Here is a 68,048-nt window from a genome sequence, read left to right as displayed (position 1 = left end):
TGGCATACTGAACAGACAGCTAAATCTTTTATTTTCCTCCGAAAAATTATTGCAGCTTCTCTTTTCTTAGGGTTTCACACTACCACGTGCTGTCCTCCAGAAAACTGTTTGATGATTTTAATCTAACGTTTAAATGAAAATATGTATCATTGATCAACGTAAAAATTGTTTGATAACACGAGCAGTGGTTTCAAAGATTCAATTGAAGATTTTCGTGGATCTCTCTACTTCAACTTTAAACTAGTCTTTTCTTTTAACATTTATATCTTACATTTTATCGTTTTATTATTTTCATGTTATTGTTGTTATTTTGACCCCGGAATATATCTCTTTCTATTATAATCATTGAAACGCTTTAAATTTGAATTAATAACATTTGTGCCAAAAAAATGTATCACTGACCCACATAAAAATTGTTTTATCATTTTAGTCTACCATTAAATAAAATATATCACCCTTACAGGCTCCAGTTTAGATATTTGTGAGTTACTCGAACTGTAGATATTAAAAATACCATTTCACTGAAGTAATTTTGTAAATTGATACCATTATGAGTTAGTTCTGATAGTAAAGAAATTGTACCAGCAACTACTAACATTTGAGGATTATTTGGGCCGAATGTTTAGACACTTTTTTAGTTAAGAAAAAAATTTGTAAATTGATTAGATATTTTAAATTTTCATGTGTAGTTAGAGAGATCTTCACCTCCTCTCTCTCTCTCTCTCTCTCTCTCTCTCTCTCTCTCTCTCTCTCTCTCTCTCTCTCTCTCTCTCTTCTTCTCTCTCTCTCTTGTTTTCTTGGCAGTGCTACTTCAAAACAAAGAAATCTTTTTCAATACTTTCGTCATTTTTTTGCCATTTGAACTCAATTGGATTCCAATAAATGGACGCAAGCAAAAGGGGCTGCCTTTTAGAAAAAAACTATTTGATTTATCTATTACTAAACCTCTCTTTTTGCAACTATTAAACCTTTATATAACACTATTGTTGCTTCACCATTTGTTTCGAATGATTGTAGAAACACCACATTAAAAAATGTTTACTCAAATGTTCAAAAGAAAATGTTTACTCAGCCTGTATATTAAATCGAGTATTTGGAATAATTTTTGTTACAAAATCATGTTATTCAATAAAAATAATTTTTAAAATATGGGGTTATTGATTATAATATTTACTAGTTGTGCGGGTGATTATCTTATTTTTACACATATAATTATTTTATACATAATTAATTAAACTATTTATCTATTTAGTTGTTTAAGTATAACATTTTAAAATGCAACAATTTTATAGTTCACATGCAATAATTTAATATTTTTTTTCAGTGATAACATATTTTAATCATGTGATACAAAATTCTAAAGTGAAAAAATATTATTGGTTACGATATTCTTTTAGTGAAAGTATTATATAAATTAATAGCACAGTTTTAATTGAAAATTGTACATGAGTTTAGTTATAATTACAAAATTAATTAGATATTTTAAAAGTTTGTTTAGTTAAAATGACATATAAATCTAATTTTAAAGTAAACACAACATTAACTAATATATTTAAAAAAATTAGTGAAAAATTAAATATACATTTATTTTAAATAAAACAAAATTACTTAAATATTTAAATATTTATTTTTAAGGAAACATGGAATATGTATTTATATTGTAAATAAAAATATATGAAAAGATTTTATTCAGATATAATTTCAGAGTAAATATAGGAATATTTATTTGATTTGTTTATTTTAGAATAATTAAATCAATTTAAATATTTATATACATAAATTAATTGAAGCAACTTTCTAAGGGGTGATCCAAGTTAAAACAAAACCACACATGAAAAAAGTTATGACTTCTGTTTTAATATTACTATATACGATGATGTTTTATTAATATCCAAAACTACTGCATAAGTTATTTAAGATATTATTATTTTACTGTTTGCAAGGTATTTCAAAGGAATTTTCAAAAGTAACACTACACGATATGATATATAAATTTCAAGAAAAAATGCCGTATAAAGTGATATTTCTCTTTAACAGCAGCAGATTATTTAAAGCTACGCTAAAATCACCATAATTATCAAAACTCAACCTTATGTATTCAACTTTACCAAAACTCAATCATGTAAAATATTTGGTGTACACAATTCAACAACTGTATTCAATTTTTTTTTGTTAGTTTACAAAATATATTATATATATATATTATATTATATATATATATATATAAGAATTTCTGATGTCGGAATGCAAGAATTTTAAATCCTACGGTCTTACGTTCTCTCTCTCATTTCCTTAAAACAAAACTCATAATTTTCCTTATTTTTAATCATTTCCAAATTTACGCAGCCAATTTTGCACAATTGTTAAATTTTATTATTTTAGTTTTATAGTGCATCCAATTTTCTGATTCTCATCTTCATAATACGGAAAAGAATTTCTATCGGAATTTTTGATAGTTATCATTTTTATTGAATTTATATCTCGTTGCCTTCCATTTTAATTGCTATAATATTTATCTTTTAGTAGCAACAATATGTTAGTTATAATTAAGTTGGATACAATTTATCCAAATAAAATATTCATGTTACTTTTCTAGTAAATATTGATCCTTACAGTTAAGGTATATAATTATCAATATACTTTGTCAACAGATACACCAATTAGCTCAACTATAAAATATCCTATGAAAATCCACTAAAAATTTATCAACTGATAATTAGCTAAAAACAAGTTTAATAGAATATTATAATTATATTCTGTGATAAATAGCCCTACAGTAAAAAATCATTCTAAAGTTACTATTGTTAGTAATAATTTAAATGCTATTAAGTTTTATATATATTATAACTATATATAATATTAGTTTATTTCTTGATAGCTATCAACCAATTTATGTCTATCAAATAATTCTTGAATTTTCATCTAATTTTTATGAATGAAATATTTTAGAACAAACAAATAGACTCTTCTATATTTCATTATAAGGGTCATTTTAACTCTTTTTTTGTTACACAAAAATGTCGATTTTATAATCCAATGCAAATTATATTATTTCCAACTAATAATTAATTGCAAACTGTATTAATTTTATAAATAATTTATTTATCTCAAATACTATTGATCAAAGATGTGTAGATAAGTTTTTTTTAAATCTGTGTGAAAGTGTCAAAAGTGACACTTATATAAAAAACAATGAGTATATTTTAATGCTAAAAAGAAGAATTAAGACAAAAAAATTCTTCTTCGAAAGTGTAAACCTCCTCCAAATGGATGTTGTTCCTTCCTCTCTCTCTCTCTCTCTTTCTCTTCTCTCTCTCTCTTCTCTCTCTCCTCTCTCTCTCTCTCCTCTCTCTCTCTCTCTCTCTCTCTCTCTCCATTCTAATTCATAGCACATAGACTCATTTAAGCACATTGCATGTGTTGTCTTTCTCAACCATTAGTCCTTTACTTCAGTAAAAGGTACTCTCTTTCTCTCACTCTACACATTTAGGTTCAAACATAGATTCTCTTGAACAAAGACATGTTGTACTAATCACTATTATTGTTCTTTCTTTCATTTTCTTGATTTTGCAGGCTTAGGAAGAATTTTTTTTCTTTCCATAATTTTGATTGTCTTCGTCAGTGTAACAGTAATCTTTTCTTTGATTTTATTCTCTCATTATCGTCTCTTTTTCTGGAGTGTGAAGAAGGTTTTGGAACAAGTGTCCTTCTCAAAATTTGTTTTAGGGGTTTTTAATTTAATTTTGTTGCTTCAAAACCCCAAAAAGACATGAACAACAACAGGTCTTTCAGTACTACTACCACCATCAGTGAAGACTACATGTTATTCCCTTATAATGACCATTATTCTTCACAACCACTACTCCCTTTTAGCCCTTGTTCTTCCATTAACGACATCTTGATTCACTCCAACTCCAACCCCAACATATTAAGCCATCATCTTGACCATCGTTATCAATTCTTACAGGCACCTTCTTCTTTTTCTCAATTCGAATTCGTCCCGGATTTTGCCCTCCTCCCCTATCTCCACCAACAAAACAACGGCCATAATGATAACAAAACCACCAGTGACCATCATCATCCATCACTTCTTCCCTTGAACAACTCTATTGGAGAATCTCTCGCTGAGCCCTCGGAAACCATAACCACCCACATAGAAGATTCCCAGAGAAACTCAACTTTTCAAGACCCAAAAATGAATAAAGTAAAAAAACCAAGCAGAACGGACCGTCACAGCAAGATCAAAACGGCGAAAGGGACAAGAGATCGTAGGATGAGACTCTCACTTGATGTCGCCAAAGAGTTGTTCGGCTTGCAAGACATGCTGGGATTCGACAAAGCCAGCAAAACTGTGGAGTGGTTGCTCACACAAGCCAAACCGGAGATCATAAAGATTACGAGCAGCCTTTCTAACCAGTTTAAGCATGGCGGTGAGGAGTCTCAAACCCGTAAATATACATTGTTTTCTAGTTTTAAGTCTACTAAAGATGTTTCGACCTTTAGTGGTTTTTTTAATCTTCTTCATGCTTACTCTAAACTTGTAACTTTTGGTTTTAATCAAGGACCGGCGATAGGATCAATGCACACATCGTCTGATCTATGCAAAATTGGATCAATGTGGACAGTCGAGGATGGAGGCAGCAATACTAACTCGACCGGTACGTACGTTAAACGTTGCATACTGCTATACAATTATATAGTTTCAGTTTACTATAAAAACTAATTATAAAAAGAGAAATTACTATAGTTTTAAAATTATTAATTTTTATTGATCGGTTTTTACTAGAAACAAGAGAAAATAAGGTGGATGGGAGATTGATGAGAGGGAAGAGAAAGATGTTGCAGCCACGAACGCCCATTTTGAAGAAGTTGTCCAAGGACGCCAGAGAGAGAGCTAGAGAGAGAGCAAAAGATAGAACAAAGGAGAAGATGCTGAAGAGAATATCACAAGTAAATATTTTGGATGAAGAAGCTCATAATCATCATGATGAGATAGCAAAGGACAATAAAAGCCATGTGAATTGCAAGTCTTTTGAGGTGGCGCCCTGCGAAGAAGAGATCGAACAACTTCTTTGTAAGAACGATGATTTTGCAGTTTGCAATGAATTTGTGGCCAACAAATTTAGTTCATCATTTCCAATGCCTAATCACCATCGCAGCAAAGAGACAGCCAGCTCGCTAGATCAGGTACCTTATTCTATATCACATTTATTAATTCTAGGAGTTTATTTTGTTAATTACTAGTAAATTTAAGTTTTATTGGCTATCTCAAATCCTTAAGTACCAACACCAGTTAATTAGTGTTGTAATAGTGTAGGAGTTCGTTTTATGTTTTGTCAGTTTATTAATCATTACCATATTGTTTCACAATTACAGATTGAAAGGCGCCGTTTTTACGATTGACAGTATATTATTTGCCAAATTTCATCTGTTAGTTTGGTTACGTGCCTTGCAGCAGCAGCGTCAGTTTATGGATTTTCATCACTACTTGGAGAGACCAAGAGACCTCATGTACAACTACCATAATATGTGCTGATATCGATTAACCGTTAATTTTTAGAAAAATTATTTGTTGAGCGATACTGTGCCACATATTAAAGTGATGTAAAATAATCAAAGTCTTTTGTATAATATTGTATTTCTATAAACGCATTTTGTTAATATAATATATGCGTGTTGAGTTTGTCGACTGTCGGCTGCCTTCAGGATACAAACATTGATAAGATCACGAACAAAAATTGCGAAAAAATTGCAGAAATGGTAAGTTATTGTTCATATTTAATTCAACTTCACTTTCTACTGATTCTGTTTATGACTCCTGGACGTCAATTATAGTATAGTGGATTAAGCCTCAGTCATAAACTAAAGCCTTTCAAGATAACTAACTTAAATGGTGCCTAATCAAATGGCTTGTGATCATGTATAAGTGGGGTTATGTACACAAGTTAATATTCGTCTAAATATATTTTTCAGATAGGTTATATGTGAACACTTTTAATACGAGAAGACTATCATTTAAATACTGAACTTTCACAAATTCACCCAAAAAAGTACAGACTTTACAATGATCTAAATAAATCACAAACTTATATTGACTAAGCCATACTGGATACACTTTCGATCAACTAATTTTACCGTTAAATTTCTGTTTACTGATCATGGAGGTTTATATTGTACGTGTCGTTTTAAAATTATAATAAATTTATAAAAATTCTCAAATCGACTCTTAGAACCTTTATTCCCAATTCAGTCGACTCTTAGAACCCTTATAAAATTCTAAAAGTACCAAGTTGAGGAGTTTATAATTCTGTTCTATTTTTTAAAGCTATGCAGTATAAATTCCCGTTATCAATACACGGAGATTTATTTATTTAACGATAAAAATAGTTGACCAATGGTGTATCCAATATGGCGTGGTCAGTACAAATTTGTAATTTATTATCAGTGTAAAATCTGTATTTGTTTTGGCGAATTCGTGAAAGTTTATTACTTAAATAACTGTTTTCTCTTGACAAAAAAAAAACTGTTTTCTCCGTTTAATACACCTTAATTGTGATTTTAAATGAAGCGAAGCTATTTGCTTTGTCATTTCACCAATGCTATATAGTATATAATAAAACATCTGCTCTGATCAATCAAAATGTCTTCGGAGTAGTAATTCACTTCCTTTGTGATAAGCCGTATTGCTAGGAAAGTTGGTTTTACTCAATCCAGACAAAGGATATATTATGTCCCCAATAATTTCGTACTGGTCATATATATATTAAGAATTGAATTTAATATAGTACTTTCAGTGAGAACTTCAAATAAACTAAAACAACAAAAGTACGATTATGAACCTGATGTTCACACTGTTCTTTTATTAACGATAAATTATATATGTTGACACAATAAGAATAATATATATTATCATACGCTTGTTCCACTAATGTCTTCGTGTTCCATTTGTATGCTAAAAGTATATATATTGGTCACTCACCATTTTAATAGCCTCAGTAAGAAGTCGATCACTTTGATTTTAGCGCCACTTGCGAATGAACTGTTTATCTATTTGCTATCAAAACCTTGTGTGGTTGAGGTAGTTCTAGTCTTACCTACAAATGTTTTATTATATTCAATTAACGCAGATTCGAGCAGACCACACTCACCAAATGGTACGGTATACTTTTACAGACTACACTTGAAATACATATTAGTTTCATAGTTTGCTTTTCATATATATACATATTAGCCTGTGTTGTGTGTATGTTTTTTTTTAATCTAATTTGTCTTTTGTCTCCTCAGCAGAAAAACACACCCATACGAATACTAAAACGGAGAAAAAAAACTGATACAATATCTACTAGAATTCCAACTACAGCCACAAAAAAAATTCGTCATTTATCAGAAATAAAATATATACTGAAATACATGCAAGCCCTGCTTACTGAGATAATGACTGTTAATTTCTATATATCAGATGCTGGAAACACAATACATAGGAGACCTCTATGGTCATGAACAAAAAACTGAATAAATTTCGTATAAAATCAATGATTAAACTAGATATCATAATTTCTTTGATAGCTTTGTAAAATGTTATGATATACGACATGTTTGCAATGACTATGACTCATAATTGCAGCAAACACACATGAAAAGTGCATTTCGATGCCAAACATAAAAGACAATATGGGAGAGTAGATTTTGTGTGTTTTGTTTGGAATGTAAAGTTCAATTTAATTGCATTTTGCTCCTGGATAACTAGAAAATGGAGGAAGAGACTACAATAAGAAGGGATTAGAAGACCCTGACAGTTTGTGAGACATAGTCAGTGTATATATATGTCTTATGTGTTTGTCTGGTAAAAATAAATTAATTAAGAGTCAAATAAGCAAATGACAATTACAAAAAATCAATATTTGATTAATCCGTTTTTACCTTTCATTTTTATGGAAATCTTTAAATGTAATATTGATATGCTTATTCTACTTCTATATGAATGTCTTTTTTTTTTGAACGATCTATATGAATGTCTAAACCGTAAATACTAAGTACTAATTATATCCCCATAAAAATTTTACTTAATAAAAACACATGTCACGTAATAGTCAAACAAAAGGTAGTTTTGTTCAAACTCATCCAGAAAAACTATCAGAGATCGAATCATATTTTCTTGCAGTATTATTTTAAATTTACAAAAGGAAATTTGAAGAAGATAAAAAATATAACATTTCTAAAGTCATGTGAAGTAAAGTGCCAAACAAAACACACATGAAAAGTACATTACTTATGCCAAACATAACAGACGATATGAAAAACATTTTGTGCTTTGTTTAGAACGTAAAACTTGCTTTAATTGTATTTGGTTCCTAGTCAGTAAAAGAAGAGGTCGCTATTGATAGGAATTAGAAGAGGTCCCAAACCGAAGTGTCAAATTACAGAAAGAAAAACAAAATATATTAAAATGACAGAAATAAAAATTCAACGAAAGGACAAAATTATGTCAAGTCAGTGACAAAGGGGTAAAAACGAATAGGTATGAAAGAAACAAAAGAGCATTATTTATATATTAAAATGACTTTCAAAATACTTTGTGATACAAAATATTTTGTGATATAGTATCAACAAATCGACAAAAACATAAATTATGTTTATACTACATCAATATAAATCGACCATAACATATGTCTATGTTCCTAAAATAATGTGAAGTGCAATGCCAAACATATAAAACACCATGAGGATCTTCTCCCAAAAAAAACAATTGAGAGTATATACAGTTGTAAGTTGTTTAGACACAACTTAACAAAAAAGAACCAAAAATAATTGTATCAAAGGTATTTTTGCGTTACTCTGAACAAGCCCAGCTAGTAGTGAATATAGTATGATGGCTTCTAAATAAGCAAAGCACTAGCAAGGTTGAGAAATATGATTGGAATATAACGAAAAGGAAATCCAGAGATTCTAAAATCACAAGGTTACATTGCTCAGAGGAAAAAATGGTGTAGAAAAGGTAAAAAGAAACAAAAAAAAAATCTTCAGACAAAAAAAAATAAAAACAAACAAAAAGCGACCATGTGCTCGAAAAAAAAATGAAGTATGTAAATAAAGTGGTCCAACACCTACATATTTCTCAAGATGTAAATGCATACTTGTGGGATTCAAAAACAATAAAAATAACTATACGCGGCAAATAGTAATTGTGAGAATTAATATAAAAAAATATTTGGGTAAAAATATCAAATTAGTTAAATATGTATCTTTTTATAGGTTTGAAACGCCAAGGAGGTCAATTTGGAGCAACTTAAAGGGGATTAATTTCATTATCAAGAAAAAATGTCTGTCAAGAGGTAAGAAGAACAAAACAAGAACCAAAAAGATATGCAAGATTTTTGTTTTCTTCTCAATGTATGAGAAAGTGAAGTTTATTGATTGGCGAAGCTGTAATGAAACCCTAATGATAGAAATCTAAATTAGAATTTTTTAAAAATGATGAGGAAACAAAAAAAACCTAGATCTGGGTAGTGAGAAACCAGAACTTTGACTGTTATTTCAAAAAGAAACAAAAGAACCCGACCCGAAATGTACTTGTTAGAGATACAGATCCAGGCAGATATATAGAGAACGAGACCCAGAAACTGCAAAATTAATTAACCAGACATTGTCTTTTTTTGAAATCCTTTAGTCAAAAAAAGTAGACAATGTCTTTTTTTCTCAAACCCTACTAAATAAATGCCCTAGTGAGAGGGAGTGTGACTTTGAACGACAGACACCAACCCTAGTGGAGAGTGAACTGTACGAATCCGGAATCAATGGCGGATTTTTAGAGCTTCGCGGCAATTCTTGTTGATTTTCTATTTTCCTTTTTTAGAGAATTTTTGTTGGTGATTGGTTTCAAATGTAGCGAGTCATGAAGACCATTTTTTTTTTTAAACACATGAAGACCAGTCATATGCGTTTTTTAAATTGCCAAATAGTGATAGACTGATAGTACTAGGGGCTGAGCCCCCCGCAAGCGCTGGGATGTTAAAAATACATATTTGTTGTAGTTGAAAATATTATAAGAGATGGAGTCAAGTATTTTGATTAGTATAGTCTTAAAAAGAAGAGAAGAGATGTTCAAATTCATATTAATGCACTTAGTATAATGCTTGATATTCTATTTAACTGGAAGTGCAAATAAAGATAGAGAATTGCATGGTTACTGGTGGAGTTGGATGAAGATAGAGAACTGCATGGTTGCCGGTGGAGTTGGCCAATGAGTTTAGTCGCAATATGGGACTCTGCATCCCTCCAGCTATCCCTGTAAAATATTCTTGACAAGCTGGGTCTTGAAAAGATTTTTGGTCTTAGAGTGGTTCTTGGTTTTGACAAGAACAAATAATTAAAAAAAAAAAAAAGGAAATTGTCGTTCTAGATCCTTTTCTTAACACTATGTTATGCTTCAAAACTTTTTTTTTTTAATTTGTGATCTCTTCTTAATAGTTTGTTTTGTCTCAAAAGTTATAAAGTCGGTTGTTTCGAATTAGAGGAAGAGGTTGTTAGGTTGTTCAAAAAAAAAGAGGAAGAGGTTGTTATTGAGTCGTTGTTTTCCCGCAAAAATAGATCGCTGTGTCTGGTCTCTGTTAATTATGATTTAAATAAAAGATTAATACATCTGAAAACATGGTTATTTGAAAGCAAGCAAGAACGCATTAGGTGTGAAAATAGTTTCTTACAAAGGAATCAAATGAAATATAATGTAATAGATCTTTCTATCGAGCAACTTAAAATTATTGCAGAAACCTCCTTTTCGAGTTTGATGATAGCCATGAAAGCTTCTTGAAGTACATCAACTTTACCTATGGGTAGGGCTGGTTTGCGGGTCAAACCCGTCCCGCATGACCCGCAACCCGCGGGTTTCATTTTTTTTTTTTCAAAATCTTCGACCCGCACGACCCGCGAACAGAGATAATTGCACCCGCACCCGCCCCGCTAATTTTGCGGGTAACCCGCGGGTCCCACGGGTTAAATATATTTTTAAAAAATAATTATTTAATTTATTTTTTCTAAAATTTATATATAAATTTTATAATTTTATATTTATAATTATTTTTTATATATTTTTAAAATTTTTAATTATTTTTTTTAATAGTCGTATTTTAAAAAAAATATTTATCTTTTTAACAAAAAAAAAACATTTAATTTTTTTTTTTAAATAATAAATTGCGGGTTGGCGGGTACCCGCAATTCAAAATCTACAAACCCGCATCCGCCCCGCAAAAAATATTCATAACCCGCACCCGCACCCGCGAATCGATTTTTTAAATTTCTACGACCCGCACCCGTCCCGCGGCGGGTCAAACGGAGCGGGAACCGCGGGCTGTGACCCAAATTCTCAGGCCTACCTATGGGCCTGTTTTACATCATTCACATCAAATCTATCTTATTAAAGCTGAAGTACAAACTCGGTGTGTTTGGATACTTGGATAAGAGTATTAAAAAAAATTGGTGTGTTTGGAAACATGGATTGTAGTCTTTTAAAAAAAAATTTGTTTGGAAACAAAAATGGTAGTATTAAATAGAAAAAGTAATGGGCTTAAGTTATTAAGTCCATTATAAAAGAATATTGTCAATATATATAAGAAAAATACAATACAAAGCCCAATTTGAAATACCAACTCAAATTATGGTTTTTATATTCATATTAAAATTTAAAATATAATATATGTAATTATTTATATGATGATACATATTAAATACTATTATTTATATGATTAGTTATATGATGATACATATAAAATACGATTAATTATATGATGAAATTATACGATATATAATAATGACTAAGGATGGGTTTTCAGACATCCATACGGGTTTGGTTCTGATCAGTTTGCGTTTCGAGTTTTCGAGGTCAAAGATTTCAGTCCTATTAGGATGTTTCTAAATTTTTGTTTGAGTTTGATTCGGATCTTTACGGGTTTGGTTTGGGTTTGGATAACATATTTAAATTATTTTTAAAGTTTTAAATCACTATATATTTAAAATTTCTCAAAATCTATAAATAAAGTAATATATTACCTATAAATTTAAGTAACATATGTCAGAATACCTAAGCTTAACATATCAGTTGGTTTGATTTAAAAATTTGGATACGAAATCAATAATTATTTTAAGTATTTTTGGTGATTTGAATATACTTTAACTATTTCAGATATTTGTTTTTGACTATCTATATATATTTTTAAGTATTTTAAACCAATTTAAAGGTATCATTCTTGATGTTTTATATACGTTAAATATAAAAATAATTAATATATAAATATATAAATCTATTTTTAGATAAATTCAGGTACACGAAAACTTCGGTTCGGATCCGATTCGGTTCTCTAACTAACAATTTTGAATAATTCGAATATTTAATCAATTTATATTCAGGTTTGGTACTATATTTACTGATTGGTATCAGTTATGTTCCTCAGATTCATTTTGCCAAACCCTTATAATTACATGAAAAACAAATATCATCATATTTTTAAAATATACATCCGCGGAGGTGCAGAGATCAAAGTCTATAATCATTTATTTTAACAACAAGTCAAATAAATATGTTGATTGTAGAGCGAATAAAACAAAACTAGAGAAATGTATAGTTTATTAGAGACACTCTATGTGTCGAAATTATTATAAAGAAAATTTTATTAAAATAAATAAATTCAATAATTACAAACAAATAATATATTTCATAAAAGTGAAAAATAATACCCGCGCTTTCGAAGCGTGGGTCAAAATCTAGTTTTCATTAAAACAGAAGTAAAAAATAATAATTTATCCCTTACTTTACAACATTAATGGTGACATTGTGATTGACACATTGGTTGCAGTGAGAGATGAGGGAGATCTGTCTAATTTTTTGCTGCAGCAGAGTGCAAGAAACATAGTACAAACCATTTTGTCTCAAGATATAGTTTTGGCTCACCATCCAAGCCCTCTATATAGCTGAAAATTTCCGAGCAATCCGAACCTTGCAAATAAAATAAGCTTCTTGTGTGTTCACCAAGAGAAAAGATGCAGCATTTAGTATTCTAATTTAAAGGTGAAACAGATTTAAACTTTGTTGGAAGCCTATTAAATACCTGCTTGTTAGAGTTGGAGAGGAAGTTGTTGAGATCTCCAATTAGGAGGAGTAGAGATTCCCATGAATTCACTCTGCTCTTTCATGCCTTTTTTCCTCTCTCAGATCTGAGTTGGCAGATATATGACCTTTAGCTCTTGAAATCATGCAGCAACAGCTTTATTAACCTTCAGCTGAATGAAGAATAAAGCATCCAACATCCAAGTAAGTTGAACCACAAAGTAAATCAATCATGAAAGGAGATGAAGTTTATATACTGAACTTACATTGGCGGCCTGAGTAGCATCCTTTTTTGCGTCCACGACCTCCTTTCTTCTCAGGCTTGGCTTTTAGAGTCTCACCTTCTATCCAATTCTACCAAAGCACACTAATTCAATTAAGAAAAATCATGTTCTTTAACCAACAAAAAGGCAAAAAGGAGATTTGCTTTTGTGATATCCTCCATTTTCTCAAAACTAAACTCAGAGTAGAGTTGGGTCTGAGTCAAGAGCTCATCCAGTTTAGTAAACTGGGTATCATTCAGATCAGGAGCTTCACCGGACGCAGCACAATTGGCTTTCTCCTCATCATCCCGAAGTTTGGCTAGAAGTATCTCTTTCTCTAGAAGAATCTCCTCACAGTATTCCTTCAAGAGTCAGAAACATGGTTCAAATCAGGTAATGAAAATTAATACCCATCAAAGAAAACGCTGAAACTCAAAACAATCAAGAAAACGTGAAATCCAGAACAAACCTCTTCAGTGAGAACGAAAGTCGTTGAATCAGCAGAAATATCTTTATCCGTTTTTCTATTGCTGCCATTACAGAATTCCTAAGAATCAAAAATGAAAAGCAAGAAAAAAAATCAAAAGAGATATCGATTCTTTCAAAGCAGGAACCTAAACCCCTCCCCCTGGTCTGAATGTCCATCATAATCTCAACCTGCTTATATTTACAGATTTGAGATGAAAGAAACTGAGGAGTCACCATGGAAACTGGATTCAACGTGAATAACAGATATGGAAAATTAAAATAATTATACACTGAACCACCAGGAAGGTCAAGAGATAGCGACATAGGATGCAAAGAGATGAGATTAGGAGACGTCGAGGTTGAGTTCTTGAAGCAGGATAACAGGGAAGCCCTAAGGGGGTAACTCTTTAAACGCAGAGTTTTATTAATTTATCAGACCAAACACTAAAGACATAAATCAGACAAACACATAAACCAGTCTACCGACTAAAAAAACCGAAGCGGGTCCCACTATCATTAAAAAATATCCGACGTGGACACTCTTATAAGAGAGAAAAGTGCCCCATTATATATATGATTCCTCAAGTGGCTCCAGGTTTATAAGGCCAATCTTAGTTTTTGAATGGTGAACAATGGAATAATAAGAAACGTAAAATTCATTATCATTCTTATAAAATTACATTATTTATAATTTTTTTTATTTCTCACAAAATTTTGTTCATATTTATTACGTAAACTTATTCATATTTATTTTTCTTATATTCCTATTGTTTATATAATGGTTACCAGTTACATTCAGTTGCTTTCTTTTCTTTCCAATATATATATATTTGTTTTTCTTTTGAATCAGAGAGTTTCACATCTAAATCCATAATCTCTTCGGACTCAGGACATTCCTCTCTGATTCTCTCCTTTGGACGGTTAGCAAGACAACACGAGTCGATGCGAAAAAGCTGATGTGGCTGATTAATATTTTTTTCTCATTTTTATCCTTGCACATTCTGACAATGATGATGTGGTTGTATAATATTTACATTTAAATACATGAATACAAATAAATATACCATAATACCTCTATAAATTAATAATGTTGGAACTTTGAAAATTTATTAATTTATAAAAATATTAATTTACAAAAGTTTCTTTATCTAGATTTTCTTTTTTAATATTCCGAATTGTGATATATGAAAAAGCTTAAAAAATTGATTTAGCTATCTATGTCATCAGAGGTTACTTACCTTTTCTGTCACACATCCATTTAGAACTCTAGAGTTAATCGTGCTTGTACTGGAGTAGTGAAAGATGTATAACCTATCAGGAAGTGATTCACGATACCATAAGATCAAAGCACAGAGAAATGTCGGTTGGTGATTGTAGGGTCAGTAAACAATAATTTCGAACCTTGGAAAATTAACGACTGACCATCATATGAGATGGGATCCACGGGCCGAGAGAACAGGCGTGGATGGCCCATTAGTCGTATGCTGTCGAGACATTACATTTTTATTTTAAGATTATGTATTCTAAAAAAGAAAAATATTTGATTTTAGTGTATAAACATTAATTGTTATTTTTGAAATTTCACATTTATATTAATTTTATTATATTATTTGATATATATATATATATATATATATAATATCTATTGTATAGAATTAATGTGGTTTTAGATATAATATTACTAAAATCTCATCAAAATATATTAAGTGTTAAAAAGTTATAAAGATACTTTCATTGTGAATATAAAAACAAACAATATGATAATAAGTTTTGCTTATATAAAATATGTATAGATATAAATTATTAATTTATAATTTTTAATGAGACCATATATTTATAGAATTTTCTATAAAAATATTATATTATTATTTATTGATTTATGTCATATTTTGAATCAGTCTAAATTGGGACTGATAAAATTTATTAATTTATGAAAATTATTAACTATCGAGTATTAATTTATAGAGGTTCTACGGTATAATTAGCGAATATGTTTAAATTTTATACGACTTTTTCATTTTGGAAATAACACCTGAATTTTTGAACAACAACACTTTAAAGTTACAAGTTTGTTAAAAAACAACACTTACAAGTTAAAACGACATCGGGCCTTTTCATAGGCACTTAAAGACTATTTAAGTAATTTGAAAAAGACAAGAGTTTTCCAAAGGGAAACTTTGATATATATACTTTTAGAAATCGTAATAACACTTGTCCCTTATAATTTTTATCAACCACTCAGCTAAAATTAAATAAGTAAAATTCTATTAAAATACTAATTTTATTTTATTTAGAACCCCCATTGAATATATTTTGGCAATAGGGGTTGCTCTTACAACATCTTCAATGTATTATTCCATTTTTACTCTAAAAATATAGTAACTTCAAAATAGAATAATGTTTTGCTCCAATGTATTACTCTATTTTCTACTCCAAAATTAAATATTTTAAATAGTTTATATTTTATATTTATTTTAAAATTAGTAATATTATTTTTCATTTATACTATTTACAAAACAGTTCATTTTAACTTTGTAACATTTCTATTAAATACGATATTAATCACAATTTTTTTAAATAATTAAATTACTCAACAATGTTTTAAAATAAAACATTTAATACACCAAAATTACATTACATTGTTTAAACACAATAATACATCAACTTAAATTATTCATTAGAATTATTATATTTATTCACTACAGATTTTTTATGCTTTATATTATATATTTGTTGCATAAATATTTTATTAGATGGCTGTTTAAATAATCAATAAATATTAACAGTAAATTTAATAATATATAGTAAGATAACATTATTATATTTATTTATAATAATATTTTATTAAAAACGAAAATATTTAAATTTGAAAGACAATTTTATAAATAAAAAAGTTCCACTCCATTTTGGAATAATGAATTGGTTTACTCCATATTTGGAGTAATCATATCTATCACTCTATTTTAAAATGAATTTAGAGTGGAGTTAGAGATAATTTTACTGCAAAATAAAATTTAGAGTGGGTTTTGAAGTGAGATTGGAAATGCTCTTAGCAGCTAAGTGTTTCGAAGGCGTAGATCCGAAGCCCATTAAACTCAAATAACCTTACTGGCCTAGATTTCAAGCGACAAACATATGCACCCAAAATCTTATAAAGCTTGTACATAAACCAAAATAATCTTTTTTTTTTCGTCTTACAAACGTCAAAATAAAATATTAGTTATAACACTGCCATGAAACATGTTCATCATCCATTAACCGAACCATGATAGGTTAACACTACCATGAATCAAACTACACGAACCGTTTCAGGTCAAGACTCAAGCACCAGGAGCCGCATCTTTAGCCCTGCCGTGGAAATATCCACTGTACTCTCTAGCGTAATCTTTGACGTGAGAGGCCGTGTCATAGATCCGACTACGTGCATAATCCATCTGATCCGATCCAACCGGATGCATGCCCTGATAATAACGGTACGACCACGACGCCAAGGCCAACGTTCCAAGAAGAAATCCGGTGACCGATAAGAACCCGCCAACGACGACAAAAACGAGAATCCAGATCGGACTAGAGACGATGATCAACGGAATAAACACTATGGAGCCTATGGCTGTTGCCGTGACGGCTATGCCGAGAAGGAAAAGGAAGGTTCCAACGGAGACAAAGAGAGCGAGGTAACTAAAGAGCTGTGAGGAGGTTGGTGAATGAGATCGGATAAGGCGGAGAAGCGAGTCGTAGGGGCTGTTGTTATCGGTGGTGCCACCGTAGATGGGGAGATATTGAGCATCGCCGCGTGAAAACGTTTCCGCCATTGTAGAGAGTGATTTGTTTGATTTTTGTGTGGGTCACCAGAGAACAAAAAGAGGAAAGGGCAAAACATATGGAGGACAAAATTCAAGCTTTGAGGTGGCATTCATGCAAGGTTTGCAAACACGTGGAGATTGGTTTTTGTTTTTTAGTTGTCCTAGATCGAGGTCTTGGTTTAGACTTTAGTATTGTTTTGCTTGGCTCGGTTTATCTGTCACACAACAAAAACAAAAATGTTAGATTATCAATCAGTGGGGAGGCAAAAAATATTTTAAGTGGGGTCAAAGATATTAAATGGACTTAAAATGAGGGCAAACACACATTTTAGATTGGGGGCATATAGATTGATCCTTTATAATTTACATAGAATTTAAAATTTTTGTTGGGTTCATTGCCCCCACCCTAATGAATGTGGCTCCGATATGGATCCGGATCGGTTATTATTGTCGATTTCAAACTTTTAGAATAAATGGTTTGGACAGTGACAAAAAAAAAAAAAGAATAAATGGTTTGGACATATATATATAGGCACAAAATTTCAGATATATTTTGAGTTGAATAAAATGCGTAAGACTAGAGCAAACCATGCGTACGAATCCCACAAAATCTGATATTCCCCAACAAACTTTAAGTCGTGTTGTTTTCACAAATTATCCTTTTTGATTCAAACTAGAGTAAAATACCAAGTCAATGAAGTATCCCTCAAGATGGGGCCAAGACTAACAGACCTCGAAGTCTCTTCACTCTTTTTATACCTCAAAGCAATTCACAAAGCCATAACAACATAGCTCCCTTGATATCAGTCCAAAAGAACAACAAATGAGTTCCTCAAAGAAGATCACTCTCGTTATCCTTCTTGTTTCATTTTATATGTTTTCATGTGTTTCAAGCACTGAGTTTGAAGTTGGAGGAGTAGAGGGTTGGATGGTACCACAATCTAAGACTCAGGGAGATATGTTTAACCATTGGGCTTCACACAACCGGTTTAAAGTTGGCGACACTGTCCGTAAGTTTTTTTTTTCTTTCTAAATGCAATTTTCATCTTTACAAATATATATGATGTGGGAATTCATCCTGATTTTCAATGAAGGTTTCAACTACACGAAAGACTCAGTGTTAGTGGTGTCTGAAGAAGAGTACAAGAAATGCAAGGCGACTAAACCTCAACTCTATTCGAACAACGAAGACACGGTTTTCAAACTAGACCGTCCTGGTTTGTTTTACTTCATTAGTGGTATCTCTGGCCACTGCGAAAAGGGTCAGAAGATGATCATTAAAGTCATGGAGACCGAGTCTTCGCCAGATTCTCCTCCTCCTTCATCACCTTCTTCTTCCTCGTCTTCATCTCCATCTCTACCGGCTTCAACTCACAAGAAGAGCAGTGCGTTGAAAACCGCAGTCCAGTTCAGCAGTTCTGTCTTTGTTGTCTTTGCGGTTCTTGTTGTTTCGGTTTTCGGTTTGGCTTAGTCACGGTTGAGCATTTTGTTCTCCTTAAAGATTTCATTCATCATTAGGGCTGCATCGTTCTTACTTCTTGAGTAGTGACTTTCCAAATAAGTACACTGACCGGTCAAGGTTTCAATCAGCATGTTTCACTTTTCTTGTAGCCTTAACTATTTTGTTCTTTACATTTTCTTATAATTCAACTTCTTAGTTATTTTGGGCAAATCTCCTAAATATCATTTTTCGTTTTTTTTGGCATCAATATTAATTTTTCGTTTTTATCACAAAATAGCATTTAAGATAAAAACTCTCAAAATAGTTTATTAATCAATAAAAATATTAAAATACTTTACTTCCTAAACTCATCCTCTAAATAGTAAAACAAAAAGGCAGTTTTGAGACGCTTCATGCCTTTTTAGGTGTGGACTTTGCTTTGCCATAGGGAGAGCAAGGAGAGAAGCGACCTTGCTGATTCCTCGCCTTCCTCACCTTCCCAGCTCCACTTTCTATGTTCAGAGGAACTTTTGGCGGTGAAGAGAAGCAGAACGATAGAGCAACCGCCTGTTACATCCCATTACACAAAATATGAAAACACTCTTTTATCTTCCAACCTTGCAAGAACCATAAAGTTTAGTTGTGTGTAAACATTACCTGAAGATCAAGTGGGTGAACATTAAAGATGTCTTTCAGAGAGTGCGACTTGTATGCTGCGATATAAGCCCTGTATGCTTCCTTGGCTATCTTGTTCAGATTATAGTTTTCGGCAACATATTTCTCCTGCAGGACAAAGAGCAAGAATTATTACAACGCATCCAATTAACAACAGGAAGTTATTCACCCACAAAAAAGACACTGAATCAGAACTATTACCAGAGCAGATCGAACATCCAAAAGCTTTTTCTCATTGAACACAAGCTCTTTCACAGGTACTTTTGCAGCCTGTGGGGTTAAAAGTACCAATCAGTAAAAACAAGTAGGTTAAGCTTTTGATTGATCTTTGTTTCATATTCAATGCGACAAAAAAGCCATTCAAACCTTAAGGTAACGGATAAACTGAAGCTCTTTAGGGATCAAGAAAAGCAATGCCTTTCCTTTTGCTCCTTCTCCACGGGCTGTTCGACCAACCCTATGAATATATTCCTGCAAAACAGCATCACCCCATCTTAGATGCCAGACAAAAGGAGCCATAGAAAAAACCAGACCAAAACAATTTCTCAATACCGTTGGCTTGTCTGGAGGATCATACTGTACAATCCAATCCTACAGATAAACAAGATTCAACACAATATGATTTCATCAGTAAAACACTATTTGAGTTGTATAAGGGCGTTAATAATAATCAATATGCGAGAAGATACGTACCACGGAAGGAATATCGAGACCACGAGCAGCAACATCAGTACACAACAAGATACCTTTCTCTGCTTTCATAAAGTCGAAAAAGGTTTTGGTTCTTCGGTTCTGATCCAGTCCTCCATGGATGTCACAGCTATCCACGTTGATTAGTTTCATGATCTCGGCATGGAATTGCACCGACTTGCAAGTCGAGAAGAAGACCATTATTTTCTTGTTTAGGTTCTTTTTCAGAAAAGAGATTAGAAGGAGAAGTCTTTTCTCGATCGGAACAACACAATACCCTTGCTCCAATCCTTCATTTGTCACCTAACAGTTTTTTGGAAACTTATTAGGTTAAAAAATCTCCATGCCTTGCTCCCTTTAGATTTCATTTACCAGAGTGTTTCTTTTGATTCATACCTTGCGTCTACCATCATCGACATCAACAAGAACAGGAGATGTCAGTGATACCCGGGCAAGATCTTGAACCTGCAATGATTCACCAGGAGTAAGTATAGAGTAGCTAATAGTGACAATCCCGCAGCTTAACAGAAAAATACCTTGGAGGTTTGGGTGGCAGAGAATAGTGCGGTTTGCCTAGTCTGCATAAACATGATAAGAGCTTTAATCAGTACAAACCATGGCATGTTGCTTTGAAGTACAACTTTACACACAAGAAAAGGAATCTCTCATATACTGAAATGTTTGAATTTGTAAAGTTTTCTCATTCTTCATTTAAATAAACCTTAATTAAGATACGAAGAGATAGTTTACCTTTGGTAGAATCTTTAGAATCTTATTCACGTCTTCCTCAAAATTTTCTTCCAGTATCCTATCAGCTTCATCAATAACAAGGCACTGCAAATTTAAAGGAAAAAGATAAATATTCATTAGGATCATATATAACTATTAGTACGACTGCAACCCAAAGCTAAGAATCTAATTATAAACCAAACATTCTGTAGTGTTCCTTCTCTTATTCTATCACACAGACGGCAGATTGAACACAGCATAAGCTGCTATCTGCATTTAATCTATGGCTCCTTGTATTGTTATATTTCTCCAAAAGAAGACAAGAAGGACAGTACCTTGAGGTGTTTATAAATGAAACCTTTTGTATGTTGAAGATGATCAAGAAGACGGCCAGGAGTTGCTATCAGCAAATTTGAACCATTCGCAATACGTTGTGCTTCTGTCCTTCTGTTATTGCCACCAATAACCATGCTGACCGTCAGTGAATGATGCTTGAGTAGCTCCTCCGCCACATTTTTTGTCTGAAAATATCAAAAAAATAGAACAGTGAGGGATGGGAGGCCAGAGTAACGTACATTTACAAACCAATGCAATTACAATAAGTCAACTACATGAAGATGAGAACCTCACAGATTTGTTCTACTTATCTACTCACAACGACAGTATAGTAGATAATAAAGAAGGGAGTTTACCTGGATAGCAAGTTCTCTTGTGGGGCAGATAACGATGACACCAGTCCCGTTGCGAGGAGAGAAACGCTCTTTAAAGAGCAACTCTACAGCCGGTATGAGGAAAGCAAGGGTTTTACCAGAACCAGTCCTGGCAGCACCAAGAACATCTTTTCCCTCCAAAAGGGGAGGAATAGACCCAGCTTGAATCTAAATAAGAGCAAATGATTTAAGACATTTGTTTTGCAAATCTGGTCTAAACTAAACACCAGAAAAAAAGGTTCAAGATTTTTGCGTACTTGGGTCATGTGCTCAAAGCCCATCGTCTTGATAGCTTTGGAAGTCTGCTCTGATAACTCTAATGATTCAAAAGTCTCATTAGCCATTATCCCTTTCCCAACAACCACCATCTTCTTCTCTTCATCTTCTTCCTTTGCTTCCACCACCTCTTCCACGGGTTTGTCTCCTCCCTGAGACTTCACTTTCTTAACCTTCTTTTTTTTCTTGTTATGGATTTCATCTGCTTTCTCCTCCTCCACTACGTTGTGGGTTTCTTCTTCCTCAGCCCTTTGCTTCTGCTCGTTCTTCTTCTTCCCACGGTTTCGCTTTCTTATCCTCTTCTTCACCTCGTCACTCGAATTCTTCTCCACCTCAACCATGTCTGAGCTCTCTGCAACAAAATTACACAACATATAAATGAAAAAAAACAACACATTTGAAAGTAACTCCAAAATATTTGAAAGAGGGCCAGTTCTAAAACAGACAACAAAAACCAAGGCTTTCTACAAGTAAAACAGGTTCTGTAATCCCTAAAACCGTGAACTTTAGATTCTACAAAAAAAAAAAAAAAATCGAAACTTTAAGATTGTATTACCAAAAACTAAGGTGGGTGAAGAAGATTGTGAGAGCTCGTGCGTAACAATACAATAATACAGGGAACAACTACTTCTAGTCAAATACAGAGCTTTTGTAAAGTAACTTACATGTAAGAAACGAAACCCACTCGAAGGAAGGATGCGGTAGCGAAGAGAATTGAGAGAGAGATATGAAGGCGGCGCAGAGACTTGAGAAAGGGTTTAAGGTTTAAACGAGTGTGGTCTTATAGCAAGTTTCTAATTAGGAATTTTATGTTTGGGTTTGTAATTAGAACAATAATTATTTATGTTTACAGTATTGTAATTAGTATATAATATAGGGACCAAACAGAAATATAATATATTAGGAGGGCCTTAGATATGAAAAGTAGTTTCATTTTCTCGCGGCTGTGGATAATCAGACTCCTTCTTCTCCTTCTCCCTTGCTTCCGATCAAAATTTCACGGTGTCTACCGTCGCCGTCGCTAACGGTGTCATTCGTTAACGTTAACGGTAGATTGCTCTTTCAGAATTTGAATTTCTCATATTCCTTAGAAGCGTATCTGTGAATATAAAGACGGTCAAACCCTAAACAACCTGTGAAGAATCTGATGCCCTTGTTCCAAGCAATCTCGGATTGATTGATAAATTTGAGAAAACCCAATAAGAGATGTATCAGATCTTTGTGGAAAGACGGTAGCTTTTTAAGGGAGAAGCAGCTGATAGGTTTCTGAATCTGCGAATCAAACAAGGTTGAGCCTCTCCCCATGATTAGAGGTTTCGAATATTCTCTTACGTTTGAGTTTCTATAGAGAAGAGATTTCGAATATTCTCTTGCGTGCGTTTGGGGTTTCCATAAAGAAGAGATTTTGAGTTTGTGGATTCTCAGAGCCTTTTGGTAAATCTTGTGGGGATCTCTGAGGAAGCCATGGAAGAGTCTTCCCAGGTTAGTGCATTCCCTTCAAGATCTCAACTTCTGATTTACTACCGGTTTAGGAGATCAAGGTGCTCTCATTGTGTGGATTTTGGAATTAGATTATGAATGTCAGGAGGGTCTTGTAAACTAGTTTCAGAGTATATAATTGGAAAATACAGGACAAAAGAGTGCAGAGTTCATCAGATATATATGGCATTATATATATATATATATGTGATGCAAATCCTTTATATCTGACCTTAAAGGACTTGCTTCACGAATGAGAAGGTTTTAGCTTTGGTAATCATCAGTATTCAATAGAGAGGAACATAATAAAGTCTTTGTGGTATTGTGTGTGTGTGTGTTGGGTGACCCCATTGTATTGTGGGGGCTCTTCTCTTGCATAGGTTTTGATAGAGCCAACTGAGATGTATAACTGTTACCTTTTTTTTTTGTTTCTTTCTCCAGGGGAGTTTTGTTACGACCATAAACGAAGAGTATGAAACTATTTGCTGGGGCTGTGGACTAAACCTTGTGCTTCCATCCTACGCACCTGTTTTCAAGTGTGGCTGGTGTGGTGCAATCACCAATCAGAATCCCGTCAGAGTTGAAACCCGAAACTTTGGGTTGAGACGGTTCCGTGACCGCTGTTTTGTTGTTATTCTTGCTGTCTTTATGCTCTTTGTCATATGTAAGTTCCTCTGAACTAGTCCAAAAGAATAACCTAAATTTTAGAAATGATAATACTCATTCTGGAATGAAACTTCAGGTGGTGGGATTTGGGCAGCGTTTCCGGTCGTGTTTTCGATCAGCTTGGCTTGTGGGATATTCCATTCTGTTGTAGTAGTGTCCCTGGCTATATCAACGTTATCAACATTCATACTTGTTGCTTTTAAGTGCGCCGGGAAACCAATAGATATTCTTTATGGAACCCACCCTGGAGTAGGGAGCGGCGCACTTAACAACTATACCTTTTGTCACCACTGCTCCAAACCAAAGTCACCTAGAACTCATCATTGTCGCACCTGTGGCATGTGTGTCCTCGACATGGATCATCATTGCCCCTTTGTAAGTCTCATACCTTCACATATAAGTTTTTTTTTTTTTTTTTTTTTTCACATATAAGTTCATTGTCCCTTTTCATATAATCGTCCTCAATACCTTAACCTGTGTCTTGAGGCTAATGAATCTCCATGTGTTGTCTTTTGCAGATTGGTAACTGTGTTGGTGCGGGTAATCACAAAAACTTCATCGCCTTCCTTATCTCAGCGGTGATAAGCACAATCTACGCTTCGGTTATGTGTGTATATACCTTGATCCATATCTTGCCACCCCTGGAAAACCAAGCAGCGTATGCATCCGACATGGCACATGCTAATAGCGTATCTGTTCTGAGAGTGGTGAAGAATATCATACTTGCTTACATAGCGAACGCTATCTTCGTCTCTGTCCGAGGCCTTGTTCTAGTGTACCTCTTTGTGGCGAGTTTTTCAGTGGCGATTGGGCTAAGTGTTTTGCTATGGCAACAGCTTAGCTATATCTATGAAGGCAAGACTTACTTAAGCCATTTGAGTTCTCAAGGAAGTGAGGAAGATGGTGAAAAGAGCTGTGGGAATCTGTTGAAGTTTTTTGGATGTCCACTTTTAATTGAAAGGTACTTGCCAACTGTACGGAACTTGAGGAAGAGGCATAAGACATGAGAAGAGAATGGTGAGCTGTGGATGTTTGTTCTGTTTCTTCCTGCAATAGTTGGAGCTTGTTTTTGGAGCTAACAGGTAATGGATATGAGCAAAGTTTGTATCTCGTTTGTGAAACCACATGTTCATAAGATAATGGTAAATTTTCTATTTGTTTCAAGATTGTAAAATTTTGTTTGCCTGACATGCCTTGAGTTCAACAATGACATGGGAGTGTCCAGTTCAAGTTATGTCTTCTATGCCTTGACTTTAAGACAAACAAAACAACGGTTAGGACCATCGCCTGTTTGCGGTTTGATTAAATGTATGAAGGAACCTAATAGTTGTAATGAGCCAGCCACTTTCTCGACAACTTTCTTCACTATGTTTTTGAACCATATTTGTTCGTCTTTACCTTCTTTCCAAGCTGGTTTCAGAAGCCACCTTAACAATCTCAACAAGCGCAAACTTAAACGCCCTCATTCCTTATCTTTCTTGTTATCTTACCCTCTTCTTCTTTATTAGCCTCAGAAGTATTGGGATTTAGAGCTTGCTCATGAGTCCCATCGACATTTGCTTACTTTGAGTAGCCTGGTTTGCTTGAACAACCATGCAAGATTCTGAATGCAACAGTGCAAGCTGTGGAGTGGGCTGTCCACCTCCAAGAAACTGCGCTATAAGTTGCTGAGATGTTGCTAATCTAATCAATTTGTTCCATGGTCACGGTGTTTTGGACCGGAACAGGTTTCTTTACCATTGAATGATGATTGTCTTGATTACTTTTTCACTCTCAGCAGCAGCAGTTAGCTATTACTTGTTGATTTCATCCAGTGGTTAGTGAGTTTTGGCACGTCCATTACATTATGATTCTGATTGAATGCTTGAATAGGCGTGATGCCTCGTCTCCCTTGGCTTTCTAGTTTTGTCTTCCCGACCATTATGGCTGCTGCTTTGATCACAGCCGAATTTGTTGAACTCAACTTTACTGTAATAATGTTCACTGTGTACAGCAAAGTAACACTTTATTGTACTTGGCTCGAAGCCAGTTGAATCTCTTGCACTTTTTTCCATTTTTTTTTTAGTTTTTTATGCAAGTGATGATGATTAGTGAGTTTATGCCAAAAGGCTTCCATAAAGGGTTTTATTAAGCAAACATTAATGATTACAAAAATAAAAATCTTAGATTAGAATAGGAAAGAGACCGTCATGGAGATATTAATAGACACAAAACAAACTCACTCACATTATATAGTTAGTCACATGGCATATATCGAATCTTCTGACATTATTGTGAAAAGACAGAGATTGATTAATGTTCTAAACTGATAGTTGCATCATCATGCAAAGTATATATATAAGAATATGTTTCTATAATCTTTAAGAGATTGACAGAGATCAAATCTGATAGAGAGGCTTGACATCCTGTGTTGACCGATCCATGTACTGATAAACCGATGGTGTTTGAAAAAGCTGATGCGGATAACCATTGGTGTTGCTGTTGTAGCCGTACATGTCCATGTTCTGCTGCAACCCATTAGTCCCAGTTTCTTGAACCCCATAGGGATTGTTCACATTGAAACAATTCTGATAAAGCTGGTTTGGGAGAACATTAACACAGTTGGAGTTGAAGCTGTTGTAGGGAAACATACTCGTGTTAAAAACCTCATTCATTCCAGTTTCTTGTGACCCAAGTAACCTAGAGTACATCTCCTCCATACACGGATCCTGGTATATCGTCAGTGGATCCGGAGCCAGAGAATACGCTTGGTTAGAAGCTGATGTCGAGGCTTGGCTTTGCGATAAAGTACTGATCCTAGGGTTAAACAGATCCATGGAAGCTTGGTTCGGACGTTGTTGAATCATCATCTGTTCTTGACGAGCCATGTTGGTGTAATGCATATTCCTCTTCTGTGTTTGAGCTTCAACAACAGCTCCAAGCCTACGTTGCATCATGGTCTGACTACGTTCCAAGGACATAATCAGCTCCTCGAGCTTTTCTGCAGAGTAATTATCAAACCTCGGATCCCAATCTGGATACTTGTAATGAGATCCAAGTTTCGCTCTCTTCTTCGTCTTCGTCTTTTTCTTCTTGGACTCATCATCCTTCTTGATACTTTCAAGAACCTTGCGAAGATCATATTGTTTTTTGCTTCGCTGCGTCTCGCTTAATTCACTGTACCTTCGAGCCATGTCTTTGACCTTCTCTCTGTCTGCAGGCCATGTTTTGAGCTCTCCGTATGATCCATAGTATATGACGCAGACTTCGACTCCGCAGAGAATTGAAAGCTCGCTAGCTTTCTTGAAGACATTCTCTTGTCTACTAGTTAAGCGTTTAGCTTCCGAAGAAGAAGGTTTCTTGAAGCGAGAAGATGAAGACGAAGCCATCGTTATGTTTTTTTTTTTTAATTTTCAACTGAATGAAGAGGTGTGATTATTGTTCATTGGGTTTCCATATACATATATATATATAGAAAATATTAACAGAAATATCGTAATGATTAGCTAGATCGGTTTCCTTTTTTCATATGATTTTCCTTTTAAACTAGTGTTTTATGTTTCTAATAAGGAAATATTTATATTTTGGCTAAATAAAATGGCAAATGTGTTTACATAGATGAGGTATGTATAATGTATACTTGTTATACAAGCAAACAACGGCCGACTAAGTTGGCAATTTTTGAGAATGATGTACACATTGTTCAGTTTATACTATCCAGTTACAAGTCTATAATCAATATTTTCTGTATAAATTTTGAAATTCACTAATTTTATTTTTGAATCTAAATTTAAATTTTAGAACGATTCTCTTTAAATAAATAATAACATAAAATGGAATGTAAATACATGATACATCCGACATGTCTTTCATCATGTTGTAAAACTGCAAAAGGAAGAAATAAGAACATTTCATTCCAAATTAAAAAAAACTATTGAAAAATTGGTTATACATCTGATAATTTTATAAATTTTACACAAATCACTAAATTATAAATTTTGATAGAAACTGGTTAACTTTCAAAGCAGTCAAATAATATATTTCTGAAACATATTATTTATATCACAACCAAAGAAATAGATGAATTTTATGGCAGGAAAAAAGAACAAATAAAAGAATGTCCAATAGAGAAGGACAAGTTTAATGAGATAATTACATTCGAACCAGACCCTTATCTTCTCAAACTCAAGCCCCTCCTCCTTGCCGGCGACGCTTCTCTACTAAAATCATAAGCAACAATCTCAACTCTCTTCATCTTTTGTCTCTCCGGCGAATGGCGTTTCCGTTGCCCCTCACTTCTCACTTACCAATCTCAACTTCTTCTATTTCCCGAACCTCTTTCTTGCCTCTCACGCCTCGCCAGCCTAGTTTCTTCTCCGATCAGAATGTCAGCAGGCGTGTACTTATCAGCTGCTCTTCTTCTTCTTCTTCGTACTCCAATAATGGCTCAACTCCAGAGCCCAGGAATGGGAGGTCAGTTGTTAACCTTTTACGCCCACCAGGTGTTTGTGATAATTCCTAAATGAAAGAGTTTAGGATCTGATTAAAAAACATATTGCAAAAAACACTTTTGGCTGCTCTTTGTTAAATTCTTGTGTAATAATATTTCAGTGGGTTAAACGGGCAGTCATCGTTTCCTGGAATGCCTTCCTTGGATGGAACATCCAACCCACCGCTTAAGTGGAGAAGGGTTTTGCTTAAAGTCAGTGGAGAAGCTCTTGCTGGAGACGAGCAACAGAACATTGACCCTAAGGTTTCTTTTTTGTGAATGCATACATAATAAACTTCCTTGTTTCTCTGTTTCCTTTTTCCACAAGACTCATCCAAGTTCCACACTAATCTTAACTAGGTCACTATGTCGATTGCGAGGGAAGTTGCAGCAGTGACTCGGCTTGGCATTGAGGTTATTCTCTAAACATTTCTCTTCTTATTGTGTGATTGAGTATCATGGATTCATCGGCTTGTAGTTGTTAGGTATTAAGCCTTGAGCTCTTTTCTAGACATATTGATTGACAAAAGGACAAAATGATAAAATGCTTACTAATTAGTTAACTTCAAACTTACAAGAAGCATGAACTTGAGTCGCAAGGCAGAGATCTATGCTTTAAACATAAGTGAACAAATGGGTCTGGGTCATAGAGGTTGCAAAGTACTTTATGCTCTGTCTTGGTCTTCTTACGCTTTTACAACAGGTAGCGATTGTAGTTGGAGGAGGAAACATATTTCGTGGATCCACATGGGCTGGCTGCAGTGGCCTTGATCGCTCCTCTGCTGATTACATCGGGTAACACGTCCATTCTTGACTTCTCTTGTGCCACACGAGTCTTCTCTATCACAGTGTTCTTGTTCGTCTCACTCACTCTCTGTCTTTTTTTTTTTGTTTCATTGGTTCATCTGTAATTTGACAGGATGATGGCAACTGTGATGAACGCAATATTCCTTCAAGCGACAATGGAGAGCATCGGAATCCCAACACGTGTCCAAACCGCTTTCAGAATGTCGGAAGTCGCAGAGCCTTACATTAGAAGACGAGCAATTAGACATCTAGAGAAAGGCAGGGTTGTGATATTCGCAGCAGGAACAGGCAACCCGTTCTTCACAACTGATACTGCAGCAGCTCTTCGGTGTGCTGAAAGTAAGTTAAAAAAAAAAAGGTAGCTTCTGTGTTAAAAGTTTCCTTCAGTGATTCATTAAACGCTTTTTTTCCCACAGTTAACGCAGAAGTAGTGCTGAAAGCAACGAATGTCGATGGAGTCTTTGACGATGATCCTAAAAGAAACCCAAACGCTCGCCTCCACGAATCACTAACGTACCAAGAAGTAACCTCAAAGGATCTCTCTGTGATGGATATGACTGCTATCACTTTATGCCAAGAAAACAACATCCCAGGTTTTCTTTATATATAAACACACTCTCGAAACTTACATATGAATATATGATCATCTAAATTCCAACAAGAATGTGTGTTTTTTTTGTGTCACAGTTGTGGTTTTCAATCTATCTGAGCCTGGAAACATTGCGAAAGCAATTAAAGGAGAGAGAGTTGGTACACTGATTGGTGGAACCTGGAACTCTATTGTTGCAAACACATGAAGAAACTTCTTCCTTAATATAGTAACTTAGGTCAGGAGAATCTTACAACTCCTATATATAGCTTGCAGAAACCTCTTTACTTCCTAGGAACGTTATCTGTCTGAAAAGTTTTGAAAGTTAAATGAGATGTTATATAATATATAGTTTAGATTACAAATACACAAAACTCATTTTAAAACCCTTTGGGCTATTTTTGGATAATGTCAAAATTAATAAAGTTACATAAATGTAAAAAAAAAAAAACTAATAATCTATTATTCCCAAATGTGACTGAAGAAATCAGCAAAAGTTGGTGAAGCAGACAAACTAGCATAACCAGGGCTCATTATTCCCGCCGGCGAAAATAATCCGGGTGGTATCGCCGGGGAGAACAACCCACCTAGATGAAACATCGGGGAGAACATTCCGGCGGAAGCTGTCGGTAACATAGCCGGAGACGGCGAGAGTATACCCGGCGGGTAACCACTGAACTCAGCTGCTTCTTCCATAGCCGTCGAGATTCCTACCGGTTCCTTTCCTCCTCTCGGGCTAGCATTCTCCGTCGCGGCGAGTCTCGCCGCAGGTGATACATCTCCGTCGTTTCTTGAATCGAGGAAGACCTCAGAGGAGATCCCGGTGAGACGCTGGACGACGTTCATGAAGTCGGAGGCTGTGGTGTGCACGACCTTTGGTGAAACGGCGTAGATAACCACCGGCTCTCGAGCAGCGTAAGGTGGAGGTTGGTCACGATGCTGAGGAGGTGGAGCAGGGTGTTTAGGAGGTTTCTTGATCTTGTGAGAGTCTTTGTGGACGCTTAGAGGTGAAGGACGAGGACCATAGATCGGAAGCTGACGTTTTGGAGTCTGTTGATCAGAAGGATTACCGCCGGCGAAATATGCCGACGGATCCATTAGAATCTTGGTGGATTTTCTCTTTCACTATTTTTTGTTGTAAAAGAGTTTCGATCGAACTTGGTTCTTCTTCTATGTTTGGTCTGAGAATTGAATGGGATGTTTGACGACGAGTATATTGACCAAAACATCAACACACAATGTTTTTTGTTTTTTTTTGGTTTCTCAGACCGTTTAGTTTGACTTTCCAAATGTTGACTTTTTGTATCCATCGTCTAGACGTACATAAGAAAGCACATGTTCAATTTAGGAAATTTAAAATTTGTCGAATATATATTATAGCTAAGATTGATGTCAAAAAAATACTATAGCTAAGACTGTGTGTTTGTCACTAGATAGAAAATGCAAAACAAACATAAGTTTAATCATTAATTTATTTTCAGGAATGCAAAAACGAAAGAAAATAATTTGTTTATTGAGTTGTATTGTCCACTCGACACCATGCTTATCTCATCTGGATAAAAAAAGTCTGTGGGGATATAAACACATACTTTTAACCTGTGTCGGAAATTTCTTACCATGTTTGGTTGGGTTCTTTTGTAAGCACGTAATTGTTGTGATTGGTCTTTTATGGCGATTTTTTTGGTTTGTTTCTTCTCCAACGAAAATTCGGTTATTGTTGATCCAAAAATATGTAGTTCCGGTTATTCGATTCAACTTGAAAGTCATTTAGAAATGCGCTTCCAACTTTTCTAAAGCCCAAATACTGCATCCAGTTTAGCCCAACCAATTTGTTAATTGTCACGTAAGTTAATCGCAGGATCTTAAGTTACTGCTTTTCGGTCCGAAGTGCATATCTCGTTAGGAAATCCAGGATTGGGTTAATCGTGTCGTGTTGCATTCAAAAGTTAGTTGGGCTTTGGTCCTCCTGCTAACAAAAATAAAATAAAAAACTTGCAAATCGAATGTTGAAGCAAGTACCATTTCAAGCATACGATTATCCTTTAACCATTTTACTGTTAGATAATAGTGTTTCTCATACAGTCATACACGTTTAAGAAATTAAAAATTCTGTACTTTAGCAAAATTGATCACACTAGCAAAAAAAAAAAGTTCTCATGATATATACAATATCTACGTTCAAAATAGCTGATGACAATTATAAAAATCAAAACGGCGTAATATGAGTGGTGTTCGTCTCGTAAGCAGACAAAGCAGAAGCAGATGTATTCACCTTCAGAACCTTTATCAAATCTTTCGCCATCTGTCTCACCATCGGCGAGCAGTTGCTCTGAATCACCACCAACAGCTTCGTCACGCCGTTACATCTCTCCACCGTCTCCTCCGCCCTCTTATCTTCTCTGAACACGTAGCACAAACACCACAAAATCGTCACGGCGTGCTCCGTCGCCTTCTCCGAGACTTTCAACAGCTTCCTCACAACTCCTTCCACGCACCTCCCTCCGGCGTCTCCGCCGCATATCTCCGATCTACCTTCCCGCTTTGACGACAGTGTCTCCAACAGTTTCAACGACTTCTCCGTCACGGCGACGCTCGTTGTCTCCGTCAAGAGAATGTCTTTGATCATCGTGATCGTTTTCTCCGCGATGAGTTTCGATCTCACTCGTTTCGAGGTGGAGATTGTGATTAAGAATGATAAACACGCTTCCATCAAAGAAGCATCCGTCTCGGAGCTGATCGATTTGATCAGCTCCGTTAGGATCCCGTCACGTTCTGAGATGATCTCTTTCGACTTGGTGTCGAAAGAGATCATCTCCAAAACCCTAACGGACTCGATCTTAGTTTTCAGATTCCCGCGCTGAATCGCGAGGAGAAGCGCCGTCAAGCAACGGCCGCCACCGTCCGTTAACATCAGATTCGATAACCGTTCGCGATCTCTCTCGTTGTTATCTCCCTTGAACATAGTATCCAAAATCATAATCGCCAGGAGACCTAGCTTGATCTTCGTCGTCGCGCGCGTTCCGCCGTCCACGGCGGCGACGATGTCGACCAGCATTGGCGCGAAATCATCTCTCTTCCAGAGAAACTCTCTGTTCGTGTCGGAGTCTTTCGCGAATCGGACGATTCTGGAGAGATTCTCCAGACGAATCTCGTCGTCGTCCTTCTCGAGACTCAGTCTCCTCAACGACTCGTTCACTTCTTCCACCGTTAAAATCCCTCGAGGCGGAGAGCCACCGGCGTGACGGCCGAGGGAATCTGACCAGGATTTGATTAGCCGTTGAAGAGTGAGGTTAGGAACGAAGTCTTTAGTTCGGAGAATCTGCATAGTGGCGGGACAAGTGTTGTTGCCACCGTCGAGCCACCTCTGGATACTTGCGCGGTCGTAGGTTACGCCGGTGCAGAGACTAACGGGAGACTTCATCACGTCGAGAGATATGGGACACCTGAAGAAGCTAGGAACCGTAAGGTACGTCTCTGTTTCATCTCTCCCCATTGGTTCAAGGGAAAATATGGTGAGAAAATGCGGGAAAAAAAAAGGTGGGGAAGATGATGATTGTATTGGTAAGTGAAAGGTGTGGAAGAAAGTGAGTAGAGGTGGCTTTAAAGACAGAGTCAAATGCACGCTCGCGTCACCGTTTTGAACCAAAACATATTCCAAGACATGACAGTTTCATATATATCTCGATATATACTATAATAGTATTGTGTATTTAATACGAAATAATTGAGATGTTCAGGTAATTTCTTTGGTCTTGGGTCAAGGTTTTTTCTGTGAGTGTCCGTCCTGCTCGGTCAAATGTTGCAACCGGTAGATCAGGGTTTGATGGGAGCTCTGCCAACGGTGCGACTCTTACTCACGTGTGAGTTAGGAGTCCAGAAGTGTGTGGATAATAGTGGGACCCATATTCTACATGAAGGCCTGGTCTGGTCTGAACTCGTCAAGAGAACGATGCACATGGACTTGGTCCATATCTGTAGTCTTTTTATTGTACTATCAGACACCGAACAATCATTATGAAGCAATGTGTTTTTTAATGAAGCAATGTGTTAACGCAGAACAGTCAGGCAAATATTACAATGTGGTATATATAATATATGGAAGCTGAGATTGGTCATGGCGACTAATATACTTTTGAAATTTTAATTTGCGTTAATGATATCAAAGTTGCTGAAAAAAATATATATCAAATTATAAATTGTGTTGTGGCTTCCACTACGGATAAAAGAAAAAGAAATATTTTTCTAGGGAAAATGTTTGATGCCGGGAGAAAAGCAAATGCGTTTTGTTTTTGTGGGTTGTCATCTTTGTCAATATAACGTTTTAGAAAAGTATTCGAAGATAGATCCATAACATTTTCGTTGTCTAATAGTATATGGTTAGACTGTCTAGTTGTCAAATGAAGCTGTGTAATTGACTAACAAACTTGAGGACTGAATATATAACTACAGACAGTATTACTCTTTCTATATTTGTAATTAAGATCGATTTATTTTATGAAGGGTTTTATACATACTAAGAAACAATCAATAATTGTCAAGTAAGTTTATATGATAAAACTAGATTTTGACCCGCTCTGTATATTTTTGTTTTATATTTTTTAAATAATTTAATTTTTATATTTTGTGTGTTTTAATTATATTTATGTTTTTATTTGTATAATATTTTTCTTAAATAATTAGTAAGAGATTTTAATAATTATATTAAAATAATTGGATCACACCTATATCATTAGGTCATATTCCTATTTTAATAATATTGATATAGTTCTAGTACATTTTTCTTTAATAGCTAGTTTATTATATATCTCTTAATCTCGGTCTATTAGTTTATTTTAGCATGGATAACTAATTGATGATCTACATAGTTTCTTACTTTGAATTTTTAAAATATTCGGTTTAACAAATATTAAATAAAATTTTGAACAATGAAAAATACTTATAAAACATAAAGTCGTTGGCTTTAGAGTATCTTTAATGTATATCTTTATATTTTCCCTTAAATTAGAAATCTATGTTATACAAATGGATTTGTATGAATATATAATAAAATTTATATAATTTAAAAGAAAATATAAAATAATGTTAATTTTCGTCTTTATATTTAGAGGTGAAATAATATATCTTCATATATTTTCTATAAATATAAGAACTCTGTTATATAGGTATAAATTGTAACAAATCCATCACTATAATAAATATCTTTAACTTAAAAAAAACAAAATAGAGGTGAGATGGAAATAGTCTTATAGAAAATCAAACTTGGGTGCTGATTACAAATTATTTAGTTTTAGTAATTTGGGTGGATAAGTTCGGCTATTACTCATGATCTTCTCCGTTTATTTATGCTAATTAAGCTTAATCAGAACTTTTACTAGAACTTTTTTTTTCCGTAAAAGCTTTTACTAGAACTTGACAGATACATTTTGAAAATATAGCACGTCCGTGTTTTTATAGTGTAATGAATGGTAGTTAGTAGTATCATTTAATTTGGAATAATTTTTCTCGGTTTAATAATTTTCTAGAATCCTTGTAGTGTTATCTCAGACGAATGAATTGAGTGTATTTTAACTCGTGAGCATATAATTAAACTTGATAATTTACGTATTGGTAAGACTGTACGAGGGAAAGTTAAAACATAATGATGCGAATGTGCATCATTGTCTACAGTCAGCAATTATGGCAGATCGGTAAAAATCTGCGCCAATTTCTATGATCTCACCTTTAATAAATTAACTCAGTCATCATCTCCTTCATTTCATGATTTTCATCCATTATTGTTCTTGATAGGTGATGATTTCGTTTGCCCTTGGCCTATCTCCGATGTATGCTATTTCTATTTTTCAAATAAAAAAAGTATAATAGAAATGGACTTTAATCTAATGTATTCTTTTAAAATATCAATATCTATATAGAATAGGGTTGGAAATAATCTTATATGCAAAGAACCTTTTTTCCTTTGCAAATAAATATATTGTAGGGAAATGAGAAGTAAGTAGACAATAAATTATTTCGGGAAATATGGTACAAATATAAACCAGATTTTCTGTTTCTCTTTGAAACCAAAAAGATGCAGACTTCGTACAAGATTTACAGGTACATTTGGTTATGACAACCTGGTCACAGTGGATCCGAATGGAAGAAGTGGAGGATTAGCTCTGTTTTATAATCATGAATTTCAAGTTCAGGTTGGATATACGAGTAACAGAATGATAGATGTAGAAGCAGTCACCCTGGGTAAAAAGATTTTTTTAACTTTTGTATACGGTGACCCGGTACAAAAATTGCGAGAACAAGTGTGGGAACGTTTAACACGATATGGACTGGCAAGATCGGAATCATGGTTCATAATTGGGGATTTGAATAAGATTACCGGTAATCACGAAAAGGAGGGAGGAGCTTTAAAGAGCGCTAATTCATTTCTCCCTTTCAACGATATGATAAGGAATAACGATTTATTAGAATTCCCGGCAAGGGGAAATAAAATGTCGTGGCAAGGTAGAGAGGAAAAGGCAAAGGAGCTTTTATGATCAGATGCCGACTGGATCGTGCTTTAGCTAATGAGGAATGGCATACTCTTTTTCCGGTTTCCTATACGGAGTATTTGGGGATGGTAGGGTCTGATCATCGGCCAATAGTTGTTTTTATTGAGGATAAAGTACGCAGGAGAAAAGGACAATTCCGGTTTGATAAACGATGGATAGGACAAGAAGAGCTGCTAGAATCGATTGCCTCAGGATGGCATGAGAATAATAATGGATCTTCACAAGATATTGTATCCAAAATTAGTAATTGTAAACATGATATTGCGGCATGGAGAAAGGATAATCCACCATATGGGAAAGAAAAAATTGCAGACCTTCAGAAAGTATTGGAAGAGGTACAAACTGATGATTCTAGGACACAAGAAGAAATTATAGAAATTTCAAAGAAACTGCAAGATGCATATAAGGATGAAGAGGAGTATTGGCATCAGAAAAGCCGAAATATGTGGTACTCATCGGGGGATCTAAATACCAATTTTTATCATGCTTTAACAAGGCAAAGACGAATTCGTAATAGAATTGTGGGTCTATATGATGAGACAGGAAATTGGATAACAGAGGTAGATGGGGTGGAAAAGGTGGCGGTGGATTATTTTGGGAATCTTTTTACTTCAACTGGTCCCTCTGAATTTGATAATTTTCTCGAGGAAATAACACCATCCATTTCCCTCCAGATGAATCAACGCCTTTTAAAGGTAGCAACAGAGGAGGAAGTGAGGCAAGCTCTATTTATGATGCACCCGGAAAAAGCACCTGGACCAGATGGAATGACTGCCTTATTTTTTCAGGTATCTTGGCATATTATTAAGGATGACCTGGTGGAATTGGTGAATAGTTTTTTAACTACAGGAGAAATGAATTCAAGGCTAAATCTTACTAATATTTGTATGATCTCGAAAACGGAGAAACCTACAAGGATGACATAGTTAAGACCTATTAGCCTCTGCAATGTGGGGTATAAGATTATATCAAAAGTATTATGTGAGATGCTGAAAGTGTGTCTACCAAAGTTGATATCGGAAACACAGTCGGCATTCTTACCGGAGAGGTTGATCTCAGATAATATTCTAATAACACAAGAGATGTTTCATGGTTTGAGGACAAATAAATCTTGTCAAAATAAGTATATGACGATAAAAACGGACATGAGTAAGGCATATGATAGGGTGGAATGGGATTTTATTCAAGCATTACTCAACAAACTGGGCTTTGATCCACATTGGACGAAGCTAATGATGGAATGTATTTCCTCAGTTCAGTATCGGGTACTGTTAAATGGGAAACCAAAGGGACTTATAACTCCACACAGGGGCCTTAGACAAGGGGACCCGCTATCCCCATATCTATTTATCATGTGTACTAAGGCACTGGTTGCAAACATTAAGAAAGTGGAACAAGGGAAACAATTAACGGGAATGAAAGTAGCGAGAGCTTGTCCATCAATATCTCATCTACTGTTTGCGGACGACAGTCTTTTCTTTTGTAAGGCACAAAAGGATAAATGCGAAACTATACTAAAAATTTTAAAGGACTATGAGGCAGTTTCAGGTCAATTGATAAATTTCCAAAAATCATCAATCCAATTTGGACACAAAATTGAAGAATCCAGGAGACAGGAAATGCGTGATATATTGGTATACAAAATATAGGTGGCATGGGATCTTACCTGGGACTACCGGAAAATATAGGAGGATCCAAAGTCCAAATATTTGGCTTTGTCCAAGATCGGCTAGATACCAGGATCAATGAGTGGACTTTTAAATATTTCACTAAAGAAGAAAAAGAAGTGGTTATTAAGTTGGTGGTTACGGCGCTACCAAATCATGTAATGTCGTGCTATCGACTACCACAGACAACTGTATAAAAGCTGACAAGCACAGTAGCAAAATTTTGGTGGAGTTCCGGGGGAAGTACTAAAGTTTACACTGGAAATCATGGGACAAAATGTGTCTTCCCAAGAAAGAGGGTGGACTGGGTTTCAAAGATATTATGAATTTTAATATGGCAATGCTTGAAAAGCAACTTTGGCGGCTAATAAATAAACCGACAACTCTTTTTTCTAGAGTTTTTAAGGGTCGGTATTTCAGGAACGCTTCACCCCTGGAACCGATCCGCTCTTACTCCCCATCATACGGCTGGCGGAGTATTGTATCAGCTAGATCTCTGGTTAGCAAAGGACTAATTAAAAGGGTGGGAACAGGGCATCCATTTCAGTATGGAATGATCCCTGGCTCCCAACCACTCGCCCGAGACCAGCAAACAAAAATCAACACAATCTGTTTCCGGAATTTACGATGGACTCTCTTATTATCCCAGGTTCTAGGAATTGGAACTCACAGGCAATTCAGGATTTGGTGGACCCGCGGGATGCGAAGATTATTGAAAGAATACCACTTAGCAGAGTTAATATGGACGATAAGGATGGTTGGTATTTCACTAAAAATGGAAGATACACGGTTAAATCAGGTTACGACGTCGAAAGAATCTACCCAGATAAAGGAAAACCGCCGATTATTTTGGCCGTAGAAGTTTTGAAAGCTCAGTGTTGGCAGATGAGGTGCCCACCAAAAATGAAGCATTTTTTATGGCAGATTGTATCAGGGTGTATTGCTGCCAGAAAGAACCTAAAAGCAAGAGGGTTGCAAGGGGATATTGGGTGTAATAGATGTGGGCATGCTGAGGAATCTCTAAACCATGTCTTTTTTGAGTGTTCCCCAGCTCGATAGATATGGGCACTATCAAAGATATCAACAAATCCAGATGTATTTCCTTCGGAAGCGTTGTTTACTAATATAGACCATTTATTCTGGAGAGTTTTACCAAAGATGAATGATCATCAATTTGTTTGGATTTTATGGTATATTTGGAAGGCACGGAACAATAAGGTGTTTAGTAATCTGGATGTGGATCCACAAGATACTTTAAAATTGGCTGAAACAGAATCTACCATGTGGGTCGCGGCACAAGAGTTAAATGTAAGAAGATCATTACCGCCACAAGTAATTCAACATGTCACAATTCCAGGGAGATGGTGCTTTTTAGATGGTTCGTGGAAGGATAAGGATCCTTTTTCGGGACAAGGTTGGTATAGTACTCTAGAAGGCTTTCAGGGGATAATGGGGGCACGAAATGTTCGGGCCAGTTTATCTCCCTTTCACTCGGAGGTGGAGGCTTTGATTTGGGCAATGGAGTGTATGAAAAATCTACGACAGTTTCAGGTTACGTTTGCAACGGATTGTTCTCAGTTGGTGAAGATGGTTTTGGAATCAGAAGAGTGGCTGGCATTTGCAAATTATCTGGAGGATATTAAAAGTCTACAAAGCAGTTTCCAGAGTTCACAAATCATTCATGTTCCATATACGGATAATTTAAGGGCGGATCGTTTAGCACGTAGTGCCAGATAACAATCGTCTTTCATCGTTCACATGGATGCAGAACTCCCAGTTTGGTGTGCAGAGTTTATATGAGTCTGTGTGTTTGATAACAAAAAAAAAAAAAAATATATATATATAATATATATATATATATATAGTGCTACAGAGAACTACAAATGTGAAATGGGTAAAAAACAAGTAATCGCTTCATTCCATAAAGATGGAGTAATATTTTGTTTATACATTAAAACACACATTATATATGCATTATTTCATGATTATATTATTTTTTTACCAGTTAATAGTGTATCCTGTGAATATGACAATATATGTTGTAGGAATAGACACAGATCATATTATCCATAATTTTGAAAGTATTTGAAATCTGATTTGTTTTATCGAGCAATATATGAAATTGCTCAGCCATTTTTGGTAAGATAAATTGCTCAGTCATTTTTGGTAAGATAAATTGCTCAGCCATTATGTTGTATATCGCTAAAATATGAAATTTTAACCATATATTTTTCATAAATAAATTTTAAAAATTGAAAACACATAAAAACAAGAAAATAATGTAAAACAGTAATATTACTAAATATAAATGTGCCTGTCTAATAAAATCTGATAACTAAATAATTATATATTATGAATAAAAAAATTTAATACTTGAAAAATAAAAATGATTAATATATATATACATAAAACTGGAAAATATATCCATTTTAGAATTAGTTATATGTTCATTATTTTTAACCGAATCAAAAAGAATATAACACTAAATAACATAATAGTATAAATAAAAATATAAAAATATTTATAAATTTCGAATTATATTTAATTCTTTTACAATTATTATTTTTATTACTAGATAAATCTTCAAAAAGTTATAGAGTTTTTTAAATTGTAATTATATTAATCCTTATACCACTAGTTTCCTCTGCATATCAAAAATTTTAAAAAATACAATTTACCTTTACGTTTTGATAATTATATATCTAACAAATTTTCTCTTAATTTTATACAATTGTATTTAATATTTTAACAAAAATAAATATATAAAAGAAAATTATTCAAGATTATAATTTTAAGCATACACATATATATTCTTATAAATTTAAAATAAAAATATTTTTTTGTCAGTATTTCTTTTATATTTATTTTTACGTTTAGTTAAATAAAATTTAAATAAAACATTGTAAGCAAATAATAAAATCTAAAAGATTAACAAAATTTTATTTTAAATATAATTTAAATCTAAAAACTTTTATTACTAGATATAGTGTAGGAAAACACATTTTTGCGATTGAATAATTCTTTTTTTTTGTCAGCCAGTATTGAATAATTCTTAAATCTATGTAGATAATTATGTAACAGGTCCTAGTCTTTACCGATATAGGATATTTTCCTTGTATAACTACGGAGTTATTGCGATGCTAATAAAATAACACAGACTAGATTTTGACCCGCGGTTTGAAACCGCGGGATATTTTATGATGAATTTTTATCAACAACATTATTAATAATGATATTAATTTGTAAGATTTTTGTCTATTTTAAATATTTTTGTATTTAAATCAATATTTTTAAACCCGACATAAATCTGCGATTGAACAGGTGATCCGAGATGTAATACAGTTAGAATTTTAAGAAATATCATTATTTTAAAACCCGATAAACCAGCAAAAATGCTAAACCACAAAGGAACCCGTTGAACCGATGAATCATCCAATTTGATTTAAATTTTTAATTTTTAATTTTTAAAGTTAATTTCAAATTTAGCATTAGATATTTAAATACTTATTAACTTAAATCTTATCATATTTTTATGTCATATCTCTATGTTAGATTATGTAATAAATTAAAAGTATTAATATTAATAAATATTTAATATCTAATGATAAATTTGAAATTACGGGTTTCGTTTTAAATCAAATACCTATTTTTTGAACACCGACTTAGATTATATAGTTTTCATGAAATTAGGGATTTCATTTTTATCATTTCTTAATTTTCAGAAGATCTAGTATTATAGCCATGAATATTGCTTTTGTGGATACTCAGAAACTACTTACCATAAAAATCGTTTTGGAAATCTTATCATTAATAATCACGATATATAGTCTTACCATATAAATAGGCTATATGTTAGGCTTTTTGTTATTATTAGTAAATGTATTAGACTTAATTATATGATATAGTTTGATTTAGTTGACTTAATTATATTGTATAGTTATTTTTAAATTTTCTACCTAGAAATAAGTTAGGTCCAACTTTGTGCTTCTGTTTTAATAAGATAGATTACTACTCTGAACATATACAATGCCATATAAAAAGTCATGTTCCTATCCAAAGTCAACATCAGATTCAATTTTTTGTGAGTTGTATGAAGAATTTCTAGAACTTTTGTAGCAAATTTATCAGATTCTAGAACTTTTGTAGCGAATTCTTTGTACGACCAGCTTTTCTTATACAACTCATATTCGGCACTAGGCAGTATTGTAAGACACTGATATTATAAATTTTTAATAGAATTTGTTCTATTAGTAACATGACATATTGATAAGTATTATATCTAATTATATATTTTATTTATTTAAAATACTATAATATAAAATTAAATGGTATATTAATAAGTGTTATATCCAACTATGTATTTTATTTATTTAAAACATTATTATATCAAATTAAATTAATATTAAATATAAATAAGATAATAAAAAATCTCAAATATAAAAATTAAAATTTTTAAAAAACTAAAACAAAAATATAGCCACCATTTGAAATGGTCAGAATCGAGTGATTCTTTAAAGAACTTTTTTAATAGAATAAAGTTTATAAATTGCTAATGATGAATATATTCACACGCTACGTGTAATTACGAAAGATGATGAGGAAAAGATGAGGAACCGTAAAGTTACATAATGTATACTGATAATTCATTCGCGTGCGATTACACATAATTCCATAACAATTTATTTTTGCTTATGTTATGGAATAAAGATCATCCTTTTGTTCCTTAATATACGGGAAATCTTTTGGTTACAGTTATATGTAATCAAGAGAAGTAAAATCTATAATAGAAATGATTCCTCACGTACATACACATTTTCTTTCAGTATATTAGTTTTTGAGAAATTCATACGGTTTTTATGAGAGCTGATGCTTTATAGTGTTAACTGTTAAGTGGATATATAAAGCCAAACGGTTCCAAGTTTCTCTATCTTTGTCAAATTATGAACTTTGTTAATTAAGTAATTGGAGTCTAATCGTTGACAACAAGAAATAGCACTTGTGCAAATGGTTGGCTCATCAGACTCTACAAGTGGCACTAACCAAATAAAACAACATTAGTTATAGTAAAATCAAAAGACAAGAAACAGACTCTGAGAATATAATAAAAAGGACAGAGGAACTTGTTCCCACTTTCTATCTTCTTAACCTTAACTTTGGGGACTAGCTAGGACCCAAAAACCTTTCTCTATTGACCATCCAAATTCCTATTATAAACTATTAATTCTCTGACCATTTGTATGTTTCAAACTTTTAATGCATTATTTCAACAATTTTCTGCAAAACATTGTGTGATATAAGTAACGTATGCATAGGATAGGACACTACGCCGGATGTATATAATTAATTTCTTATACAAGTTCACGTTACATTGAATTTACAAAATCTGAGAGACAAATGACATCATGAAGTCGGTGAGAAGAAGTACGTATACTAGTTTTAGTATGTCGACATACGTTTTTTAAAGTTTGCAACAAAAATAAGCATACCGTTTAAAGCTACTGGCTGAAGGCAAATCATTTACCTTTTCGGTATGGAGAGATTAGAAGTGGTAACTGTGTGGCAAATACATTAGCAGATATTGTGGAAAAATCCTTTTAGTGAACTCTTAAGTAACATATAGGCTATAGCATAAAAATGGTATCATAGTGAAATTTTAAAGAAATAAAAAGGTTTAAACATGTCTAAAAGCTGTTCAAAAAAAACATGTCTAGAAATACTATATTATCGCTTTTTCGTTTTAATACTATCTATTTCCTAATAGTCTGCTTCTCATGCCCCCCGGGCCACCTGACACTGCATGCATATAAAAGAATAAATTCCAAATCTATGATTTTTTCTATTATATAAAAAGGGATACATTTTCCACGCAAAAGAGAAACATTTTTTTCTAAAAAATATATATATTTACGCAAGTGATTATAATTATATGTTAATATATATTTCAGCTCATGATTTAAAAAGTATAATGCAATAAATTATGTTCAGTTCCCTTTACCTTTATTTAGTTCTGTTGGCCATTATAATTGTTTCCAGCCAAAGAGAGACCTATTCAAAAGAGGTTGCTTTCAAAAGCTCATCTCTCTCTGTATCTGCTGACCTCAGTACCACTTGCCATCTTTTACTCCATCGAAAATCCTCAGCCAAAACCCACTTCCCCAAAACTGAAACAAACAAAAACCACACCTATTGATCTCTTCCTCTGATTCAGATTTGAATCCTAAAAATGGTTCCCACATATCCACATTACTGGAGAAAAAGATCATTAGTAAACCCACAAGCTCTTCTTCCTCTGATGATCCTCTGCTTCTTTTTCATTCTCCACTGCGACGCCTCAAGAGCCTCGTCACCATCAAGCGTTTTCTATACAAATCCCAATAACGATCACAACAAAAACACTATGAGGAGAGGCCATTTCTTAGGGTTCTTGCCAAGGCACTTCCCTGTTCCAGCTTCTGGTCCTTCAAGAAAACACAACGACATTGGCCTACAAGCCCTGTTGTCTCCGTGATCACGCTCTGTCTTTCTCTTTCTCCCTAGAGTACTTTATATAATATAATGTAATATGCACTCATACACAAGATAACAGTAGAAGACCATTCATCGATCTCTGATGTTTGCTTTGACATGTACGTAGGGCTTCAGATGTTTGACCTCTTCTAATTATTTCCTCGATCTTTTTGTTATTTTTTGGTTTATGTAAACTCTTTAGAATAGAAGTAAAATATATCGTGAGTAGGTCTGGATGTAATTAAAGTTTACGTGATGAGCTATTAATTATATGCAACATTCTCGTTACTTCAATGCGTAATTAACTTCTTTAGTATTTTTCAGCTAATTAATCATTTATTTATTTCTGATACAAAGCTGTTGATAATTTTTTTTTAAACTGTTTTACGCTGTTGATAATTGCATTTCGTAAAGTTTAATTGGTAAGAAATTGGGAAAATCATGGTATTTTAAAAAGAAAGGCCAACAGCTTCATTACCGTCCAGAGAACACCGTGGGTCATCTTTTACTCGTTCAACCAATGAGCTATGAAAAGAAGAAAAATATGTATCTTAATTCTTATATTATTGGATGAAAAATATACTATATTATAATTATATAGTGCATGAAGCTATTTTATATTTGTAAAATATAATACAGAATAATAAAAAGAAAAATAGAAAGAGTGAATAAGATAGTCCAAAAAATCACGCAAAGGATCCGTATGTGCTCCTCCTTTGCCGTCCGCTCATCGTACGCCTTGTCCGATCTCTGGTTCTGCGTCTACCCTTGTCGGTGGATCGGCTCTTGGAGTTACGACGCGTCAGTTTGAAGGTTTTCGGCGGAGAGGGAGCGTTTTGCAAGCTTAGCGGTTGTGTTCCGAGGGACGGAGGCTTACCTAGATCCGTCGGCGTCGGTTTTGCGGGAGGTGGAGGCTTGCACAGATCCACCGTCGCCGCCTTCGGTTTCCGGGAAGGGGAGTCTCTATTGTCTTCGCCTTCGCCGGCTCTTGTTCACGGAGGGCGGAAGCTCACAAAGTTCCGCACTGCCGTTTAAGAACCCGAGGTCTTTTGGGTTAAAGCTACCAATTTTCTTTTTTTATTTTTTATTTTTTTTTGGTTTTTACATCGGCGGTGTGCCGTTTAAGATGGTGTTTGGGTCACGGCGGTTGGTTTCTCAGTTGACGATGAAGCTTTCCGGCTTCGGTGACGAGGGTCAAAGGAAGAAAAGTTGTGGTTATCGCTTCGCATGTCCAGTGTTTGATGGGGTTCAAAGTCGGAGGTATCGATGGAAACCGCTGGCGTGAAGACATGGCGGAGAAGATCAGTTTGGTTTACGGTTTTCTGAATCAGTTGAGAGCTCGATTGGATCGAGGCTTCTCTCTGTAGCAGAAGCAAAGCGTAAAAGAGAAAAAATGGTTTAGTCGGAGGCTCTGCAGGATTCTGAGCTCCGACGTAACGAGTGGTGGTGTTGTGGAGCCGACGGCGTACTGCAGAGGAGATCGTTCTTGTTGAGGCGGACTGGATGCGTGGTCCTGCCGAAGCCGTCGGATCAATATTGGGTTGAGGCGTAGGCCCATTTAGCTGGCTGGTTTGTGGCCTTTTTGTTATGGGCTTGTGCCCTTGTAATAGTGGGCTTAGACTGTGTAATTTTGGGTTCGGCCCATTGCAATATTATTAATATAATCCTTGACGAAAAAAAAAAAAAAAAAATCACGCAAAGGTTGGTTTATTAGCGTAAAATCGTAAAAATAATAATAGCCTTCGTCATGCAGAGTGTCCAGTAACCCAACCCGCCACGCCCGGATTGATTTGACACTCGTTTACGTTCTATTTATTGATCGATTTTTAAAAATACTATTTTTGTCAACTGTTAAGAGTACTATCAATTTACCCAAAATTTATTTTTAAAAAACATAACTCATTTTTTTTTAATAACTCATTGCTTGACAAGCAGATATTGCCGACAAAAAAAAGACAAGCAGATATTTTTTTTTAAAAAGACAAGAATTTATATTTGCTTAAGAAAATGTGAGATTTAGAGAAAGATTATGTACGTATAACCAAATAGGTTTTTATAACGATTATTTATTATTAATTTATTTCACATATATAAATGCATGTATGTATACTACATTTTTCTTTAAGTTGTCTATTACGGTTCAATGAAAACATAACTAAGTGTTTGACCAAAAAAAAAAAAAAAACATAACTAAGTGTTGATTATCGAATTGAAAAAGACCAACCCCTACACTAGACAGAGAAGCCGAAAGATGTGCCGCCAAAAGATAGAGCTACATAGAAAGAGCTCACAGAAACTATATAAGTTAATCTAGATAACGAGTTTTTATTGTTTTCCTTTTGATTACTTTAATATCTTCATATTTTCTAGAGAATTACATGTACGTAATTAACATATAATTATAACTCGAAATTATGTAATATGATGACTCGTTAAATTGGAAGAGTAATGGCGAACATGGCATGATTCGTACGATATGATGGGTACGTATAATGGGCATAAAGAATGATTTGATTAATATCCGTTAATTCCGCAATCGATTCTTAAATTACAAATACACGTATGCAATGTACCTTCTCAATTGTTCATTATTATATCACTTTACTAAGCAATATTCACCGCATGTTATCTAACTTTACTATATTTAATCAAACAACACATATTTAATCTAGTTTCTAATTTATCAAAAGCTGTACACTCATGAATGGCGCTCCATCTCTTTTTTTTGCTGTTCCATTTTGATTAACCGAACCTATCCAAAGAGAAAAAAGTTAATCATACTTTAAGTTGATCAAAATAATTGTACTTGTTCCACAATTGAAAAGCTCATCAAAACTAGACCAGAGTCACCAGACCATACCTAACGCATTCCAATGTGCATTTCTAAGTGAATATGTTATATAAAAATAAAAAATAGAAAGAGAGGGAGAAGACCTTAAAAACGTATGAGAAATCCATTATCCATATAACATTTGTCAACACGTGATTAATTTCATAATTTTAAACTAAATTATATAGTTAAATAAAAGAGTCACTTTCCTAATCCCTCAACACTGAAAATGCTCTCATATATTTTGAAAGAAAAAAAACATATAACAACAAGCCATTGCAGCTTAGATCGAGAAACTACTGCAATTTGTTAACCATTGCAAGCGTGATCGAAAGCTCTTTGATCTTGTGTGGTAAAGTAAGACTACTCAACGTTGAAGTTTATTTGCTCACCTTCTCTATAAGAACTGTCATCACACTCTGTATATTGGTTTCACATGTGTTCTTTTATTTGGGTTATGGCAATAGTGTTTTAGTCCTCAACACCATGAGTTTTAATGATTTCTTGAGTAGGCCTTAGCTCAAGTTTCTATTGGGCCGTGGGCCTCGTCTCTTGAAAAAGGCCCTTAGGGTTCCTTCATCTCTCTTCTCTAATATAAATTCACATTTTGAGCCGCTCAACAGCTTTCTGCGTTCACCCCGAAAGGCCTCTCAACCTATTAACCCGGCGAGATCTGCAACTCTTCCCGGCGGTCGAGAAAAAATGGTAGCGGCAAAGAAGACGAAGAAGTCCCATGAAGGAATCAACAGCAGATTAGCTCTGGTCATGAAGAGTGGAAAGTACACTCTCGGCTACAAATCTGTTCTCAAATCCCTTCGCAGCTCCAAAGGTAAACACTTTCACTGTCAATTCGATTGATTTGTTTGTTTGTATTCGTCAAAAATTCTGTTAGTATAATTGGTAGAATGGGATGTTTTGGATATGTTGTGTGTGTGTGTGTGTTAGGTAAGTTGATTCTGATCTCGAGCAACTGCCCTCCGTTGAGGAGATCAGAGATCGAGTACTACGCTATGCTTGCTAAAGTCGGTGTTCATCATTACAATGGCAACAATGTCGATTTGGGTACTGCTTGTGGAAAGTACTTCCGTGTCTCTTGCCTCAGCATCGTTGATCCTGGTGATTCCGACATCATCAAGTCACTTCCTGGCGACCAGTGATTTTTGGTTTTGTTCGGTTGTTACGGTCTTAGCCATGTTTTGTTTGATTTTATGCAATGTGTTCTTGGAAAAGACAGAATGTGTTTGGTTTCTTTCTTAAACTCCTTAATTACAGTTTCGTCTCTACTGATGGAACCAGTTGCATGAAATGAAACTTTAGGTTAACTTTTTTTCCCAATTGCTATAGACTTGTTCACTTATTCTTCAGCCAACAAACTTAACAAAGATTGGAAAAATACAAAACGAAAATGAAAACGGTCGTTGTTATTTACTGATTTGCCACCCAATCATATTTCTCTATTTCAGCTGCTTTTCTTCTCCTTGCTATTATCTCGTCTTTTACTGGTACTTGGCTGAACTTCTCTTCTTCCTCCGGACTTACTGGTTCGGTTGGAGCTCATGTACTTCTGTTAATGGCATCTGCTACTTATGATGTCTCTTGCCTGATCTTGCCTTGGTATTGTGTATCGATTGTTATGATTTTGTCATCCTGTTTCTCTGCTTTATCAAGCACTTGCGTGTTCTTCAAAGACTTGAATGTTATACGTTTAATTCATCTTTACATTGATCATATTTCTACAAAATAAAAAGAGGATACGAAACGTGACATTTTCTAACATCATCCTTGGGTTCTTAACATCCGACCATATACCCAAAATCTTTAACCGCGACCATTTAAGAAACAACCGTAAGCAGAGACACTCTTCATCCTGTAGGAAACTTTCTACACTTTCAGGGAGACGAGTGCTTTTCTTTGCGCTCAAGAAACAATAGGAAAAAAAAGACAAACCACCGATGACTTCTTTGTTGTGTGTTCTTTAGCTACTCAATCAACCAACCTGTTCAGTCTTCTTCTGAGACAACCTTTTCTTTGACTCCATTATTGCTTCTTCTCTTTTCCTTCCTATCTCTTTCATCTCTTCCCGATACTTAGCTTCTATCTCCTCCAGTTCCTCTCTCAACCTCACCGGATCAACTGCCTCCTCTGCTTCTTCTTGATTGGAGCTCATGTCTTCTCCTTTAACACCATCCACACACTGCTTATATTCCTCCTCTGATCTTCGACAATCAGAGTTCCACGAGTGACGAACCGACTCACAAGCGTCGTGAAAAGCACTCTCCTCTTGTCTATGTGCACTCTGATGGCTTCTTGAGCTCTGATTCAGCTGGGAATGAATGAGATGATCGACCGTAACATCAGTTTTCCATGTGGGTATCATGTTGACAAGGAGAATATCAATGAGTTCGGCTATAAACGAGACGTTCTGGTCAGTTAACTCAAGCTGCTCAACCATCTCACTCGACACCTTTGAAGCAGTATCACCTTCTTGATAGAACAAGAAATGAATGTTCCTCACTCTTCCTGCAACAACAACAAACCGTTAAAACACTAAGCATCATAAAGCAGAAACCTAACTGGATCTGAAACCAAAACGCCTCACCATTCTCATCTACTATTCGAAGAATCAACGAGACAGAGTGTTCATCGTTTTCTTCACCCTTGAGGACAAAGAAGTTCCCTCTCTTCGCACGTCTAACCTCAATACACCTAGATCCCGAGTTGTCGCAAAAGGTAACAATAGGCAGGTTGTTGTCATCATCAAGATCTATAGACATTGACCTACTACGCCGTGTTGTAGGAGGGCCTTCAGACATAAGACAACGTTCTCCAAACGCACCTTCTTTGGGCATTACAATGTCAGGAAGCGGTAAAGGGTTGTTCATCGTTAAACCATTCACTTGAAGGAAAGGGTCCAATAAAAGCTCCTTTGCTGATAACCTCTCTGATGCAGGGAGTAAGCATGTCTCAATGAACTGCTTTACTTCAGGGTCTTGTACCCTAGAGAGTGAAGCAGGTTTTATTCCCTTGAAACCAACAAGAACCAAGATTAGGTTTAAGATCTTGGTCAACAAACTAATGAGACTATTGCAGTTAAACTCACCGATGAGACCTTCTTGTATATCTGAGCAGAGTTTTTGCATTCACAGTAAGGGTATTCAAATGTCACCATCTCCAACATACACATCCCAAATGAATAGATATCAGCCAGCTCGGTGTAGTCCTCATCGTAAAGCTCAGGTGCCATGAACTCTGGGGTTCCTGTTGGTAACATAGTAAACACTTCAAAGTTTTTGGTTAAAAGCAGAAAGAGTAAGCAATGTGAAGAAAACTATACCAATCACACTTTTGGCATTAGCTTGCTCCATGACAGTGGCTAGACCAAGATCACCTATCTTCACTTCTCCATGGTTTCCATTTATAAAGATGTTATCACACTTGAGATCCCTATGTATAATGGGTGGCTCTTGTGTGTGGAGATATCTCAAACCCATTAGAATCTGTCTCGCCCAACACTTGACAGCCTTCATGTTCACCTTTCTGTGTTTCTTACGGTAACTACAACCAATAGAGATGCACTTAAGCTCCAAAATGACACGAAGCAATAAAGAGGAGACAAGTGTTGGGTGATAGATACATACCTTCTGAGACTCCCTGAAGTGAAAAGCTCAGTTATGATGTTCACTGTCTTGTTCTTATCATCGATCCATGAGTTATAGAACCTAATAATATTACTGTGCTTCAATGATTTCAAAAGACGCACTTCAGAGTACAGACGCTCCAGGGAGTTTGGTGACTGCAAAACATCATCTATTCGTACTTGGTTCCACGCTACTTCAATCCCATCTACTTCATCGAAGGCCTTGTAACTGATATCTTCTGAGTTAAAGATTACAAACCGAGAAAAAGGTGCCAAGAACATAGAGAACACAACAACAAGAGAGCTTCTGATTACAAAGAACAATCTCGTCTCAGAATGTAACTAGTATCTATATGAACCGAGAACAAGGATACACTGTCTTGAATGCGCCTTTTCCTATAACCTCTTTATACTGAAAGATGGATAACCAACATAAAGATCAATAACCATAATACTATAACTCAAACCTTACACATATGAAAAAAGTAAAACAAGACAAGAGAGATGTGGATCTTAGTTAATCGATCTATGTTTGGTTTTATAGAATACAACCATGTGAGAGTAAAAGAGTAGCATTCTAGGCATGTTCCTCGTACCCGTATATATCGAACAGTTGGATCAACTTCGACCACTTCGGGGTCAGGAGGCTCGTGAAGAACAGAACCATCCTCTGAACCATCCATATTTTCCTAAACCTCCTTACCTGCAAGGCTCACAAGACCAACAATGCAAAAACACACACCGAATCTTTAAAAGATCCTTAGATTATTTTCGAGCGCAACATTTTTCAACGAAAGAATATTCAAAGACAACAAGTTATCATCCCCACAACGCTAATACAACCTTGAATCCAACTTTTCATCATTTTAATTGAGTAAAGCTCCGATCAACAGATACAAGAACAATAATTAAGTATAGAGGTCAAAAGTTTAGGATTGTTGCATCTTTATCATCCAAGATATGCATAAACAACTACCATGAACCATTTGAAGAAACACCCACATGAGCAAATCGAGAGAGACAGACTTCACGTCCATGCAAACAAACCATACCATGAAAAATATTTGTATCGCCCAAAAGAAAGTGAAAAAAAAACAGAGTTGTATGATTCTGAGCCTCGAAGTTACCTAAGAGGGGATGAAGCTTTTGTTCTTGTCTGATAAAAATCGCCAACGTGAGATAAGAGAACGGACAAGGGGAGAACAACAATGAGAGGAAACCCTAATTGAGAAAACCGATGGACGAAGAAGATGGAGCGACCAAGGGTAAAAAATAGAAACAACGACAACAAGTGTTTTGTTCACCAACGATCACCTCTATTTTTAATAATTAAAATCAAAAATGAGAAAATTCTAAAAACAGAGACACATCTCTGCCCATGCAAAGATGACGTGTCAATACATGTTTGCATTTATCAGCCAATAAAACCATAAGACAAAGATGAAGGACACACACTCTGGTCTGAGTAAAAAACGATTTCCTCGTCTCCTCATCATCGTCTTAAGCCAAGGATATCGTCTTCTTCGTCCGTTGAGGATTCCTCATATAAGCTCCTGTTAGTAACTCTGCTGAACTCGTCCTGACGATCTTCCATTTCAGATGATCCAATCTTGATGTCGCGGTGTTTAACAAGGAGCCAGCGCAGGAGTTTGTCTTCCTTGTTGAGGTAGTGAAGCTCCTTGTTCATGTTTGGTGTTGCCATCATTGTTATCTGCATCAGTTGTCCCTGCGCCACCATTCACCCCATATATTAATTATATATATACACATTCAAATCTCCCAAGGGCACAAAATGGTACTAAGCAAACCCCATGGTTCTGCATACCCAATCAAACTCTTTTGGACAAATCCTTAGCTGTTCTGTTATAAGCTCAACTAGGTGAATCAAGAATCTTTGTGACTAGGCGTAAGGTCAAGTAGGCAAATCAACGATCTTTGTGGCTAATGTGAATTAAGATATTCACAATCCAACTCAAAGCTTAGTTCTTTAGCAAATATGGATCGATCAGAGATATGTAAAATCAAATAGTAACCAAAAACCCTAAAATCTACAATTGAATCGGAATGCGATAACCCTAATCAAAACGAACTCAATTAAATCACTTGATTGAAACACTCTGCGTTTTCTTTTACCTGATAGTGTCTACCGTCGAGCTTCTTAATACCGTAACCCAATTCGACCTTGCCGAATGATTTGACCTCCGTGAGTACGCCATTTTTGCTGTAACGTGTTTCCCTATGCGCGCAACGAGCTCGATCAGACCCTCCTTCCTGATTATTGGCTTGAACAGAAGCATACAGTCGTACAGAGGCATCTTGAGATCTTCCTCTTCTTCCTTCCTTCCGACGAGAGAGAGTGACTAACAAATTAGATTTGGAGTTTTTACTATTAGGGTTTTAGACTTCCCAGATTCGCTTTTTTTTTTTACTTTAAACGACTGCGTATCATTGTTTTTTGTTTTGTTTACGCCGAGTATTTTAATGACCAATTGGTCATTTTGAGTAAGAAACCAGATCATTCTTGTGTAATCGTCTATCATATACATTGGTCATTTTTGTTTAACTTGTGCATATGACTACTAATGAATAGTAGCCACATTCTTTTATGTACTTTTTGTACCATTAATTTTTGCCTCATCTTGTAATTCTTCTTTACATTAAAAATCATCAAGACATAAAATATATCGCTTGAACTTTGCCCTCCTGTTTTGATCATCTTCGAAGAGATGATTTACATTTTACATCCCATCTACATATTTCTGGCCTATAAGAAAGAACAAAAGATCATATAGTCTTTTCACATAACTAAATAAAACAAAAATGATGCCATTATTTAAGTGATTTTCTATCTATTGTATATTAAAAATTTCTATAAAATATTAAATCTGACAAACACTAATAATGCATTCAATGATAAGAAATAAGAAATTAAAAAAAAAATAAGAAAATCAAGCTTTCGACTCCTAGCACTGACTTTCACGGCGTCTTCTTATTGGTCTTTCTTTGGTTCTTGATATTTAATTATTGATCTTATTAATTAAGCAACACATACGTACCTTCCAAAAATATTCTATGCTGCATATATGTACGCTTAATCAGAACTAGTTAATTTCGATGTGGAAAACATTATTCATCTTGAAATCTCTCAAGGTACTACAAGATTATATATATTCGAATTCTATAACTTATCATTAGGCTACGTGACATGCAAAATATTTCCCATGATGCACCAAGTACCGGAGAGATGAAATCTATTTCTCAAAACTTTCTTCTCAGTCACTCATTAAAATAATCAAAGAGGCAAATAAAATTTGAGATAAGCAGGGTTAGAAAGCTAAGTATCCCACTTGTGTTTCTTGAGGGTGCTCTATCCATGTCCACAACCACATATTTCAGTTGTATCTATCTCCAAATCTCTGTCTATAATTGAATATTCAACATATCAATGCATATATACACACTAAAGCCCCTTTTTAGTTACAAAAATATGAATACTCGCTCTAAGATTACTATGTTGATTAAGAGGAATATTTATATATATATATATATATGATCTCGCCGATGAGGCTTATAAGATTTTATAACATTTCTACTCCAAAATTGAAATAGTTAATATGTATAAATCATTTAATTTTTCAATTAATGAAAAATATATGTATTTTTTGAAAAGGAAAAGAAAAAGTATTTAATTAGTGTTTAAAATCTTATAAGCTTCATCAGCGAGATCATTTTTTCTTTTGAGCAAAATGAATCCGAACCGATATGAACCCGACATAAATACCGAATGGATCTTGTTTTTTGGTATTTCGGGTTATGGGTATTACCCGAACCGAACCTGAATCTAAATGGATATCCGATAGAACCCGAAACATTCAAAACCCCAAAAAGATCTATACCAAACATAATTTCAATTCATAATATGTATTCAAAGTATATTAAAATATATTGAACATCTGAAATATTTATCTATTACATAAAGGTTGGTGGTTCTAATATATGAAGATTGATGATTAAAGGTGGCTGTTAAATTTTAAAATATTTAAATTTAGATTTAGATTTTGTTTTCAGTAAAAAAATGTTTCTCATTTTATGAGGTCGTACTTTTCGTTTTATGATTTCTTTTTCGTTTGATTTTGAATGATCATGATTGATGTTATTTTCTTATTTTTAAATCGATTTTATTTATGGTTCTGGTTACAAAAAATTACAAATTAGGTATTCAAAACCAAAACAAACCAATTTTACTTATGTTTTGGTTACAAAGTAGGTATAAATCAGATATTTTTAAATCGAAAAACCGATTGGGACCCGAACCCGAAAGTACATTGGGTTGTACCGGTTCTCTGAAGATTTACTAACCCCGAACCCGATAGAATCCAAACCGGTCCCGAACCGAACTTTTAAATAATCCGAATGGGCTGATTTTGATAAACTCGAAAAACCGAAACCCGATTAGATAAAACCAAAATCCGATTGGGACCTCGAATACCCACGTCTAGTAACAAATATCGATTTTCATATTATTTTTGACCAAATATCGATTTTCTTATATTAAAAATCATGTTATGGATGGTAGAAATCGAATATACGTTCTACATATCAATAGGACCGATGACTCTCTGGAGGTTGGAGAATTGTGTTTGAGTTATATAATTACATAAGAACGATGAAGCGGAATCATTCATTAAAAGCAACTAAACATGGCACCATAGATTAAGGTTAGGAAAGATTATGACGCCGCAAAAGACAAAACCAAAATCCAAACGATAACGTTTGTGGAGTAGAATCAAAAAGGGGCTATAGAGCAGATTACATCTGTTTTGTTTCATTGGCTTTTGGGAAAACGAATAAATATTATATATCAAAATTATTCAGAAAAAGTTTCAAATATATGGAGACAAGTTTATCGATTAGATCCTGGAAAATCATTACAGTATCAAGAACGATTTTGCATATATTACCTGTAAAGAGTAAACGATATGAATTATGAAATGAAAAGAACAATGGTCTAATGACAACCAACATATAGATCTATCTTTTAATCGTCCACTATAAGCAATCATAATTCTATTTTTTTTTTACATATATAGTCATTTCACTGACTTTAGTCGCAATCATTTCCAAATCAGGAAATTTACACAAGAAAATAAAATATGTCCAGAAAAATAAATAAACTATCTATTATTTAAAAAAAAAATTTTGATATTTTTAAAATATAGAGAGAATTATGAAGCGACATAACACATGGAAAGAGAAGCACAATAATACAGAGAATTTATAAAAGCAACAAAACACAGCACTTCTTTTCAGACCATCATAATAGAGATACAACAACTTCTCTTGATTAATGCAAGCATCATATAATAATATATTATCAATTATTGTATTTCTAAAACTATATGATTGTCCCTACAAAACCCTTTTGTAATTGGAAAAGATATGGACGGAGGCACAATCTGTACACATGGGGACTCATGGAATTGGATAAGCTCTTCCTGGGTCCCAAAGTCCTCATCTCATTTCAAGAGATAGAGAAGGAACTTTCCATAACCAACAATTAATTATCTCTAAAACATATAATTCCTGTAGCCCCCCACTAACTGAGTATCATTAAAGCTTATATATAAGCAACAATTTCAATCATTCAAGGGAATAAAACATAGCAAAACAGCATAAGAGAAACCAAATCAAAAGAGAAAAAAAAAAGAGTAAAGATGTCTTCAGATCACTCACCTTCTTCATCTCAAGCCTTCCAAGAACACTCCATCAACAGCTTACTCTCAAGAAAATTGCTTCAGCAGCTTCCTTTTCATCACAACATACAACAGCAACAAGCTCAAGTACCTGACAAGAACAACTTGAGCGGCAACATTCTCCTGCTTCTCTCTATCCTTGTCTGCGGTATCATCTGCTCACTAGGGTTGCATTACATAATCCGTTGCGCATTTAGACGTTCCTCGAGTTTCATGATCTCTGATCCCATCCCAATCCCGTCCACACCACGAGGCTCAGCAGCAAACAAAGGCATCAAGAAGAAAGTTCTCAAGATGTTCCCGGTAGTGACTTACTCACCTGAGATGAACTTGTCAGGGGTTGGCGAAGAGTGTGTCATTTGCTTGTCTGATTTCGTAGCTGGAGAACAGATACGGCTGCTTCCAAAGTGTAACCATGGGTTCCACGTTCGTTGTATCGACAAGTGGCTTACACAACATATGACTTGTCCTAAATGTAGACACTGTCTGGTTGAGACATGTCAAAAGATATTAGGAGATTGCGATGAAGCTGATGAGGTTGAAGCAACACCAAGGGAGAGCATAGAGGTGAGAATTGATCCTGTAGAACCTGAAGCAAGAGTCAGCACTTTTAGAGAAAGCAGCTAGAGAGTATGTGCGAATAAACAACTAGATTTCAAGATTTTAGTTCGTCAACAACATTGGAACAGAGTTTATGTCTCTAGCCAGTAGGATTCCAAAATCAAACACAATGGAGCCTTTTTGTTTATTTTTATTTTGCCCTGAAGCTCAAAATGTAAAGAGAATATATCTTAAGCTTTTCATGGCATCATAAGTTCATCAGATTTTTCTGTGTTATGGAGGTGGTATATGAGCTATTTACAAATAGAAATACATGTACTCATATCCAAAGCTAATAATAGAAACCGTCATCTGGAAGGAAAGTTTGATAAATACTTTTCAGAGAATTCCTCTGCATTTCATATCACAAAACACAGACAAGACTAAGTAACCACTACTGACAATAGATTGTTTCAGTGAAGTTCAGAGACACCAAGGTATTGCATGAAGAAAGCAAAACAAAGACAACAATGATGCAACTTCGATCTGCTCTAATCAGTTACAAATCCATCCGAAGTAACATCGTCTATATGCCCAAAAACCGATCCACTGTAAGCATTGAGGGTAAGAAGTATATTAAGGATGATTAGTTCTAATGATAAAAAAAACCAGCTCTATGTGTCTGGAAAGTTATATGGACCCAGCTCATAATAAGGTCAAACAAATCCACCCAAGTGAGTGGGTGATAGTCAAACCTAAAAGCTACCTTGGGGAATACTTGTAATATGTCAAGCAAAGGCACACATGGTATGAGACCATAATTGAAAGCTCCAATTTAACAATGTGCTTACAGTGATAAAAACATTACAAAGACGAACCTAACTGAACGATTAACGAGAAACCGATGCATGGTGGTGCACTCAATGTGTATAGAAGGTGCATGAGTATAATGGATATTAGAGGTTCAATTCGGATAATCCAGAAAAATGCACAAAAAAATGGAAAAATTCTGTCGACATTGTTGTGAGCTCTTTCTTTAATCTATTTCACATCTTGATGCTCTTTTCTTTACTCCACTCTAATAATCACGATGTAGGAAGACTATCAAATCAAGAATGTCAACCAAAGCATGCACGAGGATAACCTAGTATCCCAAGTAACATAAAGCAATAAAGGCAGAGTTAATCACTCAGGAAAGGAATAAAAAAACAAACCACTATATGTTCGTAGCTGGAACCTATAGTGGCATAAGCAAAAGAAGAAGACACATCATTTTCAGATACGCTTGTATAGTCTTTATGTAGTTTTCAGAGTGAGACTGGTGCCAAAGGATATATCTCCCCTGCCTTGCATCATTCATAATACACATCAATCCACCCCTAATCAATGCATTACTTGGATCTAAATCAAATATAATCAGTATAGATGGATGTCATTGCATAATTTAGTTGGCATCAAACAAAAGATATACTAAAAGCCCTAAGACGGAAAAGAGAGAGATCAGTGACATGAGCTAAGACCCAAGAGGTGTGTTATCTCAGTGCTGTCTCAAAGATTAGGGAAAGTTCATTGCTGCTCCAGCTAAAGCACATGTGTGTCCCTGTGAGCAACTCTAAGGGATTTGATTTTCCAAATTTACTGCCACATGGTTTCCAGATACAAGTTAGAGACTGAACCTAGACAAGTCAGTAAATGGTATGAATGGGCCACTCATATTCAATAAGAAATCACACTAAGATTTTCAGTGGAGAATCCATATATGAAGACTAATAAATATAAATAAAACGAAGCACTAAAGGACTTTGTTAATTTCCCCAGCATATTCCACCAACCATAATTTAGAAAAAGTCAGTTTAAAACAGTTTCCATTTATATATGAGAAAAGTATATATGAAACCTGTACCTTTTCAATATATATAGAACCTAGAACAAAACCTAGAAGATCTATCTTAACTAACTCTTCAAACAAGGTTTATCATGTCAACTACTTCATACAGCTTATTAACCATCTACAACGGCAACGCCTCCCTTTGCAGATGCTCATGAAGCATCTCACTCCTATACACACCATATGAGCTTTGATGCAAATGTTGTCATGGTCCTATCAGTCCTCTTATGCGCACTAGTTTGCTTACTTGGACTGCATTCTATCATAAGATGTAGTACTTCCATTTGTTATCATTGGAAGCTAGTGACGAGCTTGCAGTACGCTTGGCCAATAGTCAACCACCATAAAGTCTAAGATAGAATGTGATCCGAGCATATGAAAACCACCATAGAGTCTAAATCAGATGATAACAAAATGGGTGGTTTTTTTTAATATTGTACTAATCAGAGAAAAGTAAAATGGTACGATAAATTAATAACCATTGTTAATGTTGTCAAATATAAATCTCTTCTTCCATATATTTGTGGTTTATAATTCGCCCTGTCCTAGAGAGACAACCTTGGAATGTTCGAGTGACAGCTAAACACTAGAAGAACTAAACTACTGCTTTAGGTGGTCCAAAGGCCCATGGTTTTCAAAACCCATCTAAATAGAGACATGGACATCTAAAATTAATATCACAAAGATATAAGCCTACCTTCTTTTTTTGAAAAAAAATCAAAAAAGATATAAGCCTACCTTCATCCCTCCCTTCTTGATGAAGATCAAGTTGAAACTCTCAAAGATCATATCTTGGGCCCAACAGATTTTCAGTAGTCTTGGATTCTTGTGCGACTGGACCAGTTGTTGCCAGGTCGTTCTGAGTCTATTAATAAAAGCCCAAAAAACCAAAAAATAATTAATAATTTGGTTTTAAGTGACAAAAATAATAATAATTTGGTTTTAAGGATGTGTTTTTTTTTGCTAATTTTTTTTACGAATTTCATAATTTCTGAATTGATTCCACATAATCATAAGTTCATAAACACCGTAACCTGCCGGTGTAATGTGTACATGATATTCAAGTGGTTCGTCTCACCAAAAACAAATAATGGTTAGGTTCTTGATCCTATTATTGTCAATCTTTGATCCCTGAAATAATTCAGTACTAATTTCTTTCTTCAAATAATAATTCACCAACTTTAATAATTGGACGATGTCATTTATTTTGTAAAAGTACATCAGACCTCAAAACAGAGGAAAAAAACAGTTATCTATGTAATTGTGGCATCATCTCTTGTTTGTCTACACCTTAATATCTTGTTCATTTATTTATTTATATATTTTAATGTGTATGTTTTGTTAATAAAACAATGATTGGACGGATGTATGCTTCATGCTCGTATCCTTTTCTTTCAAAAACTTTATTTTAGCACACTTATAAATTCATGCTATTGTCTAACAATATGAGTATAAAGTATAATATCAACGGAAAAATATATTGATAGGTAAAACTGAAATTTCATGGCTGAAAAAAACTTTATACCAAAAATATACACTATTTTTGATAAAGTTACTCGCTATGATCCATCTGATTTTAATCACATGTAGGGCTTAAATCATATGAATTTAGAGGTAACAAATCCATATTTCAAAAAAGCAAAAAAGCTTTATGGGTGGATTGTGGTGTGCCACTACTAGTAAAGTTGAGAGGGAGAAAAGCTAGATCTCTAGGATCAATTAATTATATTCTAAATTCAGGAAAACTAACCTTAATTGACTTTTCTTCAACAAAAAGACATGAACGTGGCCTGCCATATATATGGAACTTTATAATATAAAACTTGAACATGGCCTGCCTCATATAACTCATATAATAAATAGTGAGAATCAAATGTAATCATATTAGTAGCGATGAAAATCAGAAGTAGTTTCGTAATGATGGGCACAACGTTTTCTGAGGTGCCAGCTTAACCTTCCCACATTCTTTTTCCCAGATCCCAATTCGATTGCACTCGGCACGTGTGATTCAAGTTGATCTCTCACAAAAAGTTGACTTTTAATTTTCATCTCCTTAACAAAAAATAAGAGTATGAATCATAGTTCTTATTTTTTGGGGTTGAACATGATCAAGTTTGTAGCATCGTTGCTAATGTTTTAACTTGCCATGCCCACGATGATTTGATATTTATAACTATCATACATTAAAATACTCTCTCTGTAACCTAACTAGATGGGGTACAATACATGTACTCGGTTTCTCCTTTTATAGCCTAACTAGGTGGTCACGTTCACCACTTTTACTAAATCAAATCTATAACCTAAAAGTATTTTGAAGTGCATGTGCACTACAAGAAAACAGCATTTTGGCGAGGAAAGTTAACGAGGAAATATAATCCTCGTAAATGTACGAGGAACTTACGAGGAATTTACAACGAAAGAAATAAACCTCGTTATTTTCTCGTAAACTAACGAAGATAACATTTCGTCGTAAAGCCCACGTAACTTTACGTGGTCTTTACGAGGAAATACATTTTCCTCGTCAAAACCACGTAAAGCTTGCATTATCTTTACGAGGAAAACTGGAAATATAATTTCCTCGTTAAATCAACGTAAATTTACGTCACCTTTACGAGGAAATGATATACGTGAACTTAACGAAGAATTTTAAAGCACGTTTTTTTTTGCTACCTACCTTTTCCTCGCAAATTCATCGCAAAACTTCAACTACCAGATTCGAAAATTTTCTATAAATATGGAAGTTTCAACATCATTTTAAACACACCAACAAGAAAAAAAAAGAAAAACGTGAAAGGAAAAAAATGTCAGGCTCTGGGAATGTCTACGAGTTGCGGAGGTGGATGTATATGCATAGAGATGCTAACGGGAGAGTGACGAAAGAATACATTGCGGGACTGGAGACATTTATGCATCAAGCAGATTCCACACCGCTCGCCCTAGAAAGCGGTAAGATGTTCTGTCCATGTCGGAAATGCAACAATTCGAAATTGGCAAATCGTGAAAATGTTTGGAAGCATTTAATAAATAGAGGTTTCACGCCAAATTACTATATCTGGTTTCAACATGGAGAAGGTTATAATAATTATGATCAGAATGAAGCTAGTAGTAGTAATAGCAATTTTCAGGAAGAACCGGTTGCTCTTCATTTGCATAATGAACCTAGTTACCATCAGGAGGAGCAGATGGTAGATTTTGATAGGGTTCATGATATGGTAACTGATGCATTTGTAGCTCATGATGAAGATGAAGAACCTAACATAGATGCAAAAAAGTTTTATGAAATGTTAAATGCGGCGAATCAACCACTTTACAGTGGTTGTAGAGAAGGTCTCTCTAAATTGTCGTTGGCTGCTAGAATGATGAATATTAAAACTGATCACAATCTACCGGAAAGTTGCATGAATGAATGGGCAGACTTGTTCAAAGAGTATTTGCCGGAAGACAATGTGTCTGCTGATTCTTATTATGAGATTCAGAAACTGGTGTATAGTCTTGGGTTGCCTTCGGAGATGATAGATGTTTGCATCGACAACTGCATGATCTACTGGGGAAATGATGAGAAGTTAGAAGAATGTCGATTCTGCAAGAAGCCACGATTCAAGCCGCAAGGACGGGGACGTAATAGGGTACCGTACCAAAGGATGTGGTACCTACCAATTACAGACAGATTGAAAAGATTGTACCAATCAGAGCAGACTGCTGGAAAGATGAGATGGCATGCCGAGCATACTCAGACGGATGGTGAGATGACACATCCATCAGATGCAAGAGCCTGGAAACATTTTAACAAAGTATATCCGGAATTCGCTAGCAATATCCGGAATGTGTATCTCGGATTATGCACAGATGGATTTAGTCCATTCGGAATGTCAGGGAGACAATATTCATTGTGGCCAGTCTTTCTTACGCCATACAACCTGCCACCGGAGATGTGCATGCAACGGGAGTTGCTATTCTTGACCATATTAATACCTGGTCCGAAACATCCTAAAAGGTCGCTGGATGTTTTCCTGCAACCACTGATAAAAGAGTTGAAGGATTTGTGGTCAACAGGGGAGAGGACGTATGACTGCTCAACGAAGACGAATTTCACGATGCGAGCGATGCTTTTGTGGACCATAAGTGACTTTCCTGCCTATGGGATGTTGTCGGGATGGACTACACATGGGAGATTAGCTTGTCCATATTGTAATGGAGCGACAGATGCGTTTCAACTGAAGAATGGGAGGAAGACAAGTTGGTTCGATTGTCATCGTAGATTTCTTCCCATTGGCCATCCGTACCGAAGAAACAAGACATTGTTTAGGCACAAAAGGGTTGTGAGAGACACTCCTCCTCCATATTTAACTGGAGAAGAAACTGAAAAGCAACTCGATTACTATGGAGTTTTGGAAACAGTTCCTCGTGGTGGTAATTGGCATGTTCCCCCTAATATGCCTGATTCTTACGGTGTTCATCACAACTGGCACAAGAAGAGTATATTTTGGGAGTTGCCATATTGGAAGGATCTTCTTCTGCGCCACAACCTCGATGTGATGCATATAGAGAAGAATTTCTTTGAGAACATCATGAATACAATATTGAATGTCCCGGGGAAGACAAAAGACAACATAAAATCAAGGTTAGACTTGCCGGATATTTGCTCAAGAAGCGAGTTACATATAAACAGCAATGGGCAAGTTCCTGTTCCGATATTCAGATTGTCTTCAGAAAAAAAGTCGGTGTTGTTCAACTGGGTAGCATCAGAAGTGAAATTCCCCGATGGGTATGTTTCAAATCTGTCTAGATGCGTTGAAAAGGGTCAAAAGTTCTCTGGGATGAAGAGTCATGACTGTCATGTCTTTATGCAACGACTACTTCCCTTTGCTTTTGCGGAGCTACTTCCTACAAACGTACATGAAGCACTTGCAGGTACTATATTTATTATTGCAGTTATTTTATATATAATGATTTAGTTTGAAATATATATGACTAATATGTGTATAATTGTTTTTGGAATATACAAGGCATTGGAGCATTTTTCAGGGATCTGAGCACCCGCACCCTTAAAGTAGAAGTCGTGGAACAGCTTCAAGAGAACATTCCCATCTTATTGTGCAACTTGGAGAAGATATTTCCTCCTGGGTTTTTTGACGTAATGGAGCATCTAGCTGTCCACCTTCCATATGAGGCATTGCTTCGTGGACCTGTACATTACGGATGGATGTATCAGTATGAGCGAGCCATGAAATATTTGAAGGGAAAAGCAAAGAACCTTGCAAAGGTTGAAGGTTCTATAATTGCTGGAAGTTTGACGGAAGAAACTTCTCACTTCACATCGTACTACTTTGCGTCAAAAGTACGTACTCGGAAAAGAGCTCCAAGGAGATATGATGATGGTGGTGTCGCGCCAACATACGCAGTTGCTGGTGTTTTCCAGACATCTTTAGCCAGATTGGGCGACTGGGTGGAAAATCAAAAGAGGTTTGGTGGTCGAGTGAAGAAGACGCTCATAGTGCACACACCTATATTCTACTTAATTGTGAGGATCCATTGATTCGTTATTTGAAAGGTAACATAAATGGACACGTATATATAAATTAACACATATATATAATTGCCAAATATTAATTAATATAAAAAGTGATTTTACAAGCCTATTGTTTTCACAAGTCGAAGAAACATTCCCTGGTATATCCACAACTGACGTACAAAAGGAAAGATCAACACTTTATAAAATGGTTGAAGAGTCAGGTATTAACTCAAACTCTTTATTCATAAATGATTTGTATTTTAACGTTCACTTTGTTTTTGCAGGTTGATTTTGACGACGATGCAGATTATCCTAAGTGGTTACATGAGTAATTCAATCTCCACATGTAAAGGTCACCACTTCACAGATGTATTTCACACGAGGCTATACTTTTCACACATATGAGTATGGTAGACAGCGGGCAACCAGTAACTATGGAATATGTGTGAAAGGGGAAACCGATTTCTACGGTATCTTGACAGAGATTATCGAAGTGGAATTTCCAGGGATATTGAAGCTGAAATGCGTCCTCTTCAAATGTGAGTGGTTCGACCCCGTCGTCAACAGAGGTGTTCGGTTAACAAATTCGGTGTAGTTGATGTCAATGGTGGAAGAAGGTACAACAATTCTTTATTTGGCATACATGAGTAGAATAAGCTTATTTCTATGTTTTCTTTATTTTCAGGTACAACAAATTCGAGCCTTTCATCTTAGCTTCACAAGCAGATCAAGTTAGCTACCTTCCATACCCTCGGATGAGAGAATCGGGAATAAATTGGTTATCCGTGATCAAAGTTACACCTCGAGGACGAATCATAAGTGGAGAAGAACCACCATTGCAAAGAAACAGATAAATGAAGTCGAGGAACCTGAACAACAAATTGATGACATTCTTCTCATTGATCCGCATAATCATGAGTATGAAGATCTTACCGACGATGGCACAGATGAAGCTGTTGAAGACGAGTTTAATGAAAATGATGATGTTTCTAGTGATGACGAAAATGTATCTGATTGATGTATTTGTGTGTTTAAATGATGATTGATTTTCAGACTTAATGCATGTGATTCGATTATAAAAAAAAATATTGAGTTTGAGGTTTTGAATGAAAAATAAAGGATTGAGGTTTGGATTGGAATATGAAGAGTAGAGATAGGAAAGATGGTGTTTGTGGTTTGGGGTTTTTGATTTTAGAGGTTTAGAAAGAAACCTCGTAATTCCTCGTAATTTACGACGAAATAACGAGGAAAGTAGAAAAAAAGAAATACACGGGCCTCGTTAATTCCACGTAAGCACAAACGTCGTAACGACCTCGTAAGCTTACGTGGAATTAACGAGGCTTTTTTTTTTTTTATTTCCTCGTTATTTCCTCGTAGGTTTACGAGGTTTTAACGAGATATGTTGTCTAAAACCCTAAACCCTAAACCCCAACCCCCATCTTTCTTATCTCTTTTGTCTAAATCCCAAACTCCAAAACCCCATTAATAATTTTCAAATCTTCAAAGATTATATTTTTAAATCTTCAAAAGATTATATTTTCAAATCTTCAAATGATTATATTTTCAAATCTTCAAAAGATTATATTTTTAAATCTTCAAAAGATTATATTTTCAAATCTTCAAAAATTGATATTATTTTCAAATCTTCAAATGATTATATTTAAATAAATAATTTGATTTTGTATAAGTTTAAATTAGGAAGAAGAGATTGATATTAGAATTTAAAGAATTGTGATTATAAATTTTGAGGTTTGAAATGTTAAGAATATTGAGGTTTGAGGTTTTGAATGAAAAATAAAGGATTGAGGTTTGGAATTGGAATATGAAGAGTAGAAGATAGGAAAGATGGTGTTTGTGGTTTGGGGTTTTTGATTTTAGAGGTTTAGAAAGAAAACCTCGTTAATTCCTCGTAATTTACGACGAAATACGACGAGGAAAGTAGAAAAAAAGAAATACACGGGCCTCGGTAATTCCACGTAAGCACAAATCGTCGTAACGACCTCGTAAGCTTACGTGGAATTAACGAGGCTTTTTTTTTTTTTTTTTTTTCCTCGTTATTTCCTCGTAGGTTTACGAGGTTTTAACGAGATATGTTGTCTAAACCCCTAAACCCTAAACCCCAAACCCCATCTTTCTTATCTCTTTTGTCTAAATCCCAAAACTCCAAACCCCATTAATAATTTTCAAATCTTCAAAAGATTATATTTTTAAATCTTCAAAAGATTATATTTTCAATCTTCAATGATTATATTTTTCAAATCTTCAAAAGATTATATTTTTAAATCTTCAAAAGATATATTTTCAAATCTTCAAATGATTATATTTAAATAAATAATTTGATTTGTATAAGTTTAAATTAGAAGAAGAGATTGATATTAGAAGTTAAAGAATTGTGGTTATAAATTTTGAGGTTTGATATGTTATGAATATATGAAGTAGAATATAAGAAAAGATGGGGTTTAAGGTTTGGGGTTTAGAGTTTAGAGGTTTAGAAAATAACCTCGTTAATAACTCGTAACTTACGAAGCATTTACGAGGAACAGAAAGACGGGCCTCGAATTTCATCGTTTATTTGGGACGGGCCTCGCAATTCCTCGTAATGTTACGAGGGTTTTACGAGTAACAAAAAGACGGGCCTCGCTAATTTATCGTTTAATTTGGGACGGGCCTCGCAATTTCCTCGTAAGCTTACGAGGTTTTTACGAGAAAGAGGAACACGGGCCTCTTTAATTCCTCGTAAACTTACGAGGAAATTGCGAGACCTCCGTAACTTATATATACAACCTCACAAACCTCACACTGTCCATTCCTCCCAACTTCCTCTCCACTTCCTCTCCCATTTCGTCTCTAACCCTTTCCCATTCCTCTCTCCTCCGAAAATGGTAATTTCCTCGCCCCTTTATTAGTTTAGACAATTTAGATAGGTGGTTAATTTAGGTGGTTAGTTTAGAGAATTTAGATAGGTTTACGGATTTTATGTTTGTTAGATAGATTTTTAAATTATTGATGATA

General features: G+C 34.8%; 14 protein-coding genes, 1 long non-coding RNA gene and 1 other non-coding gene across 20 annotated transcripts; 8 read left to right on the top strand and 8 right to left on the bottom strand.

The window, feature by feature from the left end:
• Window positions 1-3,551: 3,551 nt before the first annotated feature.
• On the top strand, window positions 3,552-5,681 carry LOC108837279 (transcription factor TCP18-like). Its single transcript, XM_057010556.1, has 4 exons — window positions 3,552-4,430; window positions 4,563-4,658; window positions 4,787-5,187; window positions 5,377-5,681. The coding sequence occupies exons 1-4, from the start codon at window positions 3,770-3,772 to the stop codon at window positions 5,401-5,403; spliced, it is 1,185 nt and encodes a 394-aa protein (XP_056866536.1). The 5' UTR covers window positions 3,552-3,769; the 3' UTR covers window positions 5,404-5,681.
• Window positions 5,682-12,684: 7,003 nt separating this feature from the next.
• Window positions 12,685-14,265, bottom strand: LOC130512675 (uncharacterized). 4 transcript variants are annotated; one of them, XR_008946246.1, is made up of 5 exons: window positions 14,117-14,265; window positions 13,829-14,016; window positions 13,363-13,721; window positions 13,098-13,269; window positions 12,685-13,002 (listed from the first exon to the last, which is right to left on the bottom strand). It is a non-coding gene; the product is annotated as an uncharacterized LOC130512675 (long non-coding RNA). The 4 variants fall into 4 exon arrangements; XR_008946245.1 differs by having other exon boundaries at window positions 12,685-12,985; window positions 13,829-14,260; XR_008946244.1 differs by having other exon boundaries at window positions 12,685-13,005; window positions 13,829-14,259.
• Window positions 14,266-17,079: 2,814 nt separating this feature from the next.
• LOC108860867 (oleosin G-like) lies at window positions 17,080-17,711 on the bottom strand. Its single transcript, XM_018634717.2, has one exon. The coding sequence runs from the start codon at window positions 17,637-17,639 to the stop codon at window positions 17,148-17,150; it is 492 nt and encodes a 163-aa protein (XP_018490219.2). The 5' UTR covers window positions 17,640-17,711; the 3' UTR covers window positions 17,080-17,147.
• A 654-nt stretch (window positions 17,712-18,365) lies between these two features.
• On the top strand, window positions 18,366-19,302 carry LOC108861190 (early nodulin-like protein 21). Its single transcript, XM_057010959.1, has 2 exons — window positions 18,366-18,640; window positions 18,725-19,302. The coding sequence occupies exons 1-2, from the start codon at window positions 18,454-18,456 to the stop codon at window positions 19,099-19,101; spliced, it is 564 nt and encodes a 187-aa protein (XP_056866939.1). The 5' UTR covers window positions 18,366-18,453; the 3' UTR covers window positions 19,102-19,302.
• Window positions 19,303-19,378: 76 nt separating this feature from the next.
• Window positions 19,379-22,963, bottom strand: LOC108858890 (DEAD-box ATP-dependent RNA helicase 51). Its single transcript, XM_018632746.2, has 13 exons — window positions 22,817-22,963; window positions 22,133-22,503; window positions 21,858-22,043; window positions 21,501-21,686; window positions 21,187-21,270; window positions 20,973-21,014; window positions 20,833-20,901; window positions 20,440-20,739; window positions 20,299-20,337; window positions 20,113-20,217; window positions 19,948-20,016; window positions 19,729-19,854; window positions 19,379-19,638 (listed from the first exon to the last, which is right to left on the bottom strand). Exons 2-13 carry the CDS (start codon window positions 22,490-22,492, stop codon window positions 19,483-19,485), a joined length of 1,722 nt encoding a protein of 573 aa, XP_018488248.2. The 5' UTR covers window positions 22,493-22,503; window positions 22,817-22,963; the 3' UTR covers window positions 19,379-19,482.
• Window positions 22,964-23,096: 133 nt separating this feature from the next.
• LOC130512711 (protein S-acyltransferase 11) lies at window positions 23,097-25,460 on the top strand. Its single transcript, XM_057010957.1, has 4 exons — window positions 23,097-23,633; window positions 24,072-24,294; window positions 24,373-24,671; window positions 24,815-25,460. The coding sequence occupies exons 1-4, from the start codon at window positions 23,616-23,618 to the stop codon at window positions 25,301-25,303; spliced, it is 1,029 nt and encodes a 342-aa protein (XP_056866937.1). The 5' UTR covers window positions 23,097-23,615; the 3' UTR covers window positions 25,304-25,460.
• Window positions 25,461-26,598: 1,138 nt separating this feature from the next.
• Window positions 26,599-27,692, bottom strand: LOC130512712 (agamous-like MADS-box protein AGL103). Its single transcript, XM_057010958.1, has one exon. The coding sequence runs from the start codon at window positions 27,662-27,664 to the stop codon at window positions 26,675-26,677; it is 990 nt and encodes a 329-aa protein (XP_056866938.1). The 5' UTR covers window positions 27,665-27,692; the 3' UTR covers window positions 26,599-26,674.
• Window positions 27,693-28,423: 731 nt separating this feature from the next.
• Window positions 28,424-30,502, top strand: LOC108857641 (uridylate kinase PUMPKIN, chloroplastic). The gene is made up of 7 exons (XM_018631645.2): window positions 28,424-28,748; window positions 28,887-29,028; window positions 29,125-29,178; window positions 29,468-29,559; window positions 29,684-29,910; window positions 29,988-30,164; window positions 30,259-30,502. Exons 1-7 carry the CDS (start codon window positions 28,549-28,551, stop codon window positions 30,366-30,368), a joined length of 1,002 nt encoding a protein of 333 aa, XP_018487147.1. The 5' UTR covers window positions 28,424-28,548; the 3' UTR covers window positions 30,369-30,502.
• Window positions 30,503-30,508: 6 nt separating this feature from the next.
• Window positions 30,509-31,387, bottom strand: LOC108859465 (protein MKS1). The gene has a single exon (XM_018633370.2). It carries the CDS (start codon window positions 31,256-31,258, stop codon window positions 30,623-30,625), a length of 636 nt encoding a protein of 211 aa, XP_018488872.1. The 5' UTR covers window positions 31,259-31,387; the 3' UTR covers window positions 30,509-30,622.
• An 817-nt stretch (window positions 31,388-32,204) lies between these two features.
• LOC130512803 (U-box domain-containing protein 29-like) lies at window positions 32,205-33,740 on the bottom strand. Its single transcript, XM_057011163.1, has one exon. It carries the CDS (start codon window positions 33,651-33,653, stop codon window positions 32,367-32,369), a length of 1,287 nt encoding a protein of 428 aa, XP_056867143.1. The 5' UTR covers window positions 33,654-33,740; the 3' UTR covers window positions 32,205-32,366.
• Window positions 33,741-44,340: 10,600 nt separating this feature from the next.
• LOC108860005 (protein IDA-LIKE 4) lies at window positions 44,341-45,148 on the top strand. Its single transcript, XM_018633915.2, has one exon. The coding sequence runs from the start codon at window positions 44,593-44,595 to the stop codon at window positions 44,875-44,877; it is 285 nt and encodes a 94-aa protein (XP_018489417.1). The 5' UTR covers window positions 44,341-44,592; the 3' UTR covers window positions 44,878-45,148.
• A 3,173-nt stretch (window positions 45,149-48,321) lies between these two features.
• LOC108862920 (putative 60S ribosomal protein L30-1) lies at window positions 48,322-48,989 on the top strand. Its single transcript, XM_018637187.2, has 2 exons — window positions 48,322-48,535; window positions 48,652-48,989. Exons 1-2 carry the CDS (start codon window positions 48,409-48,411, stop codon window positions 48,861-48,863), a joined length of 339 nt encoding a protein of 112 aa, XP_018492689.1. The 5' UTR covers window positions 48,322-48,408; the 3' UTR covers window positions 48,864-48,989.
• A 395-nt stretch (window positions 48,990-49,384) lies between these two features.
• On the bottom strand, window positions 49,385-52,608 carry LOC108862918 (probable serine/threonine-protein kinase WNK6). Of its 2 annotated transcripts, XM_018637184.2 has the most exons (8): window positions 52,471-52,608; window positions 51,940-52,046; window positions 51,718-51,755; window positions 51,345-51,572; window positions 51,041-51,261; window positions 50,807-50,964; window positions 50,306-50,729; window positions 49,385-50,226 (listed from the first exon to the last, which is right to left on the bottom strand). In XM_018637184.2, exons 2-8 carry the CDS (start codon window positions 52,024-52,026, stop codon window positions 49,694-49,696), a joined length of 1,689 nt encoding a protein of 562 aa, XP_018492686.1. In that variant the 5' UTR covers window positions 52,027-52,046; window positions 52,471-52,608; the 3' UTR covers window positions 49,385-49,693. The 2 variants fall into 2 exon arrangements, with proteins under 2 accessions (XP_018492686.1, XP_018492687.2); XM_018637185.2 differs by lacking the exons at window positions 51,718-51,755; window positions 52,471-52,608 and having other exon boundaries at window positions 51,940-52,010.
• LOC108862919 (uncharacterized) lies at window positions 52,595-53,835 on the bottom strand. Its single transcript, XR_008946491.1, has 2 exons — window positions 53,477-53,835; window positions 52,595-53,069 (listed from the first exon to the last, which is right to left on the bottom strand). It is a non-coding gene; the product is annotated as an uncharacterized LOC108862919 (transcript).
• Window positions 53,836-56,984: 3,149 nt separating this feature from the next.
• Window positions 56,985-57,920, top strand: LOC108857508 (RING-H2 finger protein ATL77). Its single transcript, XM_018631500.2, has one exon. The coding sequence runs from the start codon at window positions 57,058-57,060 to the stop codon at window positions 57,721-57,723; it is 666 nt and encodes a 221-aa protein (XP_018487002.1). The 5' UTR covers window positions 56,985-57,057; the 3' UTR covers window positions 57,724-57,920.
• A 3,933-nt stretch (window positions 57,921-61,853) lies between these two features.
• On the top strand, window positions 61,854-65,872 carry LOC130495171 (uncharacterized). The gene is made up of 3 exons (XM_056986417.1): window positions 61,854-64,435; window positions 64,531-65,045; window positions 65,722-65,872. Exons 1-3 carry the CDS (start codon window positions 62,326-62,328, stop codon window positions 65,770-65,772), a joined length of 2,676 nt encoding a protein of 891 aa, XP_056842397.1. The 5' UTR covers window positions 61,854-62,325; the 3' UTR covers window positions 65,773-65,872.
• Window positions 65,873-68,048: the final 2,176 nt, after the last annotated feature.

Source organism: Raphanus sativus, chromosome 5 (genome assembly GCF_000801105.2).
Source record: "Raphanus sativus cultivar WK10039 chromosome 5, ASM80110v3, whole genome shotgun sequence".
In the NCBI taxonomy this organism is placed as follows: Eukaryota; Viridiplantae; Streptophyta; class Magnoliopsida; order Brassicales; family Brassicaceae; genus Raphanus; species Raphanus sativus.
The sequence above is the reverse complement of the archived record's forward strand: the minus strand, read 5'-3'. Positions and strand labels throughout refer to the sequence as shown.

Coding starts and splice junctions, on each gene's coding strand:
- LOC108857641 (XM_018631645.2), top strand. CDS start 28,549: ATGGCGTTTCCGTTGCCCCTCACTTCTCACTTACCAATCTCAACTTCT. Junction 28,749..28,886: donor CCAGAGCCCAGGAATGGGAG/GTCAGTTGTTAA, acceptor ATAATATTTCAG/TGGGTTAAACGGGCAGTCAT. Junction 29,560..29,683: donor TCCTCTGCTGATTACATCGG/GTAACACGTCCA, acceptor GTAATTTGACAG/GATGATGGCAACTGTGATGA.
- LOC130512803 (XM_057011163.1), bottom strand. CDS start 33,653: ATGGGGAGAGATGAAACAGAGACGTACCTTACGGTTCCTAGCTTCTTC.
- LOC130512711 (XM_057010957.1), top strand. Junction 24,295..24,372: donor CTTTATGCTCTTTGTCATAT/GTAAGTTCCTCT, acceptor ATGAAACTTCAG/GTGGTGGGATTTGGGCAGCG. Junction 24,672..24,814: donor TGGATCATCATTGCCCCTTT/GTAAGTCTCATA, acceptor TGTCTTTTGCAG/ATTGGTAACTGTGTTGGTGC.
- LOC108860005 (XM_018633915.2), top strand. CDS start 44,593: ATGGTTCCCACATATCCACATTACTGGAGAAAAAGATCATTAGTAAAC.
- LOC108859465 (XM_018633370.2), bottom strand. CDS start 31,258: ATGGATCCGTCGGCATATTTCGCCGGCGGTAATCCTTCTGATCAACAG.
- LOC108860867 (XM_018634717.2), bottom strand. CDS start 17,639: ATGGCGGAAACGTTTTCACGCGGCGATGCTCAATATCTCCCCATCTAC.
- LOC108861190 (XM_057010959.1), top strand. CDS start 18,454: ATGAGTTCCTCAAAGAAGATCACTCTCGTTATCCTTCTTGTTTCATTT. Junction 18,641..18,724: donor TAAAGTTGGCGACACTGTCC/GTAAGTTTTTTT, acceptor TTTTCAATGAAG/GTTTCAACTACACGAAAGAC.
- LOC108862918 (XM_018637184.2), bottom strand. CDS start 52,026: ATGGATGGTTCAGAGGATGGTTCTGTTCTTCACGAGCCTCCTGACCCC. Junction 51,573..51,717: donor AAAGGCGCATTCAAGACAGT/GTATCCTTGTTC, acceptor AGAAGATATCAG/TTACAAGGCCTTCGATGAAG. Junction 50,227..50,305: donor TCGAATAGTAGATGAGAATG/GTGAGGCGTTTT, acceptor TTGTTGTTGCAG/GAAGAGTGAGGAACATTCAT.
- LOC108837279 (XM_057010556.1), top strand. CDS start 3,770: ATGAACAACAACAGGTCTTTCAGTACTACTACCACCATCAGTGAAGAC. Junction 4,431..4,562: donor TAACCAGTTTAAGCATGGCG/GTGAGGAGTCTC, acceptor GTTTTAATCAAG/GACCGGCGATAGGATCAATG. Junction 4,659..4,786: donor CAGCAATACTAACTCGACCG/GTACGTACGTTA, acceptor GGTTTTTACTAG/AAACAAGAGAAAATAAGGTG.
- LOC130495171 (XM_056986417.1), top strand. CDS start 62,326: ATGTCAGGCTCTGGGAATGTCTACGAGTTGCGGAGGTGGATGTATATG. Junction 64,436..64,530: donor CGTACATGAAGCACTTGCAG/GTACTATATTTA, acceptor GGAATATACAAG/GCATTGGAGCATTTTTCAGG. Junction 65,046..65,721: donor CACCTATATTCTACTTAATT/GTGAGGATCCAT, acceptor CTTTATTTTCAG/GTACAACAAATTCGAGCCTT.
- LOC108858890 (XM_018632746.2), bottom strand. CDS start 22,492: ATGGTTGAGGTGGAGAAGAATTCGAGTGACGAGGTGAAGAAGAGGATA. Junction 20,902..20,972: donor CTGCCACCCAAACCTCCAAG/GTATTTTTCTGT, acceptor GAATCATTGCAG/GTTCAAGATCTTGCCCGGGT. Junction 19,639..19,728: donor TTCACCCACTTGATCTTCAG/GTAATGTTTACA, acceptor GGGATGTAACAG/GCGGTTGCTCTATCGTTCTG.
- LOC108862920 (XM_018637187.2), top strand. CDS start 48,409: ATGGTAGCGGCAAAGAAGACGAAGAAGTCCCATGAAGGAATCAACAGC. Junction 48,536..48,651: donor ATCCCTTCGCAGCTCCAAAG/GTAAACACTTTC, acceptor TGTGTGTGTTAG/GTAAGTTGATTCTGATCTCG.
- LOC130512712 (XM_057010958.1), bottom strand. CDS start 27,664: ATGGCTTCGTCTTCATCTTCTCGCTTCAAGAAACCTTCTTCTTCGGAA.
- LOC108857508 (XM_018631500.2), top strand. CDS start 57,058: ATGTCTTCAGATCACTCACCTTCTTCATCTCAAGCCTTCCAAGAACAC.